Consider the following 70,759-nt stretch of genomic DNA (forward strand, 5'->3'; position numbering starts at 1 on the left):
ACGCCTCCAGCTGGCCTTTGTCTCCAGGAGAGGTCTCGGGATCCGCTCTGGGAAGTGCCTCTCCTTCCTGTGCTCAGCCCAGGAGGAAGCGCCACAGCGGAGCTCAATCAGCAAGGAACTTGGGGCGAGCTGAAATGAGGGTGGGTTGTTAGAATCAGATGTGACCCGAATAAGCCATGTCCGCCAGCGGGGAGGTGACCAGAACAGTGGGGTTCACAGCATGGAGTTGGCTGTGGTGGGGTGGAGTCGACTTGGCTGGGCTGAGCTGGTGGCCTGGTCCCAGCTGGAAGGAGGGTGCGGGCCAGGCCAGAAGTGTCCACAAGGGGCCGCAGGGGAGTCTCAAGGGCAGATGGAAGAGAGTCAGTGATAATTGATCACGACCAGAAGGCTGAAGAAAGGTGTTTTAACGTGAGTGAGGGTCTGAGAAATGGAGCCATGAGTTTGGAGGCAGGAAGGAAATTAAACGTGGCTTCCAGTTAGAGGGTCTGGGCAGGGGCCAGATTATACAAGATGGAGCCAGATCCTGGGGGAAGATCAGAAAATAATTTCCTAAATGCAGGCTGACCATGAGAGCGTTCTTAACCCTGACCACTTACAATAGACACCCAGAAAATAATTAAATGAATGAATGAATGAATGGATGGATGGATGGATGGACGGATGGTTGGAGGATGAATAGATGAGTGGATGAGTGATGGATAGTGGATGGATGGATAAATAGATGCATGAGTCAGTGGATGGATGGATGGGTGGATGGATGGGTAGATGGGTAGATGGATGGGTAGACAGGTGAATGGGTGGATGAATGGATGGGTAGACGGGTGGGTGGATGGATGGATGGATAGATGGATAAATGGATGAGTGAATGGATGAATGGGTGGGTGAATGGATATATAGGTATATGGATGGATGGATGGATGGATGGATGGATGGATGGATAGAGGAATAAATGGGCAGGTGGATGGATGATGGATGAATGACAGGAGAGATGGATGAATGGATGTGTGGATAAATGATGGGAAAAGAATGGATGGATAAGTGGATGGGCGATGGCTGGATGAGTGGGGGATGGATGGATGGATGGATGGATGGATGGCTAAGAGACTGCTTCACTTAGAACCTAGCAGTGTAACAAGAATTCCATCCCCACTGAATTCAGTCTCTGCCCTGAATTCCCAGTGCCTGGATACTCTGGAACTTCTGCTCAGGTTCCATCTGAGCCCTGAAACTCTGCTCAAGAGTGACCGGACTACAGAATAGAAACTCTGCCTTGATTCTGGTTCCTTTGTGGAATCTCAGTGCAGGCAACCTTTCTTAGCTGGGCTCGGACACCATCTGGACACAAGCCACACTGCCTGTCCTGGGGAACCGGCCCTGACCCATCACTTGCTGGCAGGGTTCCTACTTTACCTGGAACCAACATCCCCCCTTCCTGCTCCAGACTGACAGCCTCCATTTAAGACTCTGGACTCCAGGCCATGGGACTTCCAGCCACAAGCCCTACGACAGCGGCAGGAGGGCTGCGGTCCAGGGAGCCTCCGTCGGACGGAAGGGAGCTGCGGTTTCCTTGGGGATGTCCAATCAGAGCCTCGAAGCCCTTGTCCAGCCCGTTCCAGACCACTTGGTCATTGCCACAGTGCCCCTGCGGGCCTGCTGAGCCCAGCTCTCCCCTCCAGCCCACCTCGCACCGGGATCTTACGGCTGCAGCCCCGGCCTCCGACTGCTGCTTTTGTCTGCTCTTCAGGATCTCGCCCTTGGCTGGGAGCTGCCCCTCAGTCCTGGCTCTTGCTGGCCTCCTGCCCCTGGGAAGCAGCTCCAAAAGCCCCTCCCCTATTACCCCAGGTGCCACGGTGCCACTCCCCCACCCCTGCACCCACCTCATCTGAAACCCTCTGCACCCATCCAGTCCATCTTGACACCGCCTCCTAGGAAGCCCCTCTCCTGCCTTCTCAGGGATGGGAGGCCTCCGCCTACTCTGAGTCCCCCTAGCCAAGGCCCCTCCAGCAAGAGCAGGAAGGAAAGGCCCGCCCCAAGGACCAGTGAGGGCCTCAGTAGGCCCACACGGGCGTGGCCCGGGCTCCAGCCTGGGCTTCTGTGTGTGGTGTGGGCAGCACAACCGCCTCGTGGCGCTGATGAGCCGGTCAAGAAGCTGAGTGGTGCCCGGTGCCTGGCAGATGCCCAGTGAACATAGCTTCCTCTCTTCCTCTGCCTTTAGTGCAGGGAGAGCCCAGCAGGCAGCACAATTCTCAAAGAGGCCAACCCAGCAGCTCAGACAGGATCACAGAGCCCCAGCCGGCAGGTTCATGCCCCAGCCGCCGGCACTTCCTCCCCGCAGCCAGGCCCCAGACAGGCTGCCCCTCTCCAAAGCTGGAGAGCTCTTCAGGGTGTGGCTGGGACTTTCACCCGGGTCCTGGCCATGGCTGTGGTCAGTCCCTTCTGTCCCTGGCCATGGGGGCCCATAAGCCAAAGTCCCCAGCAGGAAACCATTCCTGTCGCCCCCACTTTCACAAGGGTCAAGGCTTAGGGGAAGGAGCCCCCCAGGGTTGCCCAGAATGAACTGAGGAGGCGCGACCTCACCCCCTCCACACCGAATTCCAGGGCAGAATCCTGAGACCCCAGAGGCACGGCCAGGGCCGGTCCCTAGCTCCCTGACACTGACACCTGCTGGCATCCGCCCCCCATACGCTGTGACATACATGAGAGAAACCTGATGGCCTCTTTGAGACGCTCCCCGGATCTGCCCTCAGTGAGCCCCAGGAGAGCCCGGAGCAGGCACCCAGCAGAGAAGGAGGCAGAGGGCCCCGAGCCTGCCATGTGGCCTCTCTGAGCCTCACCTCCATGACTGTCACTTCGGGGTGCCATGCTTAGGAGTAGGAACCCTGGGGCACACGGCGTGAATCCCCACCCTCCTCCTCTACCTGGGCAACCTCTCCAGGCCCGTTGCTTCATGTGTACATGGGGACAGAACTGAACATCCTCTGGGCTGACAGCCGCACGGAGAGAAGCCCGGGAGGCGTGCAGACCCCAGCCCTGGGGCACAGCGGGACCCGTGTCTCGGGACAAACCAGGCGAAGGCGAAGGGCCGGTGCACCCGATCAAGGGCGGAGCAGCTGCAAGTCCCAGCAGGGCACGGGGGCGTCAACTCGGCTCTCGCTCAAAGGGGCAAACAAGAAAGAGCAGCTGGCGGCAGAAGGTGCAGGAACCGGCAACGCCTTGCGCCTCACTCCGCCCGCCCAAACCCCTCCATCCCAACAGGCCCGTTCCGCAGAGGCTGGGGTGGCCCCGGCGAGGCCCAGGGGAGCCAGCGCTGGCCTGTCCACCTCCATCTCTGTGAAGCCCGGGCCCCCAGGCCGCCACCCCCGCCCAGGAAAGCCGCTGCGTCACGCGCACCGTGACAACCTCTCCTCCTACCGCTTCTCGCTGCGGTCGGAGCTCGTGGCGGCTGTGAGTCGTCAGAACCTGCCTCCTACTGAAGTGCGTTTGCCACTTTTTGCCCAGGAAGCCATGGGAACCAGGTTTCTGAGCGATTTGCAGAGCTCAGCAGGAAAGCAGGCAACACAGGTAAGGACTGGAGGCCTCCCCCGTTCTGTCCATTCAGCAGGGACAGGAACAGAGTCATGTGTCCCCCCCAGCCTCAGTTTCCTCGTCTGTGAAATGGGAAGAAGGTTGCCCCGATCCACCCGAGAAGTCGGTGAGTTTCAAGAGCTAGAGTTGCGGCCTGGAGCATCGGGCGCCATGCATGGGACTGTGCCATCCGTATCCATGGGAAATGGCCCTGGGAGGACCACGCTCCCTCTCGCAGCTCTCCCCACAGCGGGCTGCTCACCGTCCAGCCTCTCAGGAGGGCTTCTTGCTTTCCGGGGCCCCCTGGACAGCATGGTGTCGACAGCTATGCTCCGGGCTGTCTGGATCCGCAGCAAATGCCCTCGATGGGCTTCCTTACTCTTGCACAAATCAGGTGACTGGCGAATGTGCTGACCTCCTTCACTTCCCTTCCTTTATTTGCTTTGCTGTGGTTTAAATTCATGCTGCCCTGGAGTCAGCCGCACAGCCTGGCCCGGGTGACACAGCAGGCAGGTTCCTCCAGCCGCAGGGGAAGGGACAGCACAAGGATCCCAGGCCCCCCCAAGCTTGTACCATCTGCAGCTCCCCCAGCCCACAGGAAGCCCCCGCGCTGTCGGCCAGGCTAGCAAAGTCCTCCAGGTCCAGATGGAGCCACTTCTCCATCCACAGCCAGCGGCTGACACAGCCCCAGGGCTGCCACCATCTGACAGGACTGGGGTGATGGTGAGGCCATATGTTGAGGCCACGTGTGTGAGGCCCCGTGTGTGAAGGGACTGACGTGTGTGAAGACACCAGCAGGCCACTACCTCACTACTGCTCATGACCCAGATGATAAAGCAGAAGGACACTGGAAACCCTGGGGATGTGGAGAAGCCACTCAACCCTGTGACCTCAGGAATATGAAGATGAGTAACTCACATGGCACGCATGCTCGAGGGTACACACCTGGCCCCAGCAGGCGTGCAGAGCCTGGGAGTTCCGCGCAGCCTCGCAGTCAGGCCCCCGGAGGGCGAGGGACGGAGAGCTGCTCAGGCTCGGACGGAGGAGGCAAGACCTGGAACCTCATGCTGGCCTCGTAGACACAGGGACCCTCCAGGGCAGGGGCCAGCAGCCTCGTCCACCCAGCTGCCCGCACCCAACACCCAGTGAGCCGCTGTTGAGGCCAGCCGGGCCCACAGCGCCCCCTCGGCACCCTGGACCTTCCATCAAAGGTCTCTGCTTCTGCAAGGGGCCGTGTCTGAGTTTGGCGGGTCCACGGCACCTCCCCAGGCTCCATCTGTGCCCAAAGTGCTGTGGGATGGGAAGGGCTAGCACCAGAGCGGCACCTGGCAGGCAGTGAGGCCCTCCCCTGCCCTCCTTGCCTGGCCTCCCCAGGCCTGCACACCGTTGGTAGCTGGCACCCAAGGCACACCGGGAGGCAGGTAAGGCTTGAAGAGGCGCAGAGACTTGCTGATGAGGCTGCAGAAGCTTCGGACACTGAAAGCAAGAGCTGTGTGTGTCGGGCCAGGATGGGTCTCCCCTTCCCTCCCCAGGCTCCCTGCTCAGCTCCCGGACACGCTGTAGACATGGCCTCCCCAGGACTGCCCAGTCCCCAGGGAGCTCACACCACCCGAATCCTCTCCTGTACCTGCCTGCACGCAGCAGGAAGACGCTGTCCTGTTTTGTATTCTGCAGCTTACGGGAAAGCGAAGAGTCATGAAATGTCTGAGGAATTAATAAACTACGGACAAGTAAGGGATCAATGTTCTTTCTGTCTGGAATGTTTTTCTGCAGATAGCAACACGCCCCTATTAACAGCAGCAGCGGAAGTCAGACACCAAGGGGCACCCGGCACTCACTGCTCATGTCCCGCTGCCCGAGACCGCAGTTTTCAGAATGTTTCCTAGGCTTAGCTTTTTGAGTAAAGTACATGCATTGTTGCAACCGAATCTAATTAGAACCCTTGACGAGCCCTTCCTGAGGAGCGTTTCTCAGGGGAACTTGTCTGTCCAGTTGCAGGGTAACCTGGAAGCCAGAGGCGCCCCACGAAAGCCCTTAGCCCAGGGCCCCCACCCCCATCTCACGCCACACCACAGGCCCAGGCAAGTCAGGGGCTTCTTCCCAGGCGGCGGACCGGCAGAGGGGCCCACAGCAACCTGGTCCCTCCCTTCAAGGAGATTGTTGCCGGCTTAGAAAGTGGACAGGTATCTACATTCTGGGTTTTTCTTTCAGTTTGCTCAGCAATTTAATTCCAGCCCACACACGGTTGACCAGTTTCCCAGTGCATGCCTGCCTCGGGGGGCCGGCTGCTCCCAAAGTGTGGGATCCCCGCGGCGGCCAGGCAAAGCCAGCACCATCTACTCCCCTCGCAGCTCCGCAGAGACGTCCTGAGCCGTCCCTTAGACCGCTCCATCTTGCAGAGAAGACAGGACAACTGTCATTAGGCAGAGCGGGGTTTTGTGTTTTTTCTCCCGATACTTACTGAATTCTTTTTGTTTCTCTTTGACATTAAAAGATCATGCCGGAGCGTATCTGGAGGCGTGGGCTCCATTCACAGCCGGCGCACCTCCCCGTGCACCTGTGTGGGGCTCGCTTCCCGGACGCTGGGGTCCTTCCTTCCGCTCCCGGCTCCAGTGTCCTCCTGAAGGCCCCCTGCCCCTCAGGTTGTGCCCACGGCTCCGGCGTTTGGTCTCTGGCCTCTCATCTGGAGCTGGAGGGTCTGTGCGCCTCCAGTCCCCAAGGACGACCTTCTGCACGGCCCACCGTGCTGCCCCCCGCCGCCCCGCATGGGTGTCAGGTCCACCATGGCCTAGACCTTGAACTCCAACAACCCCTGCGCCCCCCTCAGCTTCCTTCACACGCAGCCTGTTCCCTTCCAGGCACCTGCTTCTGCTTCAGAGCAAACATTTCCTTTTAGTGTTTATTATTTTTTTGTTTGTGATTCAGGGGGTACCCATTCTGACACAGGTATGTCTCGTGATGCTGGGGTCTGGGGTTCAGCACAGTGCCTGAGATGTGGCATTTCCACCCCCGCCTCTCGCCTTCCCTCCCCGCCTTTGAAGTCCCCAGTGTCTGTGGATCCGTCTCTACGTCCGTGTGTACCCAACGTCTAGCTCCCGCATATCGGCGAGACCAGGTGGTGTCTGGCTTCCCGTCTCTGGGTTAATTCACTTAAGTGAGTGGCCTCCAGCTGCATCCACGTTGCTACCATGATTTTGTTCTTCTTTACAGCTGTGGAGGGTCCCACGCTGGGCATGAACCACACTTCCCTTCTCCGATCCACTGCTGTGGCCCCTGCGTGGATGCCATGTCTTTGCTGCAGTGGACCCGGGAGTGCGGGCGTTTTGTGTGCCCTGGGGAAGGCACTGTGGTTTGGGATGTTTGTTTCTGTGGTGAGTCCTCCCCTGAGCTCTGCTGTCCTCCTGCCTGCAGGATGTGTCCGCTTTCCTCTGCACTGCCTCTCACCCACAAGGGGAGGGACCCCCTGGCCTGCCCCCCTCACCCGCCCTCCCTCCAGCTAGTGCTGAGTAAACCCCGTAAAGGGATGGCTAGAAGGCAGAGGTGCCCCCGGCACCCACCCCGCTCAGGCCAGCGCGGCAAGTAGAGCGGTTTCGGGTCTCCTGCCCCATGCCGGGCCCCTCTCATTTCCCTGTGGAGCTGGACACGTCAGAAAACAATTCCCACCGTGCACTGAAGCAGGGCTCCTCCCTCCACCCCCACAGGAGCGTGGGCTCCTCCACTCCCCAGCTTGACTGTGGCTCCCTGCCTGCTTGTCTCAATAAACTACAACCCCAGGACAGGAGTCTCTTGGTTTGGTGCCGACTGCACCCTTCCACATGGGGACAGTCGGAAGGGAGGCGTCCTGACGGGCTCTGTGTGCCCGTGGGTGGGGTGTGCTTCCTGGGGCAGCGGTGGTGGTTTTACGCCCAGTTCCACCGTCAGGAAGCCAGTGGTAAGTCTCCCAGGGCCTGGGCAGGGGAGCTGTCAGCCCTACGTGTCATGGGGCGGTGAGCCTGGACCCTTCGGCTTCCTGTCTCGGGGGCTCCATCTACTGAGCAGCAACCAGCAGCCCCGGGGTGAGCTGCAGAATCCAAGGACTGGCCTCTCCTGGGAGAGTGTGCCCATCCCGCACCCAGCTCAGAGCCAGAGGCCTGACAGTTGGGATGTGGTGGAAGGGAAGCCCGGTGCCCTGCCTGGGGACCTGAGCCCAATTTTGCACCCCAGCCCCAATTACACGGCACAGGGGGGCCAGGGCCGAGGGGGGGTTGGAATCCCAAGGCTAGCAGAAGATGAGGCGCACTTCCAGAGGGTGTGGGTCATTCTCCAAATCCAGCTTCACCATGAAACATCTCTACAGGGAAATCCTCACTTGCTGCTAATCAGGATGAACGGGACTCCCGGCTGTGGGGCCATGAGTGTTTCCTTCCTGTTCTTTTCACCTATTTGTTATTGGTTTTAAATAACTGATCGCAATTTGTCAGTAAAATATGGATACTTGGGGCTGAGATTCCCTGATGGTCCTACCCTGCAAGGTTTCCGTGCGTCTGCTCCCAGTTCTACAGGCCCTAGAGGGAGGCCAGCAGGCTGGGCTGGTCTCAGACACACTCAGTGGCATCGGCTCTGGCCTCAGCCCGCAGCCTTCCCCCAGCACACTCAGCAGACACAGCCCCCAACCACAGCCGGGAGGACTCTGTTCCCAGGAGCACTCGGTGCCAGGCTGTTGCAGAACGTGCCCACATTGGTGCAGCTAGGGCCACGGTCCCGGTGGGAAGACGGGGGCTGGAATCACAGGATCGTGCACACCTCCACAGGCCCCCGACCCACTCTGCCTGGGGGGACTGCAGGCACCACAGGTTCCGCAGACCCATCCTGAGTCAGCCAGCCTCCAAGGACCGATATGCCCCCAGACCAAAGTCAAGGCCGTGGGCAGCTCCCTGAGCACACGAATATGGAAAACACACAAAGTCAAGTGTGGGCCTGCCCGTCGGACCAGCCTGAGCCCAGACGCTGGCAGCCATCAGCCATGGGAGGGGCCTTTGTTGGGAAGGATGGAGTCCCTGAAGGAGGAGGGACCCTGGTCTTCAAGTCCAGGAGGGGCCACGGAGAGGCTTTAGAGAATCAGTGGAGAACCAGAGAGGTCGAGCCACCAGCCCACGCCCACCCAGCAGTGCCTCTGGAGCAGAGATGCCCTGACAACAGCTTGGGCCCAGGTGCTGCCCCAGAGTCAAGTGGATGAGTTACTGCCACAGTTACAGACGGAAACACCCCACTCCAGTCGGCTGCTGGCACCCCGCTGTTTTGCCTCCTGCCCTATGCCCCCTGTTCTCTCCTCCAGCCCCAAGTGTAAGTACAGAGAAGGTGGTAACTGTGGGGCCAATCTTAACTAAAGGGAAGAATTATTCTCCCTTCCCCTTCCTCCCACCGTGGGAGCTGTGCAGTGCTGTCTACACGGCTGCTCTCCTGGTCACACGTGAAGGGCAGCTAGTGGACTCCACATGAGGTGTGAACAATGGGTAAATGGATAGGGGATGGATGGATAGATGGATTGATGGATGAAAAATAAATGATGGATGGATGAATCAGTGGATGATAGACGAATGTTGAATGAGTGAGAAGGTGGATGACTAAATGGATGGACAGGTGATGCAGCAATGAAAGGCAGATGGAGATGGAGGATGGACTGACCGGGGTAGATAAGTGGACAGATAGGTCTACTGAGCAGCAACCTGCTTAAACCAGGAACCCCAGGGTGAGCAGCGGAATCCGAGGACTGGCCTCTCCTGGGAGAGTGTGCCCATCCAGCACCCAGCTCAGAGCCAGAGGCCTGGCGATGAGGATGCCATGGAAGGGAAGCCTGGTGCCCTGTCTGGGGGCCTGAGTCCAATTGTGCACCCCAACTCCAATTATACGGCACAGGGGGGCCAGGACTGGGTGGGAGTTGGGACCCCAAGGCTAGTCCCAGGGAGCAGAAGACAGGGCGCACTTTCAGAGGGTATGGGTGAGGGTGCACAGGCAGCGGGGGGCAGCAAACCAGGGAAAACAGGGAAGAGCCCTGCTGCAGTGCATGGTGGGATACATGGAGGATCAATGGACAAAACAGAGATGAAGATGGGATGAAGGATGGATGGACAGAGGATGGATGGGTGATGGAGAGACAGATGGGTGGATGATGAATGGATGGATGGATGGGTAGATGGATGATGGATGGATGGATGGATGGATGGATGATGGATGGATGGATGGATGGATGGATGAGAGATAGATGGAAGATGAAGGATGGATAGACAGAGGGTGGATGGGTAGATGGTGGATGGATGGATGGATGGGTGGATGGATGAATGGATGGATAAATGGATGGATGGATGGGTAGATGATGGATGGATAGAGGGATGGATGGATGAGAGATGGAGATGGAAGATGAAGGATGAATGGACACAGGATGGATGGGCAGATGGACTGACAGCTGGATGGAGGATGACAGATCACAGAGTGATGGAGATAGAGGATGGATGGATGGAAGATGGACAGGTGGATAGACTGACGGATGGGTAGTTGGAGGATGTGTGGATGAGTGGGTGATGTCATATGCAGGGGTTCGTGAGAACAGCGTGGTGGAGAGGCATTTCCTCACAGGGCCCTAGGGCGACTCATCAGACCCTTACCCTAAAGCCACCTCCGTCGGATGCCAGAGTTGCTCAGGTCATGGGAGGGGAGTGTACCCCTCAAGGTGAGCACAGGGCAGCTGTGTCACCACAGAGAATCTCCAGTTTCCAGCTGGGGTGACCTGAAGGAACTTCCACCAGCTCCAGCACTTGTCAGAACTTGCACCCAGTAGGTGTCATTGGGGGTGAAGTGCATTACAGACAGAGGCAGCCTCCCTGGGGGCCCGGAGAAGCCAATGGGAGAACCCCTGGGGAGCAGCCAGCCTCTGACCTGTGAACTCGACTTTGCTCTGCAACTGTTTTTGCAGAGGCCGCCTCACATGAACAGATGGAGCAGGGAAGAGCACTGGGGAGGGCACAGGAGGCAGCAAATGAGGAAAAACAGTCCCTGCCACTGCCTGTCCCCTCCCAGCCACGAATGAGACACGCAGGGGCAGCCAGGACCTACGGACACAGATGCAGGCCCCAACCCCGCTCTGCCTGCTGGGCGAGCCACCGCCATGCTCCGGCCTGCTCCTGGCTGTGAGAACATGGGGGCTAACAGTGCCCACTGGCGGAGAGTCATGAAGGCAGCCACCCAGCCAGGCTCCACACCCAACCTTGGTCCATCAGTGCCCACACCGTCAGCAGCTGTCATTACCATGAGGAAGAGCCAGGTCCCCTCAGACACAGGTGCCCATGCCCTTAGCCCCTGCTGACCCAGCCCCATCCCTCCCTAATCTAACCAGGGCGACCCCCAGCAGGATGCGGCCAAGCTGCGGTAGAGACACCTGTGCCAGCCCCGCCTGGGCCTTGGAGGCGGGTACTCTGGGGCGCGGCTGTCTCGCTGGCTCATCTGGGGCAAACCCCTTAGGCTCCCGAGCGCCACCGGATGGGGAGGGTTGAGTGGAGCATCTGCAGGACGCTGGCCCGGCACATGGCTGCTGCGTGTTCAGAGAGTGAGGACCGCAGAAGGCAGCCTCCCCTTCCCGCGCAGCCAGACTCGCCCTGCGCCCCACGCACCAGGCACAGGTCTGGCCATAGTAAGCGCTCAATGCAAGTGTGTGGAACTGAGCCAAGGGAGACCCTGGCTTGCTTCTGCGAGCGCCCGGAGCCCGCGGAGCCTCCGATCAACAGCGGCCCTTGCTCCCTCCTGCTGGATTAAGCGGCAGCATCGTTTGTGTCGGTAACTGCCGTAGGCGTGAAGAGGGTGCCTTCGATTCCGGCAGAATCGTGATGGCACGCCGCGGCGGCGACGGAGACCTCCGATGGGGCCCGGCTCGAGGCCGGGTGGGAGCGGACTGGGCCCTGCTGTGTCACACAGGGATGGCCACAGGCTCCCCTGCATCCAGTCACTCCGCGGCTGGAGGCAGCTGACCCTCTCGGGCCTTGACCTAGAGCTGAGGAAGGAGATGCTAACAGGACCCGCCCCAGCCCCGCCTGCAGGAAGCCCCCGGCTGGAGGGGTGGATACACATTTTCTGAAATTGCGGATGCGCATCGTGGGAGCTGGGGAGGCACCGTCTGCCCAGCACTGGGACCAGGGAAGCTCTGCTGGCCCCTGCCCTCTCCGGTGCCCTGGCAGGCAGCAGGGACCTGCATGACCTCTCTCTGGTGGCTTCCCCCATGCCCCATCTGCAGGAGTGGCCCCAGATCCCCCACCCCATTGCCCCAGGGTCTACCTGGACATCCTGAATGCCAAGACCTGTGGGTTCTGGGCCAGGTGCAGTAGCTCCCACCTGTGATCCCAACCCTTTGGGATGTCGAGATGGGAGACTCACTTGAGCTCAGGAGTTCAAGACCAGCCTGGGCAACATGGTGAGACTCTTTCTCTACACACAATGAAAAATAAAAAGCATCTGGGTGTGGTGACATGTACCTGTAGTCCCAGCTACTCGGGAAATAAGATCGCTTGAGCCCAAGAGTTTGAAGCTGCACTGATCCATGCGTGCAGCACCGCAGAAACCCTGTCTCCAAAAAAAAAGACCTGAGCATCCTTACAGACTAAGCAGACTGCAGGGGACCTCTGCCCCCCGCACCTGCGTTCGCCTTCTTCCTGAGGGAGGTCTTCATCTCGGAGCTCTCCCTGTCTCCCCGAGATGTGCATTTGTAAGACCATGTGCCGGGAGCTGAGGCAGAGTGAGGAGCAGACTGGGGGCCCACCCTCACCCACCGGGGCCACAGTGCCCAGGTGGTCATTAAGGAATGAATGGGGCCGAATGAACAGACCCCGCCCAGGAGAGGAGACAGGGTGGGGTGGCGGCTTTACCAAGGCGGGCCGTAGCGAAGCAGGCGGCGGGAACAGAGGCATCAGGTAGGTGGTGGAAGCAGGCAGGAGGTGGGAGAGAGGCTGGCAGTAACAAGTGCCCACCACTCATCCCAGGTGCCCCTGTTCTGCCTTGTGCCCTATGCTGGGCCAGGCCTGTGCTGTGGTCGGGTGGGGGGTCCCCTATTTTCAAGGACACCTAACAGGACCCAGATCTGCCTCCCCCATCAGACTGTGAGTCCTGAGGGTGAAGGTGCCTTCTTGGCCTCCATGCCCAGGGGCACCTGTCACCCTGTTGGGCCCCAGGGAGAACAGAGACAGACAGGCTCCCAGGCCTGGCTTCCCCGGGGCTCCTCTCCTCAGCGGAGAACCTGTCCAGAACCGACTGTGCTGTTTCCAGATGGCCTGGGCTCAGGCCAGAGGCGACCTCTCTACCTGGGCCACCACCGGGGAGAAAGGTGGCTGGGAGAAGCCAGGCCCTGCCCGGGAGCAGCTGGCCCCGCTCCCAGAGCTCCCTTCTAGTGTTTGATTCCCACCCCCAGCCCCTCAGAGATTTACGCAAATCCCAGCAGCCGGATGGTTCCTTAATGTCAAACACAGGGAATAACGTCAGGCTTGGTCTCAGCCTCAGGCAGTAGCCACACTTGATGGACAGTCTCTAACTTCCTCTGAAGCTAGAGGAGTCAGCTTGCCCAGCCCATGGCTCAATAAATCCATCCTCCCTCTGCACCTGCCTGGCTTGTCCCCGTCCGCCTGACCTGATCACAGCTGCAGGGGCCACAACACACACAAAGCTTCTGCGGGGCCAGGGACCAGGTGGACGCACGAGGATCAGTGGCAGTCCCCTCGCTGTCACCTCGTCACCTCCTCGCCGTCCCCACCGTCCTCATCTTCAGCCCTCCCTCCCCTCTTACCACGGCCACAGAGTCATCATCCTTCCCACCACACCCCCCTGGCCCACCACAACCACTGCCACCCTGCGGGTGGGGCCCCAGGGCTCACACCTGCACCCCAGCTCAGCCCTAGAAAGAAGGGCCTAAGGGAACCCAGCAGACAGCTCAACAGGGAAACAACCGACAGGATTCAGAAAAGGGCAGAGGAACCAACTAGACCTTTCTCCAGAGTCATGTCCACCTGGCCGGCATGCAGGACAGAAGACATCGGCTGTCACTAAGCACAGGGAAGCCCAGATCGAACCGCAGGGAGACACCCGCTGGGATGGCTACCATCAGAATCGGACAATCCCAAGTGTCGGCGAGGATGTGGAGAAATTAGATCCCGTGTGCTGCCGGGAGGAATGACACTGTGCAGCCACAGCATTTCCTCAGAAACATCAAACACGGAATCGCCACACACTCCAGTAGTCCCGCTTCTGGACATGCACCCAAAAGAAGGGGAAGCAGAGACCCAAACGCCGTTCACGGCACACGATCCTCCACAGCCAAAGCGGAAGGGACCAGCCAAATGCGGGGGATACGGACAGTGAGCAGCCCTCGGCCTTCAGGAAGGGACATTCTCACCCCCGCGCCGACAGGCATGAACCAGAGGGCACTGGGCTGGTGACGTGAGCCTCACACAGGACAGATGCCATGTGGCTCCCGTCATCAAGGCTTCCTAGAGTTGTCAAAATCAATAGAGACAGAGGAGCAGGAGGGGGAGCAGGGAGGTGGTGTTTAGTGGGGCCGAGTTTCAGTCTTACAAGATGAGAAGACTCTGGAGGTGGACGGTGGAGGCGGAGGCGCAGCCATGACAGCGTGCTGCGCGCTACCTACCTCACTGTCTGCGTAAAAGCGTCAGGTGGTAACTTAAGATAAGTACTTCACACAGTTTAAAGAGAGAACCCACCCACCGTGACTTTAGCACACGGACATGCTCCTGTAAATTACAAGTAAAACCTAAATGAGCTGCCAGGGTCAGTGGCAAAGGGAAGGCCCGGGGGTCTGTGGGAAAGAGGAGGGGTTGCCTGCTCCTCAGCCAGCCCAAGGCCCCCCAGAACAGTCCCACCACCCTGGGCTGCGGCGGATTTGCTGAGCCTGCCTTAGAAAGTCCCTTGCTGGGGGGCTGGGGCCCGTGGGAGCCCACAGCGCCCGCCCACACGGGAGCTGGCAGTTAGCCACAGGCCTCCCTGGCTCTAAGTGGCCTCTGGCAGCGCCCAGGGCTGAATCAGGTCCGTCAGCGGTGGCGTGGACAGGCCCAGGGAGAGGTCACACCCAGACTGACGCAGTGCTCCCGGTGGGTGAGTGGCACTTCACCCACTTAGTCCGAGGCCCCTCTCCTCGGTGGGCCCTTCCTGGAGGTCTCTACCCTCCCTGGACAGGGCCTGCACCGCCACCCCGTTCTGCTGGTCAGACACGCTCTCCAGACACCCTCAACGTGGAGGGAGAGGGGAGCGAATTCACCCCAGGGGCTGAGCAGCTGCGGGGTTCCTGCGGCCACACCTCAGGGGCTCCCTGCCCTTTCTGGAACCCTCCTCCAAGCCCCTCAAATAAGCAATCCAGAGCCATCTACTTCCTGCCCTTCTGCACGGAGGAGGGTTTTCTGCTGTTTGCACTCACAGCCCTGACCCGTGAGGCTTTTGGAGGACACAGTGGATAGGGTGTGGCCTGGCCCATCTCACCAGGTGTCCACAGGCCTGTAACTAGCGCCCCAGGCCAGGCCTGAGAGCTCCGGGAGATCCAGGAGAAATGAATGTGTGCCAGCGTGGCCAGGAGGGCTTCCTGGAGGAGGAGAGACCTCAGCTGTGCCCTGCTGGTCATGCAGCAGGCTCGCTGGCGACAAGCCACACCCTGTCTAGCTCCGTGCCCCTGGCATATGATCGGCACCTGGTCAGCCTTCTTCAGTAGATGGGGCTCTCATGGGAGGAAAGGGCTCTGAGGGCCACCACGTCCCCCATGTCTCCCCACAGAAGTCTCCATGAAGCCCCTCTGCAGGCCCCCTGAGAGATGGCTGCTGTGTCCCTGCGTCTGCGAGGACGAGGCTGTCTGGCACTGTCCACTGTCCCGAGTCACTGCGTCTGCTGGTCAGTAAACCGGAGAGGACAGGAGCCCTCACTGTCTGCCCCAGGAGCCCCTGTGCCCAGGGCGATACCTGCACATCTGAGGGGCTCCACGCATACCCCGGATGTCTCCGGGGACATCAAAAGCTGCTGCAGGTCCTGACTGGAGGACTGTCCCCTCCCTCCAGGACCATCAGGGCCTGGCCACAGCTCAGCCTGCAAGGGACTCACTTGAGCCGTGCACCCAGGAAAGACAGTGCCACGTGTGGGCCCAGATGTCCCCCTCCATCCTGCAGGCACCCTGTCCAGGGAGCGGGGAACTTTGATAAGGGGCTGCAGATGAGAGGGGCTGGGGGCCTGGGCGGGCACCATCACCCACTGAGAGCACCGCATCAGTCCGGGTGTGACCTCTCCCTGGACACGTCCACGCCCCGCTGTCTGCCGAGCCCTCGGGTCCAACCCTACAGCTGGGGTCCCAACACAGTTCTCCAGTCCCCACAGAGGACGCCTCCTCCGGGAAGCCCTCACCTGTGCTGCGTCCCTGCGTCTGGGAGGACGAGGCTGTCTGCCACTGTCCACCCTCCAGAGCTGCTGTTGACCCACTTGCCGTGTCAGCTGGGAGGTCAACCCGAGACCTCCCCTAGAAAACGGAGGTAGCGGCATCTGTGCCTGCAGGTCGGGGAACGGGTTCGGCAGACGTGAATCCCATTCAGCATGTGAGGTAGAGGTGCCCTGGGGCAGAGGAGCCTGACCCTGGGGTGCCAGCCAGGGAGTGGAGACTTGGCCTGTTGGTAACAGGGAGTCGTGGAGGGCACCGGAGCTGGGAAGAGGCCCAGCAGCCCCTTCTCCAAACCCTCCTGTGGCTGCCACCCCTGCAGTCTTTCTCACCTGACAGCACCAACCCCAGCCACATGTGGTCCCTTTCTGGGCTGGGGATTCACTTACCCCTCTCTGGAGCACAGAGTAAGGGTGACAGGCACAGCCCCCACAGCCAGAGGCTCGGGGGCAGCGGGTTGCCGGGCCTCCCTAAGCCTGGGTGTTCTCATGGTGTCGTGGGAAGCGGCAGCCACCCTCTCCCGCTGTCCCGGCCACTCTCCCTCACAGCCTTCCTCACCATTCACAGCCTGAGAAGCTTCCAGAACAGGCATATGGCCTGCTGGGGTGGCAGACGCCCGCCATCAGGGGGACGTCCAAGCGTCACCCTCCGTGATGGAATCCCTCTGCTTTCCCAGGGCCGTCAAAGGCTGGCCCGCCCCCAGCACTCCCACAGAAGGCAAGCGCTCAGTGAGGAAGGAGGGGCTGAGAGAGAAGCCCCCACCCAGGGCCACCTGATCATGAGAAATAAGAGGCGGGCGGAGAGGCCGGACTGTGCTCGCTGGGGGTGCCAGGTGGCATCTGGGCAGGGATTCTCAGGTAAGAGGCCAAGCAGGGCGCGTTTCACTGTGGTTCAAAACATGGCTCAGGACAATCAGGTGCATCAGAACAATGCATGCAAATTCATTACATCACCCAGGAGGGCGAGGCGGACGCTCTGCAGGGGAAAGGCCTGAACAGATACTCCCCGGGAAGCCCGCTGACCCGCGGCCACAGCACAGCCTACCCAGCTGCGGGCACCCACAGGCTGGCTGCACAACCCTCTTCTCAGGTCGCCCCTGCGTTCCCAGGGTGAGTCCCTGCCGTGGGCCCCGAGTGGCCGGCAGCACCCCACCTTCCTCCCGCAAAGGGAGGCCTGGGCCTCAGACACCGCTCCAGCCCCCGTGGAGAAGGCCTCCTTCCCCGGGAAGCCCTCGCCATGCTGTGTCCCTGCGTCTGCGAGGACGAGGCTGTCTGGCACGGTCCACTCTCCTGAGCCGCTGTTGGCCCATTTGCCGAATCTGCTGGTCAGTAAACCCGCGTGGGCAGGGGGCCTCACTGCCTGCCTCAGGGGTCCTTGTGCCCAGGGCGATGCCTGCGAATCCGAGGGGCTCCACACACATTCACGGACCGAACAAGGGAGCGGAGGAGACACTGAGTGAAGCCGTCATCGAATCCCAAAGCCGGCAAGTGAAAGAGCCAATAATGAGCCCCTGTTGTAGGTGGGGAAACTGAGGCCTGGAGCACGGAGTCTGGGTTCAGGGAGGCAGCACACTCACTGGAAACCATGCCTGCATCCAGTCCTGCCCTGCCCCTAACTCGTCAGCCCTGGTCACTCCTCTTCCCGGGACCACTCTCCCCACAGGATGGGCCGCAGCTTAGGGGCAGGGAGGAGCCGTGCCCAGGACTCAGCAAACTCGGCCCTCCTCCCTGGTCCCTCAGAAGGTGACTCCTTAGAGCTGGGGTCTTTGCAGAGGCACTTAGGTTAAAATGAGGTCATCAGGGGCCAGGGGGCTAACCCTATCCGACCAGGGTCCACATAAGGACGGGACAGGAGTTCACACGGAGGGACCGCCGTGTGAGGGCTCAGGCGGAAGACGCCGTCCACGCGCCAAGGAGAGAGGCCCGAGGGGAAACTGCCCCACCGCTGGCGCGATCCGGACTGGCGGGGAGCCACTCTGCCCGGCCCGATAGCTGCGACTCACACAGGCCTCACCTCGGGGGTGAGGCGGCCACAGCTGGTATCCGAGGAGAGGCAAAAGGCGCGTCCCGGGCCAGAGCAGGCTCCCGAGGAGGACGGTGCCAGGGTCCAAACGCAGCTCCCCAGCCATCTCCTCTGTTAGTGAGTTTAAAATGTGTTAATGTCCATTTCAACTGGAGTGTCCACGTGTGCTAGCAGCCGGCGCCCTGGACGGTGTGTGGTCTCACGGGGTCCTTGGTAGCCCTTTGGAGGGTTGCTCGGGGGGAAGGAGGTGGCACGAGGCGACCCGCTGGGACCCACTCATGATGGTGACGGGCAGGGTTGCACCCAGCAGGGCTGTGAAGGAGACCCACACGCCAGCCTGGAGGCCGGACCTCCACGGACACAGACAGCTGTCCTCGCAGCAAGAGCTAGGCCCAGCTTCGCCCAGCGGAGTCTGCCATCTTGCATCTCAGGACTTGCAGGGCTGTGAGCCCCGGCCAGCCGAGAAAGGCCCTCATGATCCATCCCCTCAGTTAGGAAGACCCTCTTATGTGCTGCCCGGTGTCAGCTGGCTGGCTGTTGTTAGGGGGGGCCCCAAAGCCGGGCAAGGAGAGCAGAAACCATGGGAAGGATAGAGGAGAAAGGAATCCAGGGGCCGGATCACCTTGATCCCAGACGGCAGAGGCCACCTCTCTCTGCAGCTGACGGCCCCGCCAGCAGCTGTAATTAACATGGAGCCGTTGACATCTAAATAATATAACAGTTATCATAAATAATATGCAGCCATGATGAAGATCGAGTTATTTATAAAAGAATTAATAATCGAGACGCTGGTGAGTATTCAGCGTTGGGACACTGTCCAAATCCCTGATCTGAATTTCGATGGGGAATCATGAGTGTCCTTAAGAAGACAAAGACCTTGAAGTTTCCTCTGCTGTTTACAAACTAATTCCTGGTAATGAGGAAATTAACGTGGAAAGTCAGACTTGGAGCTCCGGTGAAGAAGGCAGGAGACGCGCCTGGCCCCAGCTTCCCGGCTGGGGCCACAAAGAACTTTCCAGGTTTTCTGGAGCAGTGATTAATTAAATGAGCTGTTAAACCGAAAGGTCATGCTCCATCTTGAGAATACAAATGCACAAATAACTCGGAGACAGGGGATGGATGGGTCCTTCGCTGCAGGGGCCTGGGCACTCCCCACATGGAGAGGTGGAGCTGGCCAGGCTGTGAGTGAGCCCGCCTGTGTCACTCTGCAGGTAGCCAGGTGGCTGCGACTCACAAGGACTCGCCAGGACCCTCTGCTGGGGGGCGCGTGTGCCCTGAGGGAGGAGCCGAGTACCTGAAAGGCTGCACTCCGTGGGCGCCGCCCCTGCCCCTGCGGTCAACAGTGCCGCCTGGTTGGCCCCTCTGCTGCCTGCTTCTCAGGGCTGGCCCCAGGCCAGGGGTATCCAGACCAAGAGCCTCCTTGCTGGAAGTGCCTGCTCTCCTGACGCCCCTGCCAGGAAGCTGTCCCTTGGCCCCTGCCCACAGGGTCCCCTGGGCTTGCACACCTGGCTGCCTTCGTCTCCTGGGGCCACTGTAACCAAGTGGTCCCCACTGGGAAGCTCAGGCAACAAAGCTGACTGTCTCCCAGGCCCAGGGTTGGAGTCCAAGAATGAGGCATCAGCAGGGTTTGCCGCTTCCTTTGGGGCATGAGGGACACCATCCCAGGCCCCTGCTCTGGCTTCTGGGCTTTGCGGGCCATCTTTGTCTCCCCATGGTTTGTGGATGCCTCACACCCCCTTGGCCTCCATCTTCCCACAGCGTCTCTCTATGTACATGCCTGTCCCCAAAATGCCCTTTTCTATAAGAACACAGTCACCCCGGGTGACTGCTGCCCTAAGGAGCTCATTCGAACTCATTACACCTACAAAGGCCCTATTCCAACTCACATCACATCCGAGTTAGGGGAGCTCGGGCTTCAACATGTGAACTTGGGAACACCATTTAGCCATGACATCCCCCATGGCCATCGTCCCCTGAGCGCACAGGCCCAGCTGCCCCACCACTGGAAAAGAACAGAAACAGGCCCGGGGGTGTCAGAGAGACCACCTGGCTGGGAGCAGCCGGGGTGGCTGCGGGTGGAGGCGCCTTTGGCAGGGGTCAGGGTGGAGCACGTGTCTTCATGTGTCATTTGCACTGTGCTTGGAGAAACTGAGTCTCAGAATGGAGGGAGTCTTGACACGACCTGGCCGGAGTGCCCCCAGGCAGTGTTCTGCCCTCTCGGACAGCAGGGTGTCACCCAGCACCGGCAGGGACGCCTGGACACAAGGAGCTCGCTCTGCAGGGGAGGCTGTGGGCGCATCCCCGCACCTGCTCAGCCCTGGGGCTATGGAGGCCCCCAGCTACTCCCATGTCGCAGACCCAGGCCCAGAGAGGCCAGGGGAGGTCTCCAGATCGCCCAGCCCACTGGATGGAGTGGAATGCCCGTGGCCCTGGCTCCCAGCAGGTGCTCGTCCTCCAGCCAGGCCCACTGCCTGGTACTCACTGGATGCCCTTTCTCACCGAGGACCGCCCTCCCTGAGCCTGCCATCTGTGAAATGCCACAGCAGGACCTGCGTCTCTGCGACTCACGGGACTTTCCATCCTTGAAGATTTCAGAGATGTGGTCAGTGCCAGCCCACACAGTTCCTGGCACGTGGTTGAGAGCCAGGGACCACCAGGTCCTACACCCTTAGAACGGTCTCTCCAAAATCCCAAACCTTCCCCCGAGAGCCGCCAAGAATCCCCCACCCTTGTCCCTGTGGGGGAACATTCAGCACTCAGGGAGCCTTTAGGGCCCCGACTATCCCGGAGTCTGCAGGCGGCAGGCCCAGCCCTTCCTGCACTGCGGCTCAGGAATCTGCCGAGTGTCAGGCGAGACGCCCCCGTTCCCAATCACTTCTCTCATTGTTGGGCTCCGTTTCTGTTCCCTTCGGTTGCGGCTGCCTGCTCAGCTCTGAGCGTTCTATTTCGGCTCACAACATTTATAAAAATGCATCCGAAAACCCTGGCGTTGCAATCTGGAACTAACCTGCTTCAAGTCCTTAGACAAAAGCTCCTGAATACTAATTGAAAAGTGATTAATTACATCCACGGAGCCCCATCTCCTCGCTGGGGGACCCCTGCTCTCTCACTCTCCCTAACGGGGCTGAAGACAGCTTGGGGGGCTGGGGTGTTGTTTTTGTTTTTTTTAAGGCTGAGTTGGCTTAAATCTCATGTAATTTTCACAAGGCAGAGCCTCGAACCGCAACTGAGATCTTAACTCGGGTCAGACAGACCCCGGCCCTCCTCGGATCCTGCAGTTCCTTCTTTGGAAGGTGGGGCTGCTGGCCCCAGGGGATTCTGGAATGTGACCATCCAGAATTCCAATCCCAGCTGCTCACAGTTGCTCTGCTGGAGCCGTGGTCAGGTTGCAGCTCGGGCTCTCTGCCCCTTCCTTTTCCCTCACTCCCTCAGCACCCATAATATTCTACTCACAGTCCCTGCGGTCTTCCAGGACTGCTCGTCTCACCTCCTCCAGGCAGCCTGCAGGGCCCTCCTCTATGCTCCACGAACAGCCTAGAACCCTGGACTCCTCCCTGATTGCTCACCCCACAGGGTGTTGTGGCAGCTGGTCACCCACTCTAGACCATGAGCCCTTTGAGACGGAGGCTAGCGTGCAGCCACCCCCAACCACAAAACTCATTGCCAGCCCCGAACACACTGGAGGAAGACAGCAAGCTCCACGCCTGAGGCCCGGGACAGACTCAGAGCCCAACAAGGAACCAGAGCAGAAGAACCTTGCACACAGCAGACCCTCACTCAGGGACCTTCCACCCTGCCCAGCCTCCCGAGTGTCCTTGGGCCAGCTCCCGAAGCCTCTCTGGGCCTCCGTTTTCTCCCCTGTAAGATGGAGTGACGAGGAGCCAAGTCCAGGACTGGGGGATTAATGAGACCTTTCATGCCAATCACAGGGCAGCATGCAGGAAGCGCTAAATAGATGTCCACATCCCCTTCCTAGCCTGGCCCCTTCCCATTCCCAAACCCCAGGGTTTCCGGAGCTGGGTCTCCATGACCCTCTGAGGCAGGCCTGGACCTGGGGGGTGCAGGTTGCTGCAGGTAAGAAGCCTGACCCACCAACCCGAGCAAGATCTGAAGCAAGGTGGGTGGGGCTCCAGAGCAGGGTGGGAAGGGCTCCGGGGTAAGGTGGGAGGGGCTCCGGAGCAAGGTGGGTGGGGCTCCAGAGCAGGGTGGGAGGGGCTCCGGATGAAGGTAGGCGGGGCTCCGGAGCAAGGTGGGAGGGGCTCCGAAGCAAAGTGGGAGGGGCTCCGGAGCAAGGTGAGTGGGGCTCTGGAGCAAGGTGGGTGGGGCTCTGGAGCAAGGTAGGCGGGGCACCAGAGCAAGGTGGGAGGGGCTCCAGAGCAAGGCGGGTGGGGCTCTGGAGCAAGGTGGGAGGGGCTCCGAAGCAAAGTGGGAGGGGCTCCGGAGCAAGGTGGGTGGGGCTCTGGAGCAAGGTGGGCGGGGCTCCAGGGCAAGGTGGGAGGGGCTCCAGAGCAAGGTGGGTGGAGCTTCGACGCAAGGTGGGAGGGGCTCCAGAGCTCAGGTCTCCTGAGCAAAGGCCATGGCCATTGGCTGTGCACAGGCAGCCCCCTCTAGCAGGGCTGCCTAGAGACACCCGGAGGGGGGCCTTGGGGGGTCACGGAGGGGCAAGGGATGAGCAGGATCTGAGGGGACCCTGTGGCCAGCCCCTCCATCAGAGCCCCACTTCTGCTCCACAGCTCGGAGGGGCAGCTCAGCCGCAGACCACAGGCTGGGGTCACGGTGACAGCGGGAAGAAGCAGAGCAGCCTGGGGCAGCCCGGCCCTGCACCCCAGCACAGCCCTGTCCACTGGTGGGACAGCCCTCACTCACTGCACCCTAGTGTCCCGGAATCCTGCCAGAACACAGCCTCAGAGGCAGCTTCCCTCATTTAAATTCCTCCCTGACATTTGTACCACAGTGAACAAGAACGAAACTCCTGGGAGGAGGCACGGCCTGGCACTGAGGAGTCTCCCTGTTGGAGGAGGACGGAGGAGGAGGAAGGCAGGACCCTGGGCCGGCCTCCAGAGAAGGCAGTGCAGGCAGCCGCCGCGCCCATCGCTCTGGGCCCTGGTCTCCCTCACCCTTCCAACACCCCATTTTACAGGGAGCGAAACTGAGGCTGAAAGGGGTGATGTGGTTGGGCCAAGGGCACATGGTGGGGGGAGCCTCTCAATTTGTTCTGCATAAAAACACTCTCTCGAAGGGTCCAAGATCCCGCAGGAGCACTCATGGGTGATTCAACACGAGAATTTCACTTGGCCAGGAAATAGTCGTTCCCAGCATGCAGGGCCATCGGGAAACCCTGGGCCACCACTCACCTCAGTCCCCTGAGCTGGTCAGGCCAGTGCATCCCCTGACCAGTGCATCCCCTGACCAGTGCATCCCCTGACCAGTGCATCCCCTCACCTGAGTCCCCCACTGCCAGTGCATCCCCTCACGTGAGTCCCCCCACCCCACCAGTGCATCCCCTCACCTGAGTCCCCCACCGCCAGTGCATCCCCTCACCTGAGTCCCCCCACCCCCGTCCCCTCTCCTGTGTAATCCACAGGTTACAAAGCCTATGCCTCTGTCTTGGCCATGCTCTCTGGCGCTCTCTTGAATCCTGGGTGGCGCCAGCTGCTGCGTTGGGGGAAATCCCCGTGAACAAACGCAGGTGACGAGGAGCTAAGTCGACAGCCATGCAAGTGAGTTTGGCAGCAAATCCCCCGAGCCGAGCCTTCAGACGAGCCTGAGGCCCCAGTCCCACAGGTGTGCGAAGCCCACAAGAGACAGTGATCAGGACTACTCACCTCAGCTCTCAAGAATCCCAGGATCCCGCCTCGTGAGCTGGGCCCCCGAGCTTTGTCCTGGGCACAGAAGGCCTGGCGTGGGGCCCGAGGAGAGGCATTCAAAGCAAGCCGCTGAGTTCCTGGGTCCCTGGGAACGCTGGCACTGGTGCCCTAAGGGCCTCGCTGGGAGACACGGACCCAGCCTGGTCCGTGATCAGTGTGGCCATCTCCCTGCTGTCTCTCCTGAGGCCCCTGTGCTCAGCCTGGATCGACTGGTGCTTTGAGTAGTAGCAGAAGGTTCTGGACCCTCTGCGAAGCCAGCAGGCACCTGGTAACACCTCCTCAGAGCCTGGTCAGGGACTTGCATGACTGAGGTCCAGGGCAGGGGCTCTCAGATGAGAGGCTGAGAAAGGGCCGTCTCGGTGCCCAGCGTGGACGGCTTGGACGGGGCTTCGCCAAGAAAGGAGGCAGCGCCTCCACCCCAGCGCCCCTTGGCCCTGCTCCCATGGAAGCGCCTGTGTGGGCCTCCCCAGAGCCGGTGCCCAGACACCAGGACTTCCCGGACCTCAGCCTCACACAGTGCTCCTGACTCCATAACCAGGTCTCTCCCAGCCCGCTGCCTGGGCCACAGGGGCTCCCGGGGCCAGCTTGCAGGACTTCAGTGCAGAGGGGCACAGGGGGTCTGGGATGTGCATGAGGGAGACTTGGGGCTGCTCTGGGCCAGAAGGAGCCGGGAATGGGCCTGGGGCTCAGGCAGCCGACGGGAGGGGACAGCTCAACGGGGAGCAGGGCCCGGGCGTTGACAGAGGATCCCAGGCCTCCAGTCAAGGGTGGTCCAGAGCAGGCCAAGTGGCGGCCACCCCGAGGGGACTGCGGACCGTGGAGCCTGAGGTGGCGGCATGGGAGTTCGAGCTCCGTGCTCCCTGGTGGGCGGTGGGCAGGGCAAGGGTCAGCAAGGCCGAGGCAGCAGAAGCCGTGGCTCTCCCTGAAGCTTCCTTTGCAAGCTTGCTCTGGACCCGTGCAATGCATCTCCTTGTTTTTCTCCCCTTCCTTCAATGCAATTATAGATTAATTAATTCTCACCGAGCAATATCTGACCTACATCAGCGCCTCTGTAAGACGGCAGAGCCAGAAGAAAGAATCATTTGGCTATATAAAGACAAGCAATCTATTTTAAAAGAAGGGCTGTGTGCGGGTGCCAGCTGCTCCAGCATCCCTGTTACGTAAGGCCCATCTAGAGGCAGCACACCCTCTCACTGCGATGCCCGGCTCGGTAGCGCCAAACGGGGTTAATCGTCCGATCGCGTCGGGCTCACCGGAGGGGCTCTGCCTAGGATGCCTTCCCGGGGCCCCTGGGCACCTGCCATGCGGTTCACTGCTGCAGGATGCCTCCCCTCTCCCTCCCCCACATCAAAGCACCTGCCACGCCCCATCGTCATTCCGGATTCTCCAGGTCAGGGGCCGAATCTCATTCAGCTGTGTGTCCCTCGACACCAGAGCGAGCCTGGGATACATACGGGGGCTTCATCGACACGAAGGAATTAAGCCGTGACGCAGTGGGCGGAGCAGTGCACAGAAGGACAAGGTTCCTGCACTCGCTGAGCCTCGGGCACTGGGGGACGGGCCCCGAGCTGCAGGTGCGCCGTTCTCAAGGCTGCTCTGCACCGTGGGTGCTGCTGCCGCCACAATGGGAACCTCAGGGGTGGCCCCCAGGGTTCCTGGCGCTCATACCCGGTGCAGTGCCCTGCCCTGATGTGGCCTGGACTGCGTGACTCAGGACCAGATTCCAGGGATGGAAGGAGCAGAGAAGATGGGAGCTGTGGCTCTGTCTTGACCATGCTCTCTGGCGCTCTCTTGAACCCTGGGTGGCACCAGCTGCTGCACGGGGGGGGGGGGGTGGCGGGAAGCCCTGTGGACAAGCCCAGGTGATAAGGGGCTAAGTGGACAGCACTTCGAGTGAGTTTGGGAGCAAATCCCCCGAGCTGAGCCTTGAGATGCGCTCGAGGTCCCAGTCCCACGGCTCCGCACAGCCCAGAGCCGCCTCCGAGCTGACTCCCGCCCCACACGCGCTTGCTGTGTAAACCATGAGCTCTGGGATAGCTTGCGACTCTGTTGTAGGGAGCTGATGCTCGGCCTCATTCTAGAGGTGGGTAAACTTAGGCTTGAGGAGCTGAGTGACTTGGCTCTGGTCCCCCAGCACAGGTGCAGGCTCAGCCACACCCGAGTGCACACAGCGCACAGATCTAAGGGGACAGGCCACGCCTCGACCGAGCTGGCCGCAGCCCACACAGACCACAGCAGGTGAGAGGCCTGTCCTGTCCGTCCCAGCGCTCTCGGGGGGCCCGTGGCTGCCTCTCCAGCCTGGTCCCAGAGCTCCTCTCCCTGGCTCTGCCATCCAGCTTCTGTCCAGGACCTCCCAGGCTCAGGGGCGGCGTCTGCCACCAGAAGCCCTCATTCGTTTCACCGAGGAGGTGGCCCAGAATACAGGGCACCCAGGGTGAGGGGCCTGTCACTTCCCTGGGGACCTGGAATGACTTCCTGCCAAAAGCCACATCTGACCTTGACATCAAGGGCTGTGGCCAGGCGGCCGGGGGTCCACCGTCGGCCCTGATCGCAGCCTCCTGTCTTCCACGCACCCCTACTCTCAGGACCCCAGCCTTGCCCTCAGCCCACCCCTTCCAGCGTGGAACACAAGGCGAGCTATTTCTCCGCCTCCCCTGGCCTCAGTCTCCCCCTCTGGAAAGTGGGAAGAGACAGTGCAGCTGAGCCTGGCACTTGCTTCACAAACTCGTGAGGCCCCAAACCACAGCCTGAAAGGGCAGGGCCTGCGCGTGGGGGCTGCAAGGGCGTGGACAGCCTGCGAGGGAGAAGGCAGGGAACACACAGCGCCGGGCACAGCGGCTGCCACCTGGAGCCCAGTAGCCACGTTGTAGCTGTGGACTTTGGCAGAGAGAAACTGAGAGCAGCGTGCCTCCCTGTCCCTGCCGCTGCCCAGGGCTCAGGGGCTTGCCCTGGGTCCCCATCGGGGCAGGCGGGGTGGGTACCTTCCTGTGTCTCCCCCACCTGCCCTGCAGTCTGAGCCTGAACTCACCTCTGTGGCCCCAGAGTTCACTGTGGGCCCCTGTCACCTGTTTTAGAGGCCGCCCTGGGGAGGCCTGGTGTGAGTCACAGCAGGGGAGCGTGGGGCAGGGGCGGGGCGGACAGAGGTACCCTCAGCTGGCAGCCCGGGCCTTCCTCCTCTGAACCTGGCAGGAGTGGACGGAGGCTTTCCGCTGGGTGGGTGAGACCCTGCCGGATCCCTGGGTGACCGTAATGGCTGCTCAGCCTCATCCAAGAGGGGGTTCCCTTTCTGGGCTTCTCCCCTCCATCCAGGGAGCTCCAGCGGCCACAGCCCCACGTTCGGTTGCCCATTTCCCTCTATTTATGGAAAAAATGTATAAATAAGAAATAGGGGTCTTCTCACGTGCAGTCAGGATACAGGCACTCAGAGCAGAATCAAGGCCTGTTAGGGACAACGTGACATTGTCACGTCTGCAATGACAGAGGGGCAGTGGTGAGGGGAAGGGGGTTGGGGGGAAGGAGAAGGGGCCAGGAGGGAGGGCAGAAGGGGCTTCCATTCCTGCCGCTGGAATCCTTGCGTGGACTTGCCACCGGCCCCTTCTCTGGGCTTCCTCCTGAGCCCGCCTCGGGCAGCTCCCAGCTGAGAGCCCCCCAGTGACCCCTGCCTGCTGTGCCAACAGGGGGCCGACGACTGAGTGGGGCAGCCTGCCTCCCTCCCAGAGCCTGTCCAGGCACCAGGGCCGGTCCCTTCAGAGCCTCGGAGCAGAGCCCTGCCCCCCGGGAGCCCTCCTCAGGCAGCCCTAAGAATAAGCTCTCATCTCCCCGCCTCGAAGTTGGTCACCCCAAGGACGGTCTGTCACACGTTCCCTAGTCTCCTCCTGCCCACCTGTGGCTTGGGTATCACTGTGCCTCTCCTCAGGTATCACTATACTGTAGTACTAGGTAATACTACACATCAGTATTACACACGCCATGCAGGGCAGAGAAGGATGGTTCAGCCAGGTTCATTAACTTGCCCCGGGACACACAGCAAGAAAGAGATTCCCAGAATCCAGACCCGGACACAGCAAGAAAGAGACAGCCGAGATCCAAACCCGGACTCTGCTGCCCCAGCCTCCACTCTCCTGTCATGCTCCCTCCAAGACAATCCTGTCTCAGGCACCCAGAACCTCCAGACTGTACATCTTAGCGGCTTGGCAGCAATGGCTTTAGAAGCTACAAGCTCCCCTGTCTAAAGTGGCAAAGAAGCCAGAAAAAAATGTGTAACTCGGTGGGGCCTTCACCTGACTCACCCCTCAGTTCGGGCTGAGGACCAGCAGAGCCAGCACCGCCCAGGCAGGCATTAGATTGCAGCGTCCGAGGCCCGCTGCCCTGCTGAGTGAGAAGCTGCCCATTTACAAGACCCTTGGCCGCCTCTGAACGCCGAGGTTAGGAGGCAGCTGCGTGGGGCCATGCCAAATCCCCCGCCATCCCCAGCCCTGCCCCCAATTCCAGGCTTGGTGAGGTGTCGGGCCCTGGCAGGAAAGAGCTTTGAGCATTCAGGGGGGCTGCCAGCATCGGCTGGTGTCACGCCCCATGGCTGGCTGCCTGCCTCTACTCACCTGTAATGCTGGCCTCCGGGAGGCCAAAGCCTCAGGCCAGATGTGCTCTGCACAGACCTGGATTCTCTGGAAACCTGGCCCCAAGACCAAGCCAAGCTGTTTATAGATTCTGGGCTCTGGGCCAGATATCATTTCTGGCTTTGATGCCATTTAATGTTCCTTCAATGTATTATTCATTCCTGTGAACTGCAGCGCTCGCTCCTCAGAGCTCCTGAGCACACGTGCCTCCTCCCCATCCGCACTCAGCCCAGGCTGGTCTCCACCTCTCCTGCTCCCCACCTGCCTGACCCCCGCCCACCCTCCACACTTCTCCCCAGCAGCTCTTCCCTGAGCTCAACCAGAATGAGCCAGGACTGGACTTGCCAAGGCTTGGACCCCATCCTGACGTTGTGTGGCCATGGAGAAGCCACTGTGTTTCTCCGGACCCAACCCTAACACTCCAAAACCCTAAAAGCTCAAAGCTAGAGAGCACCTTGGGCACCTCCTGGGTCACCAAGAGCAGCACCTCATCCAGGAGACCACCCGTGGGATGCAGGGATACCTGCAGGGATGAGGGGCCCACTGTCTGCACAAAACGAGAGGCCAGGCCCCGGTAGCCAGGCTCTCAGCTGCAGCATCTATGGCTCTCTCCCTCCTCGCCTCTCTCTCTCTGCCCACCGCAATATTCCAGGATTGGTGCAGTGCTGAAATACCAAATAAAATCAGGCTGATAGGTAAGGGATAGGAATTGTTGATTCGATTTCTTATCCTTTTTTTTTCTTTCTGACACTTCAATTATTTCAGTTATGACTTTTTCACATAACAGTTCATAGATTGCAGGGGAACAAGTAACCTTTAAATCTCCCATTTAGCACATTACAATAATTTCCTTGGAAATCACAGGTGCTCACGCTATATGACCTTCCGCAGGCGCTTCATCAGCAAATTAACGTCGAGGTTAATTCAAACTTGGGGGAAAGTGCAAACTTGACAAAGATGAATCCAGCCATTTGCAGTAACGATCAGGTCAGCTCAGACAAGCTGGGGGAAGTGGCATCTCTGGGGCAACAGCCGGGTGGCATCGCAGTCTGCTGTATTTTGTCAGAAGCTTCCACTGAAAGCAGGTGTTCCACGATCAGTCTCCCTGGCTTCAAATTCGGACTACAACTCTAACAGCCACATGGCCTTGGCCAAGTGACTGCCCCTCTTTGGGTCTCAGTCTCTTTATCTGTAAAAAGAGTAGATATTAGCATCTATCTCATTGTGGGGATTACATGAGTTGATACATAGCAAAGTATTTGGCACAGAACTGCCATTTATTTAAGGTCAATAAATAACTTCTACTATTGCCATCATTACTACTGCATTCACCATTATCCCCACTATCACCACCACCACCATCACCATCATCACCAGCATGATCTTCACCATCATCACCATCACCATCATCACATCACCATTATCACCATCATCACCACCACCACCACCACCATCATCATCACCACCACCATCACCATCACCATCATCACCACCATCACCATCACCATCACTATCACCACCATCACCACCACCATCAACATCACTATCACCATCACCATCCTTAATCACCATCACCATCACTATCATCACCATCGTCATCACCACCATCACTATCATCACCACCATCACCATCATCACCACCATCACCATCATTATCACCACCATCACCATCACTATCATCACCATCATCACCACCAACACCATTATCATCACCCCATCACCATCACTATCATCACCACCATCACCATCACCATCATCACCATTACCATCATCACCACCATTATCACCATCACCATCACCATCATCACCATCACCATCACTATCATCATCACCGCCATCACCATCACAACCATCACCATCACCACCATCATCACCATCATCACCATCACCATCCCACCATCACCATCATCATCATAATCATTACCATTACCATCATCATCACCACCACCATCACCATCATTACCACCATCACCATCACCATCATCATCACTATCACCATCACCACATCACCATCATCTTTCACCATTGTCATCATTACCATCACCATCACCATTATCAACATCACCATCACCATCACCACCATCAACATCACCATCACTACCGCCATCATCACCACCCTCACCATTATCACCATCAACACCACCATTCCTACCAGCACCATCATCATTATCACTACCATGGTTACCACCATAATGTCATCACCACCATCATAACATCACCACTATCAATACCATCTCATCACCATCATTCCATCACCATCCCTGTCACCATCATCACCATCATCAGCTTCTGGGGCTCCCGGCACCCTGAAATTTTGACCATCTGCTTCCCAGACAGTTGCAAACCCGGATGTAATGAGCAAGGGGCCCCTCAGGCTTTAAGGTGCCCCTGGGTCCTGGGCACCTCATGGCCAACAGTGTGGGCTGAGATGCAGCAGGTCTGGGCAGGCCTAGTTTCCCAGGGGGGCCCTGGACTGCACAGGGTGGCACAACCTGCTCCTCTGGGGGTTGAGGCACCTCAGCCCTGGCACACTGTGGCACTCGGCAGAGCAAACAGCACAGGATTAGGGTTCAGTTGAGGGGCCGCCTGGAAAGAGAGCTGTGGTCCCATAAGGACTGCTTGTGGGGGAGGGTCGCCTGGGACACGCAGTCCTTGCAGTCCCCAGGAGGGCATCGTCCTTATGGGCAGGGATGGGCACCGCAGGCTGCCTGCCTGGGAGGTTCTGAGAGCTCGTCCCCATTATTAGGAGGTTTCAATGTCCTGCCGTGATTCGAGGGATTAGAACTGGACAGGAGGTTGGGCTGGCAGACATGCCCACACCTGGGCTCCCACCATGCCGGGCTGTGCAGGCCAGGTGAGCATGCCTGGGTCCCAGAGTGTTGGGGCCTCCTCCCAGCCCTGCCTGCCTGACGTCCCAGCTGTGCCTTCCACCGAGAGGCCACTGCATCTCCCCACGTGGCTGCGGGTCCGAGCTCTGCTGGGAGGTGGGGCAGCTTGTTTACCAGGGCCTCCTCGGGGGCCTGCCGGAGGAAAAGCTCTTAGCAGGTCAATAATACCATTTACGGGGAACAATACCAAGCTTGGGATGGAGACCCAGGAGCCAGAAGTATCCAGGCTTCATGCTCAGAAAGACAGCTAGACCCCCAGGGCAGCGGCATCTGGCTTCTCTAAGGAAGCATCTCTAGACAGAAGGTGAGACCCAGAGCTCAGCCAGAGGCCCAGGACAGGACCCGGCTGGGTGGGAACAAGGCAGGCTGGAGCATCCTGCAGCACACACTGCTATACAGCACACGCCTGCACAGGACACTCCCACATGGACTTGTGTGCACACAGCACACACCTGCACCGCACATGCCTGTACATGGCACACGCCTGCACATGGCACATATGCCTGCATGGCACATATGCCTGCATGGCACATGCCTACATGGCATATATCTGTGTGTGGCACATGTACATGGCACATGCCTGCACAGAACACTCCTGTAGGGACTTGTCTGCACACAGCACACGCCCACATGGCAGGAACCTGCACATGGTTTCCCAGTCACCTGCTCACTCATTCATCAAAGTCATTCTGCAGTGGATAAATTCACTGAAACAATCATTTCTTCAATCATTCATTCAATAACTATTTGATGCCTATTTACTGCTGGGAAACATGGCAGGACTGGCCGCTCTTAGCCAGTGGGCGGTAAAGGACCCGGGAATGCCCAGACCCCAGGCCTCCCCCATGAGGGCCCGTGAGGGAGACACGCCAAGAGGGTGAAAGGCCACGCGTCCTCAGTCCCTGGGTCTCCAGTTCAGGCCATGCGGTTGCTCTTTGGATCCCAGCTGGAGATCGAAGCCCTTCCTAAGTCCCAACCGAAAATATGGAGTCTTGTCAAATTCCACCTGCTTCAAGAGAGGTCAGGCACCCGACGGACTCAAGGGAGAGCAGCCCCTCCATATTTGACGCTGCCCACCAGCAAATGAGGCGCCCCGTGGTCCCGGAACCAGAACAAGTCAAGCTGGAATTCCCCTATGGATTGGAGGCTGGGGGAGGGGTGAGGTGGGGACACCTAAGAGCTTGCCCCTCCACCCAGAGACCTGCAGTGACCTTGAGTTCTAAGCCCTGCTGAGAAGCTGGGGCACCCACCTGAGGATCCAGCCTCTTTATCTGGAAGGGATGCTTTAAGTTCACATGAAGTTCCGCTGTGCGAGAGCAGAGGAAGGGGAAGCTTTGTCAGGAGCCAAGAGCAGGAAGTGGCTGTCTCCAGTGGGGGCGTTTCGCCGCTGCCTGGGCTGCAGGTGCTTCGGCTGACTCTGAAGGATGATCAGGGTTTGGGCAGATTCGTGTGAGTCGGAACCTGCTCCAGGAAGAGGGCCGGCTCCCCATGGACACGGGCCAGGAGGCACCAGGCAGACCGGCTGCGGGGATGCCCAGGCTCCGTGGGGAGGCAGCCACGCCAGCAGGAGCTGGATTGTCAAGGCCTGCATGTGCGGTGACAGAACGGCTAACTGTCCTGTTGATTTCCATTCTCTCTTCTTTCTATAGAACAGTTTCCTCTGAGCAATGTCCGTCGAGCCAGAGGTCTCATATCCCAGCCTCCTTCACAGACACAGGTGACCCTGAGAAATGCCCAAGCAGGGAAAACACAGCCTCGTCCCAGACAGGTCCCCTGGACAGAAACTCAAACCAACCCAGGCGAGGCCCAAAGGGAAACGGATGGGCTCATCAGGCAACCAGGGCAGGGCCACGAAGCCTCGGGCACCGGCTGAACCCTGCGGGTCCTGTCGCCTCTCTCCGTCCTGTCTCCTTGGCCAGTGCCACTGAGTGCTGACTTCCTGCTCCTGATGCGGCCTATCCACAAGGCGGGTGCGCACACACATTCACACCCGTGCAGGTGCCCCCACATGTACACACATGCACACACACACGCCTGCGGGGCCACATGCTCTCACACATATGCACATGCACACACTCATGCACACGTGAACTCAGTACACATGCACACACACACATGTATGCACACCTACACACTTGCACACACATGCACACCCACACAAACGTGCATACACAGGCACACACACACATGCACACTCATGCATGCATACCTACACACACGCATGCTCATGCATGCACACCACACGCACACCTGCACTCCCACACACGTGTGCATACACATGCACACACATGCATGCATACCTACACTCACACATGAACACACATGCATGCCTACACATGCACACTCATGCATGCATACCTACACACACACATGCTCATGCATGCACACCACTCACACACCTGCACACCCACACGTGTGCATACACATGCACACACGTGAACACACATGAACACACATGCATACCTACACACATTCACACACATGCACATGCTCATGCATGCACATCTTCACACACAATCTCATGCACACACACTCATGCACACACACCAGTGTATATGCTCATTCACATGTGCACAAAGGCGTGACAAACATGCACACACACATCAGTGAACACAGGCAGACAGATGCATGCCCCACATGTGTATACACCTGTGCACACAGGCAGTGCGTGCATACACAGACACATGTGCACACACATGCATTATCAAAGGGAACAGCAAGGGCTTCCACACACGGGCTGTGAGGCCATGCAGACCCCATACACGCTCCTCCTGAGCTGGGGCCAGTCGCCGCATCTCCACCTCACACCTAGAGAAAGTGACTGCAGTGCCCACCTCCTGGGGTTCAATAACAGTCAAGAGAGCAGTGCCTGGAAACCACGCCCAAAACCTGGCGCCTACATGGTTCACAAGGTCACCTGCTCTGCTCTCCCCAGCTCTGGCTCTGTCTGTCTCTGCCACTCTGTCTCTGTCTCTCCCTGGCTCTGTCTCTCCCTAGCTCCATCTCTCTCTCTGTGTCTGTCTCTCTCTCTCTGTCTCTGTCCCTCTCTATCTCTGTCTCTCCCAGTCTCTGTCTCTCTCTGTGTCTGTCTCTGTCTCTCTCTGTCTCTGTCTTTCCCTGTCTCTGTCTCTCCCTGGCTCTGTCTCTCCCTGGCTCTGTCTCTCCCTGTCTCTCTATGTTTCTGTCTCTATCTCTGTCTCACCCAGTCTCTGTCTCTCCCAGTCTCTGTCTCTCCCTAGCTCTGTCTCTCTCTCTCTGTCTGGGACGAACACTCTGTCTCATTCACGTCAGGCCTTCGCTGGCCCAGCCTCCTGCTTTCTTCCCTTCTGTGTCTTTCAGGAGTCACGCCTGTCAGGCGATTAAGCGGAAGACCAGCTGGGCTGGGATCTGAAGACAGGGTCTTTCCTGAGCAGCTGCTGAGTGCCCAGGCCCGTCCAGACTCTGTCACGCTGGAGGCAGGGAAGGTGGGGCTCTGGAGGGCCTGTGTGAGTCCTGGAGAGGGCAGGGCACAGCGCTGGAAAGTCGGGGGGTCCCGTGACGCCTGCAGCCCAGCCGCGCTCAGCACATGTGTTAAAAGGTGAGCACTGGGCCTGGGAGAATGTAGGGATGAGTAAGTCACAGCCTCACTTCAGGGTGTTGAAGCTGGGTGGGAGAGAAAGGCCAAGGAGTGACAGCAGCCATGTGCAAGGTCACAGGGGCACATGCAGGGAGTCAGTCCTCTCAGCAGGTTCCTGGACGAGGTGGCGCTGCAGCAGGGTTTGAAGGGTGAATAGGAGTCCTTCAAAGGACTGTTTTGTAGGATAAAGCCTCTGTGTACATAGAAAGGGTGCGGATTCAGCTCTCACAGAGGCTGAGTGAGAACTGAACAAGCTCAGACAGCTCTTCCATGGCAGAGCCAGGATTCAAACCCACGTCCTTCCAGTTCAAACATCCATACTCTGAACATGCCACTAGCTAGAACATCCCTCTGTGACTTCCACAAACTTGTCTTTGTGTAAGGGACCCCAGACCCCCATTCTAGAGCCACTTTCCTCGGGTGGAGGGGCTACAGTCTGCGGGGAACCTACAGGCTGAAGGTTGGGACCGTGGCCACCGCTGTCTCTTCCCACGAGCCGCCTTCCCAGGGTGGTCCCAGCTCCCAACCTGGGTCCAGAAGCCCCCTGCCCTCCAGCTCCAGGTCAGGAGAGAGCCCTTCCCCATTCCCGGCTCATGCTGGGCCCACTCCCTGAGCAGGGTCTACAGGGAACACACTCAGGGGCAAACCACCGGGGGTCCCCACGACGGCAGCCTCAGCACCGCACCATTGGTTTCACAGTGAGGACGCAGTCCAGGGATGGAGCTGACTGCCAAAGCCATGAAAAGAAGACGGAGAGCAGAAGGGAGGGAAGGAGGGAGGGAAGGAGGGAGGGAAGGAGGGAGAGAGAGGGAGGAAGTAGGGAGGAGGGGGGACAGGGAGGGAGGGGCAGGGAGGAGGGAGGGGCAGGGAGGAGGGAGGGGCAGGGAGGGAGGAGAAGGGAGGAGGGAGGGGCAGGGAGGAGGGAGGGGTAGGGAGGGAGGAGCTGGGAGGAGGGAGGGGCAGGGAGGGGGGAACAGGGAGGGGGGAACAGGGAGGGAGGAGCAGGGAGGAGGGAGGAGCAGGGAGGAGGGAGGAGCAGGGAGGGAGGAGCTGGGAGGAGGGAGGAGCAGGGAGGAGGGAGGAGCAGGGAGGGAGGAGCCGGAGGAGGGAGGAGGGGGAGGAGGGAGGAACAGGCAGGGAGGAGTGAGGAGGGAGGAGCAGGGAGGGAGGAGTGAGGCACTGGGACTCACTGGTGTAAAACTGAGCCAGTCTGTGGGAGCCGCTAGGCTAAGCACAAGCAGAGCTGGGCACCCCGTCTTTCCCTCCCACCCTGAGCCAGCCCTCACTGCCATGCACTCTGCCCAGGTCAGGGGCATGCTGGGGAGGCGCCTTGGTCAGCAGGACAGCCCAGAGCAGCAGATGCCAGAGGCCTCCTGACCCACCGTCCACCCCACCCAGGCCTTGGGGGCCCAATCTGACTCCATGCCAACTTCAGACCCGCCTGGCCTCCAGCTCCAGACACTGCCTGCTGTCAAAATGCCCGTCGATAGCAAGACGACCCCCTCCACTCAGGTCAGAGGGAAGACAGGATGCCCCAGACTCACGCATCACACGGGCCACACCGGCTCAGCTCTTCCCTTGTAGAAACCAAGAAACACTCGTCTGGATTGCGGCCCACCTCCGGCCAGCCTGGATCCTCTGCACGGGTCAGCCGCCCCACTACCCTGCACGCACCACCACCATCCTGGCCACTTGATGGCCTCGGGCTCTGAGAGGCCATCTGCCCCCTGAGGTCACACAGCCAGCCAGGGCTGCCAGGATGTGAACAGAAGTCACATGATCTCCCCGCGGCGCTGCCAGATAAGGAGGGCATTGGCCCTGGTCACGCACCAGCCTCCTGGTGTCGGCGCAGGTCCCCTCCTCAGCAATGTCTTGAGCCCAGGACCCACCGAGGGCCTTCGGGGGCAGGGCAGCAGGGCAGCATTGGGCTTGTGAGGGTCTCCAGGCCGCAAGCACTTTGGGGCCACAGTCAGGACCCGCTAAGTGGTAACAGAATGCAGGGCCTTTGGGCCCTCTGTGGTCTCTTCTCTGCTGACTGTGCCAGGCTCCAGCCATGCCAGGACAGTCCAGCCCCAAACCAGGACACCTCCCACACGGAGGCGCAGCCCCTCCCTCTGCTCCGCTCGCCCCGACCTGCAGATGGAACGCCCCCGCTCCTCCCCACTCCCTCGGCCCCTCCTCCCAGCTCTGAGCTCCTGCCCTTTTGGCTCTGAGAGAGGACTTACGTGAAGTGTGCGCCATAGTAACACTTTGTCAGCTCACTGATGGCGAATTAAACAAAGGCGGGGACCTTCAGGATGGGTTTTCAAGAACGTGTAGGAGTTCACCGCGGGATTCAGAGGGTAGGTGAAGGGTGCTTTGAGAAGAAACCAAGGGGCATGACACAGTCAAGGAAAGAAGGGAATCCGTCCGCTCGCGCAGAGGGCCTGCCACTGGGGTGCGGACGGTGACAGTCTCCGCAACCTCCGAGTGCCCCACCAAGGACTCAGCAGTGTACACGTCGGAGGGGCCTCGGGAGGTCAGAGGAGGTCAGCAGCGGAGGGCCGGGCTCGCCGTTCCAAGGGTGACCGGGCCACTGCCGTGTGTCCGGGCGTGGGCCGGGTCCAGCCAGGGCCGTGGCGGGAGGACGAGCGGCAGGAGTACACAGAATTGCTTTCTTGCGGCGCCTCCGATAGCTCCAAAGTCACTGTGTTCGCCTAGGAACATAAAAATGTATAATGCGTGGCTTGATTTGTACAGAAAATTACCATGTTTGGTCTATTTAGAGAAAGCAGGCCTGCGGGGCAGGAGCCGCGTGGGAGGGCGCTGCTTTTCTCCGAGGGCTTCTTCTGCGTCTGCTTCAGGTCTCCGCTGCACAGCCGTCTTCTTCATGTGGGGCATGCCTGCCCGTCGGGGGTCAGAGCCCCCCTCTTCCCCGGGGTGCCCCTCCTTGCTGGTGCCCTGGCCAGTGTGGGATGGAGAGGGGGCCCCTCAGAAGCAGGGCTGAGGTAGATGGATGGCAGCTTTCTGTGCCCTCGACGCCGGGGCCCACCCTCTCCGCAGCTGTCCCCAGAGGCAGGGGCCTTGGCGCCTGGTCAGGTGTCCCTGTGGCCTACCCACCTGGAAGCCACCCCCCAGGGCTCCCTCACCCCCACCCCAGCCCTGCGCTGAGGTCCAGCTCCGCATTATTCCCCTAACGTTTTCGTCTGATCCCAACTCAGAAGCATGGGGTCACCACGTTCCCGTGGCCCCGTGCCCTGCCTGCAGTGAAGACATCTGCTGGGCTCACACACGCCAGGCCCTGCCAGCGCCCTCACGAAACAGCTCGGTTCCTCCACCGGAGCTCAGGAGGCAGATGCGACTCTTCTGCGCCCACAAAAGATGAGGGACCAGGGGCAAGGCTGCTCCCATGAGGGCGCCCCGCTAATGAGGGCAGGGCTGGGGCTCCATCCCAGGCCGCCTGCTCCGCAGAGCTACGCTGACCCTGTCCCACCTGCCAGGGCTTTGGGGGCTCAGGCCGGGCCCCGATCTGCCTCTGCTCCTCTGGTTCATCCTCGCCCTGCCCAGCCGACACGGCCTCCAAGGGGTGGAAACGCCACGCTCCCGGGCACCACAGGATGCAGCCCTAGCCGAGCCTGGTGGTGACACGCTAGAGGCTGGATCTGTGGGTCAAAACTGGAAGTGCTGGCGATTTCATGTGATTCATCCTGAAGCCTTTAAGGCACCCAAGAGCCTCCGCCTCACCCTGCACCGTCCCATCAGCTCTGACCCCCTCCAGGAGTCACACCTCCGTGCTCTGGAACCAGCAGTGACCCTCCAGGAGTGCCACTCCTCAGCGCAAAGACACCCGACATCCAGAGCTCCCCCATGCCCCTCTCAAGGTCAAGCTGCGCCTGAGTCCCGCCCCCCACTACCTGCCCTCTGCACCCCCATTGCCCCTGAGAGCCCCAGCACGCAGGGGTGCTCCGGGAGCCTCTGGAGGGCGATGGAAGGGCTCCTAACCCAGGCTGCTGACCCACTCGGGGTCCAAGGCCAACCCCAAGATGAGGGCCTCGGAGAGCAGGCAGCCAGCCAGGACCGCAGGTGGAAAGGCCAGGGCGGCAGAGCCGGAGAGACTGAGGAAGACACGGCTGCCGCTCGTGGGTCAGGACCAGCCCTGAGTAGCAGCCCCAGAGAGAGTCAGCCCATACCAGGCAGGGCGAGGGCCTGGGAGGACGGGGGGCCAGACGCCTGCCTGGGCGGGACCTCTTCCCAGAGCTGCTGGCACAACCGCCCCTCAGTGTGGCCTCTGAGCCCCCTGTAAAGCAAGTGACACCCACGTCGTGAGGACTGGTCGGCACTGAACAGCGTAGCCCGGGAGCTCCTGGTGCACAGCCACGCAGCCATCACCGCCCCCATCCCGGGAAGGCCTGGTTATTTTCCATTCCGTGGACAGGGACCGAGGCTGGAGGAGAAGACCCGGCAGGTTCCAGGCCCCGCCTGCCGAGCGCCACGCTGTACTGCCCACGCAGCGTGGACCAGGGTCCCTCCGTGGCCAGCAGCTGCAGGAGGCCTGTGGGAGTCCCGGGAAGAGGTCCCAGGGCGTGCCTGGCTGGGACTTCTCTATCTGTCCGAGTGCATCTTGCCTGAAGGGTCCACGGAGCTTGGAAACCCCAGGGAGACCGGGAAGTTTATCGGGAGCTCCGGATGCTGAAGGCCAGATGCCAGGCCCAGAGCTCCTCCAGACGAATGCCCTCTGGAGGGGCCGTCCCAGCCACACCCCAGCCAGCCGGCAGGGACGAGCCAGGCCAGCTGAGCCTCCGCCCTGGGGCAGGAGGGGACAACCAACTGAAAGTCCATGCTTTGTCAGGGAGGAGAACAGGGCAGGCAGGGGGCAGAGGGAGGGCACAGAGAGCCCTGATGGCGATCTGGGGGGCACTGAGCAGACAGTAGGGCAGGGCCTGGTCTGTGAAGGAGCCGCAGAGGAGCAGCTGGGAGGGGGAGCAGCGCAGAAGGAAGGGGAACGATTCGGGCAGGAGGCAAGGTCAGCGATGGGAGGGGCAGATCCCGAGGCCTCACAGAGTGGAAGGGGCCGCAGCCGCGTCATTCACTGAACCGAATCGCACAGAGTTCCCATGTGGAAGCCTAAGCTGAGGGACCTCACTACGTGCCTGTGTTTGGGACGGCTCCTTGAAAGAGGTGCCTGGGGTACAATGAGCTCCTCCGTGTGGACGCTGGTCCAGTACGCCCCGTGTCCTTATAAGCAGAAGACACGAGGACGCAGACACCAGAGGGAGGCCCACGGGAGGACACGGGGAGGAGGCGGCATCTACAGGCAGAGAGAGGGGCCTCTGGAGGAGCCAGCCCAGCGATCCAGTGGGCCAGTCACCCCGTGCACAGAGCCTTGCTGTGAGCAGCTGCTCCTGCATCCAGGAATGGGGAATTCACTTGTTATTGACCATTATCGTTATGACTCGTGGCTGTGATGAAGTGGAGACTTGCCGATGCCACAGGCGCGCTGACATCTGTGACCCCAGCCCCTGCTACGGGGACCACTGTGCGGGGACAAGCGCAGGGAAGTCCTGGCCTCCTGTGGACTCAGGGCTCCCTGTGGAAGGTGCCCACCCTCCTGGGACCCCAGCACTCACCAGTTGGACAAACCAGAGCCCGGCACTGTCAGCTCCCTAGAGAGGCAAGGGTCACGAAGCGAAAACACTGTGTCATCGTATCCTGCTGCGGGTCTTGCCAACCTGTAAGAGATCAGTTATTTCTGGTTTATGAATGACTTACTCTGGAATGTTGCTGAAGCTGGGGCACCCCATGGGTCTGTCTCTGCCTCTCCTGCCAGAGGACCCCAGCATTGGGAGCTGCAGGGCCACGCTGGATGGAGCCGTCAGGCAGTACACAAACAATGGTCCCACAGAAAAAGTCCCTTCTGTGCATCTCAGAGCCCTGGGGACAAAGGGTGGGGACAGTGGGGTCCCATAGGAGACACAGGGCACTGCAGATTATCACGGTGGCACAGCCAGGTGAGGGCTCAGGCAACACCTTGGCCCAGACTCTGGCTCAACTGAGCTGTGTGGCCCTGGGCAAGTGTCCTCACCTCTCTGAGTCATTAACTGGGCTATTCTGCCTCACTGGTTTCGGGTGAGAATCAATATGAAAATCAGGCCCCACGTACAAACATTTGCCATTAATGCTGACTCCCCGTGGGCTGAACTATTTGATCCCTGTAGAAAGTAAGAAGTTCCTCTTCAAAGTTTCCCTTCTTCTTACATAATAATAAATGTTAGAAATAATCGTTTCTTTTAAAGGCGAACTTTCTTCAAAGCCTTCCTTCTTGCTTTTTGCTAGTAACTCTTTGTTAAGCCCTATCCTGTGTAGCTGTTAGGTAAAAAGGAATAAGTACCTTCTATGTCCTTGTGCTTTAACCAAGATATTTATGTTACTACTTTTCTAAGACCTTTCACAAGCAGCTTCCTCTCCCTTCCTGATTTGGATTTGGTTGTTATCCAATCAGGTTTAGTTTAGATTCTGAAGTCCAGCTCGAACCTCCGGAGACGACACAGCAGAAGGACCCAACGCATAAGGAATAAGGATGCTGCCTTTCCTTTGTTCATTATACTCTCGTGGCAAGATGGCTGATGAGTAGTATCCTTTCTGCAGAAAGTAAAATTGCCTTGCTGAGAAAACTTTTTGTCTGAATGCTAATTTTTCCTTGCAGTACCTAAGAACAAGTATTCTGTCTCTAACAATCTAGAACTTTCCATGCTCGTGCCCTTCTCATCCTTGGGAAGCCAGGGAGGTGGGACTGTCTGTGTTTTACAGATGAACAAACCAAGCTCTGACAGCCAGCATTGCTAACCCATGATTGCACACAGTGCCGACCCCAGACCCAGGCCAGAGCCTTGTCCCGAGCCTGAGACCAGCACAGAACTGCCTGAGGCTGCCTGCCGTGGCTCACAGTGAGCCAGGGCGGGGACCTGCACAGAACCACCCGCGGCTCACAGTGAGTCAGGCAGGATGCAGATAACAGCAAGAAGCCAGTGGCGGTTTGCCGATTCAGGAAAGTAAACTTCACCCAGTGCTCCCCACCTCCCACAGTCACCCTGAGCCTGGCCTGGGGAAGGCCCCTCACATGCTGAGCCTCAGGAGCCGTGGTGGTAACTGCACAAGTTGGGGCTCTGGAGCCCTAGCGACAGATGAGCAAGTCGGGGCTCAGAGAAAGCCTTGTGCCCCACCCTGAGGTCCCACCACTGACAGGTAGGCAGAACTTGATGGGGTTTCCCAAGAACATGGCCGGGCTCCATGCCAGGCACCAGGTACACACAACCAGGTACCATGGACTCAGCCCAGGAAGGTGTGAGTCTCTGAGCCTGATTTTTCCTGGGTGTCAGGTGAGATGGAGGCCAGGAGGGCTCCCCTGGGCTCACGACCCAAAGGGTCCTCCCAGCCCAACACTGGGGCCTGCGAGAAAGCCCCACAGCACTCAGAGCCAACACCGAGGGGCCGCCCGCTGCTGTGCTCCCTCACCCCCTCCTGCACGCCTGGTCTGCGTCGCTGCGGGGCAAGGACAGCCAGACACGTGGGTCCCACGGCCGCAGGCAAACAGCAGCTGGGACGGGACCCTGGCCAGCAACTCCAGTGGCAATAGCCACCCACACGGCCCCGTGTCATCCACCTGCTGTGTGTTTTCCCACCCAGGAGCTTGAGCCAGTGGGGGAGGGCAGTGCAGGGGCTGCGGGGCTTAACAGGGCCTCCTGGCACAAGCCACCCAGCTCCCAGCAGGTAAAGTCAAATAAATGTGGCACCTCCCCTACCTCCATGCTCCTACCCGAGAGCCCAGACCCCACACCAGCTCTGCCAAGGCCTCAGCCTTCTCTCTTTCTCCCAGGAAAGGCTCTGAAGAGGTGAAGAGGGAATTCTCATGGCTCCCCGGCTCTTCTCAGGGACACCCCTGCAGCAAACAGGCCTGGAACGCCAGCCCCGACCCTCTGGGAAGCAAGCAGGGGAATGGGGGGGCAAGGCCGGGGCTGAGCAATTGCTCCTGGTCACCCCACTGCTGCTGCCGAAAAGCCTGGGTCTGAACCCACGTCTTCCACAGCACGAAGGAGGCTCCATGACCAATTCTGGAGGAGGCCGGACTTCTTCCAGAAATCCCAGCCCGGATCCTGCCTCTTGCCTCCTCCCTGGAGCCTTGTTTCACAACACGATTGAACCACCCCATTATTGAATAAAACTGTCAGAACCACTGATTTGTGCGACGTGCGCGGCTCCCTTTTTTTTGCTCTTCTTTCTTTCCAGATTCAATAAACCCTGAAGTTGTTCCAAGAAGACAGAGGAGTGACGGGAAGCATCAATTTCACGAGGAGACAGTGCGGCTCATCCCGCAGGCCGCACAGGACAAGCCACACTGAACCCGGGGAGGAGCCGCCCCTAGAACGGCCCGGGCAGCTGCTCACGGGGAGGCAACACCATCCCTGCACGTGGGGGCCGGGAGAAGTGGCAGAGAATGAGTACAACCAGGGAAAGCTTCCTGGAGGAGGAGACGTGAGGATTCTATCTTGATGCAGTGAGTGGCTCTCCTCTCCTCCGTGACCAGGCAGCAGGCGTGGGCTCGAGTTCCAGCTGTGCGGCTGGGGTGAACGGAGGGAGGGTTGTCTCTGAAACGTGGCTGAGACTGCTCCCTCCATAGACTTCGAGACTCCGAAGGTGTCCCTCCCTTACACGGAAACTCCCAGACACCCCAGGACTCTCTCTGCAAGTCCCTTGGAAAGGCCCGATGGGGAGAGTGGGGTGCACTCTGCCAGACACTCTGACAGAGAACATTCTAGAACCACTTCCCACCTGCGCCCTCAAAGCCTGCCCTCTAAGCCCGTCCTGGATGCCTCCTCCACTAACAACAGCTGAGAGCAGCAAAGCCTGACCCAGTTCGGGAGCGTTTCTGGCTGCCTGGCTAAAGACTATATTTTCCAAGTTATGGCCAGTGGGGCGGAGGGATGGGACACGTGAAGCCTCCGGGCTAAGTTGCTAACAGGAAGGAGCGGGCCACCCGGGTCTGTTCTCCCCTCTCTGCTGGCTGGAGGATAGATGTGATGGCAGGAGCGAGAGCAGCCACCTTGGCCACAGATGGAAGCTGTGTGCTGAGGACAGCAGAGGAACAGGGAAGCAGGAGCCTGGCGTCACGTGCGGTGCCGCCACGACCCTCCTGGCTGCTCACGCTGCCACAGGGTCCTCCACCCTCTGCTCACTGCTCTTACTTCTGGCAGTGGCCTGAGCCCACAGCCCAACTCACCCCACAGTGTTTCTCATCCCGCTGGGCCTGTGGCTCCGGGCAAAGCATTTGAAGAGCTCCAGCACTCACGGGGTAAAACCCCAGGGAAACAGTCCCCTGAGGGCTGCCAAGCTCTCCTGATAACACCACCTTGTGTATTGTGGGGTGTGCACTGCTGTCGTGATGTGGGGTCCAGACCCTCACACTGCGACTGGCAGGGTCCCCAGCCCCTTCGTCGGAGGTCAAGAGGGCATCCCCAACCCCACCCACCTCCCACAGCGCTCCAGCCTGAGACCACTGGAGACATCTCGTGAGGCCTGTTCTCCCGACTCCACGTCACCCGTGACTGTCCCATCCTGATCCGTGTCACCTCCCTCCTGCCCGTCCAGAGCCCTCTGGACTGCACAGCCAGCCTCAGCATGACCCATCCTGCCGAGTGGGGCCTCCAGCCCACGGCACGAGATAGAGGCAGGAGCTGGAGACCCGCCGAGGCCGCTCCTCCTGGCCACTTCCAGACCACCCCGCCGCCGTCTTCCCTCCCATCCACAGCCCCGACTTCCCGGAAGGCACCTCGCAGCCCTCGTTTGCCGAATGGTGACGTGTTTGCCCGCCCGCCCCACCGCTGAGCGCTCCTGGAGTCTGACCCACCTCTGTTTCTCTCCGTCTGCACAGGCGTTTGTGGCGTGACTGAACGACCCTGAGGAGGGGACGCGGCTCAGCAGAAACGTCCCTTGAGACGCTCATGACCTGCAGCAGAGCAAAGCGTGTTCACACGAGCCGGGCACAGCCCGGGAGGGCATCGGCTGCTCTCGCCGGGGGGGACGGCAGTGAGCACAGCCCGGGAGGGCATCGGCTGCTCTCGCCGGGCAGGATGGCAGTGAGCAAACGCGAGAAGCAGGGTGGGTGCCGGCCCCCCTCACAGCTATGAGGGCAGCCTCAGGGCCATCACGGGCATGCGAGGGCGTGCGCGCGTGTTTACACAGTAACAGTAACTGTGGACCCTGCCCTGGGGATATGCTCCCCACACAGCAACAGGGATGTGAGGATGTGAGAGGTCAGATGTGGGAGGATCCTGGGTGGATCCTAATGTCACCTCCAAGGTCCCTCTAAGAGGGAGACAGGTGGCCAGGTGTACGCCTATAATCCCAGCCTTTGGGAGGCCAAGGTGAGAGGGTCACCTGAAGCCAAAACCAGCCTGGACAAAATAGCAAGACCTCGTCGCTACAAAAAAAATTAAAATGTAGCCGGGCTTAGTGGCACACACCTGTAGTCTCAGCTACTCGGGAGGCGGAGGCAGAGGATCGCCGGCGCCCAGAAGGCGGAGGCTGCAGTGAGCCGTGGCGGCACCACCGCACTCCAGCCCTGCATTCCAGCGTGGGCGACAAAGCGAGCGCCAATCTCAAAAAAGAAAAAGGAGGGAGGTGGGAGACCGGTGCGAGGAGGGGCTGGGCCGAGAGGCAGGCTTCGGGGAAGCCGGTCTCGGGAGCCTGAGAGGCCAGGACCAGCCTCCCCTGAGGCCTCTGATGGAGCCCCTAACTGTCCTTCTGGATTTCCAACTCTGGAGCTGTGAGACACGAGTTTCCGTTGGTGGAAGTCACGGGTTGGTGGTTAGTTGTTTACCAGGAAACGGACAGGTCGGATCGCATCCAGCCTCAAGCCCCAGCTCCATTTCCCATACAGCCTAAGCTCTCACCATGAGGTGATCCAGCTGCCCGGTGGGGGAGGGGCTGCCACCCCCGCTGATTTGTGGGCCCAGGGGTGAAGACGCCTCACCTGCCACCCAGAACTGGGCCCCCAGCTCCCGGCGAGGCCTCGTGGCTGAATTGCCACTAGTGACTAGGTATTTTATGCTGAACATTAAAGATATTTTACACTGGAGATTTAATACGGAACATTAAGAACCATTGAAATCACTCATATCAATTGAAGATACAATAATTGAACCCCATAAAGATTACTGAGAAGCTGGTGTAGCTAAGGGAGAGGCATAAATAGAGATAAATTGGCCCCCCTCTGCCCCCCACCCTCTCCCTGGAAGCTCATTAGAAATGCTCGTGAGGACTGGCAGTGACAGAGACCCACAGCAGGGAGAGGCGACCCGGGGGCTTCCCGCCGCAGAGGGGCCTGGGTGGATCCAGAAGCTTCTGTGTGTCCCTTGATGGCCTTAGTCAGATCCTGGCTGAAGTCCTGGAGCAAAGGGACCCAGAGTAGGAGAGGTCCATTCTCCAATGGCCCAGCCACCTCCTTCCTCTACACGCTGCACCCCAGCCCTGATCTGGGCCACACACTGAGCCCCGATCACAGCCACCAGCTGGGTCCTAATGCAGGTCACACTCCAAGCCTCATCCTCGACAAAGTCTAAGCCACGATTCTGGCCCCAAACGGAGCCCTGCTGTGGCCACAGGCTGAGCTCTGACCGAGGCCACATACTGAACTGGGACAGTGGCCAGAGGCTGAGTCCTGAGCCTGAAATCTCATCTCAGGCGTGTCCAGGCCCCAGGACTGTGGGTGCTCCCTGACGTCACTGCATCCACCCACGCTGCCGTCTCAGCTTCTCACACGCTGGGCCCCGGCTGGGCTCTGCATGTGGATAGAAGGGCCCCCTTGTCCTCAGGGCGTTCCACTCCCCTGGCGAGGCTGCACCTGAGCAGCCAAGTACTACGGACGACGGGGTCCCCAGCCCGGCCCTCTCTGCCCTCCCACGCCCAGGCCCCCCGCTTTGACCAGAAAGCCCTCCAGCCTCTGCCTCCGCCCTCTGCCCTACAGATCAGAGCACTGCTCCCACCGCTGAGCAGGGTCCCTGTCCTGGTCTGTGGTCTGTGTGCAGAGGCTGAGGTTGCACAGGCTGAGGGCTGGGGCCTGGCATGCGCGGCCAGAGTGTGGCAGGGAAGGGCCCCTCCACGGGACCTCACTCCTGCTTATCCAGCTTCAGAAGAGCTGAGTGGGGAAGTGAAGGGCACAGAGTCAGTCTGCCTGGCTTTGCAATCCTGGCCTCCCGTCGGCTGCATGGCTGAGGTTCCCGGCCATCTCTGAGCCTGCCTCGCTGCATCCTGACTCCAGGATGTGAGCGTCATCGGAGAGGACCCAGGTAGTCAATGACAGGCCCCCGGGTATGAATCCCCCATGAAAGGGACCACAGCCATGATCAGGTCCCAGCAATGCCTCACTGCGCAGGACTCCAGACCTGTGATCCTCTGCTGCCCCCAGGGCTATCTCAAGGGCCCACAGCCTCCCTGCCCTGCTCTGCGCCCCCTTCCTGAGCCATCCCGAAGGCGGACCCATCTCCATGCTGCTCCCGCCTCCTCCCCTAGATCAGCTGCCTATTTCCTGGCTCCCCGGGCGGGAGCAGGTGTGAAGCCAGCCGCTGTGCCTGTGCAGGGGAAGGGCTGATGCCCCGGCCACACTCCCAGGCTCATAAATCTGCCCTATTCCCTTCAAGCCAATACTCAGCCAGGCCACCTGCACAATCCAATATATTTCACTTACAAGCTGGTCTATTACCTGATTCATACCCGATCTGTCACCCTGAGAGATCAATGCACCCTCAGGATGCCACATACATAACACCTGGTACGTAATGGAATTCGGGTTCCTGGCATCGCAATGCACAGCCTCTGTGGCCGCTGGGAGCCTCAGCCCCTCCCCTGGGGAAGGGGCAGGGAGAGAACGGGCCTCCTGGCTGCAGCATGGGGGCGCAGCTCTAGAAGGACGTCTGCAGTTCCAGGCAGGGTGGGGGATTCGGATCCCGGGTGTCCCTGCTGCTCTGTCTCAGCTCCATTTGGAGAGACCTCAGAGCCTTTTCACCCAGCCCCCCACGCCTGAGCAGTGGGCTCCCTACGCCTGCAGCCCACTGATAGGGCACTCACCGAGTGGTCCAGCCCAATGCAGCCAGTACAGACCCAAAGAGCCAAACGTGCTGCATTTACCAGGTACCAGCCTAAGACATCAAAATGCCAGCTACTGAGAACCTTTGGGGGAAGGAATTATTGGCTCGCTGTACAAATAAGGAGTCTGAAGTCAGAGAAACGACCTTCCTAAGTTTGAAACATCAAGCTCAATTTGAAATCAGAGTCAGGACTCAGACCCAGGACTTCCTGTGCTGCTGAGCTGAAGCCGAAGGGGCTGCCCCCCACCCCCATGGTCAGCAGGGGTGGGGCCAAGGGCGGGCACTCTGCAAACAAGTGTTCGGGGTCTATCCAGGTCTGCATGAGCGGGGGACACTATCTCCCTCCAGCTGGTCTATTTGTGGGGCAGAAACTCAAGGGATTGGGCAGGACCCTGCCTGTGCCCAGCTGCCATGTGGCCTTGGGCAGGTCTCCTGTCCCCTCCGCCCCCGGAGTCACCTGAGCTCCTGGTCCCTGTGGCTGGACATCCTCGCTGACCTCACCTCTGGTGGCTCCAGAGAGGCCAGGAGGCGCAGGCTGGTGCCCTTGGAACCCAGACCTTTCTGGAAGCCTGGGGGGCTGACTCGGGCACCAGACACAGCCGGGGACCCCCTCTGCCTCGCACCCCGTCACTGATTCTGCTTTTCATGATCGTGGCACCCATGATGGAAACAGCATCTCAGCTCCTGCGAGGATCTATATCCCAAAATAGCAAAATAATTCCCATCGTGCGAGAATTTTTCAGGCAGAGGCATGCGGGCTGGAGTTATTGGGGCCATGTTTCCACACGCACCTGATGTATGGACAGGTCTACTCCCAGGGCCGCCAAATCAATCCACGTGGAAGCCTGGGGAGTTGTGTGTCTCCTGTGTGTCAGGGCATGGAGGGAGCGCTGGGGGCTGGGGGTAGGGGCAGAGGCCCAGGTGCTGGGCCCAGAATGGAGGTGCCAGGCACTGAGGGGGCCACGAAATGCACCCACCACTCCCCTCACTTGTGTGAAGGTCAGAACACACAGGATGGACAAAGGCATCTGGTCATCTCTAAAGGGCCACAGAGACGCCTCTCACCCTTGCCCCACATCACAAATGAGAAACTGAGGCCCGGTCAGGGATGTGAAGGCATCGGGGTGCACAGGAGCCCAGATCCCACTGCTTCAGGCTCCGTGAGTGGCTCCCTCGTGCCCACGCAGGCACACATGTGCACACACACACACACAGGCACACACACAGACACCACAGTGCACATATAGGCACATACGCAAGGAGCACATGCATGCTTACACACACAGGGACACACGCAGAAGACCCAAACACACACGCACGTACACAGACACACACAGGACACAGGGACACACACATGCATATACACAGGTGCACACAGATGCCGGAATGCACACACACGCACACACACAGAAGCAAGACACACAGACACGTGCACAGACACAGACACACAGGCACCTACACACCCGGAAGCACTTCTCGGGGGGTCACGGCCTCTCTGGCTCTGGTGGCCTCTCTGGCTAGGGTCTCCACCTGGCGGTGCTGGGGGCCCCGCCTGAGCCCTGACGAAACTTCACCTCCCTCTCCCCCTAACGGGACGTGCCAGGGCAGGGTGTGGCTTGTTCACGGGAGCAAGCCCCCGGGTGGACGCAGGGCTCCAGGAAGTCCCTCCCAAGGGAGCACAGGCAGGCGCCCTCGGCGGGGCACAGCTGGAAGGGCGCCTCCACGGCCACCCGGCTCTGGGGTGAAGCCAGCTCAGGATCGAGGACCCTGGCGCCTGAGACCTTCGGCGTTCCCATCTGGAAAGCGGGTTGGCCATGACGCCCAGCTGCTCAGCCACGACAGTCCAACACCTGATGCGATACTGGCCCCGGGGCACACAGACCTGAGTGGACGGTGGGACGTGAGGCAAAGGAGGGACAGATGGCCAGCAGAGGCGGGGTCCCAGCCAGAGTCGTGAAGGACGCACTGTCCAGCCCTTCTTTTTCCCAAGCCCTGAACAGACTCACAGAAGGTCTCAGCCAAAGGGGCTTTAGAAACCAGGGGGCCTACCTCACAGATGGGGAAACTGAGGCCCAGAGAGAAGAGGTTCACTAAGGAATACACAGGAGATCACACTCAGAGCTCAGTAGACCCCCAGCCTGCCTCCCTGCTGGATGGGAACTCAGGAGCAGCTACCAGACCAGGGTGGGGATGGGGTGGGGGCGGGGGCGGGGGGCGGGGGTGGGGGCGGGGGCAGGGGCGGGGTCTGCCCTCTTCCTCTGGGACTTGCCCCACCTGGAAACGACGGATGAAACCCTTGACAGTGGAGTTTCCCCTGGGAGGACTCTGGCTCATGGTGCGGGGGCTGGGCTGAAAGGGAGGGCCCAGGGAAGGGGTGAGGGGGCCGGGGACCCCATAGCTCCGGCTGAGGTCCTCTGTGAACCACAGCGGTTCCTTGTCCTTCCTCCAGCTGAGGAAGATGATCCCGAGGACAGTTAGTCTTGGAATTACCTCGGAGGAGACCGTTAAGAGAAAAATAAATTAAAAAGAAATCCATTCGAGCTGTCATTGTAATACAGTGCATCATAGTCAATTGAATCACAAATACAAGCTGGAAACAATTTGGGTATTTAAATTGGAAACTCGCCGGGGAAGGAGCAATGATTTGGTTAAAGGGAGAACTGAAAACTTCAGGCCAAAAATTGGTTCTGGGCGTCGTCTGGCTGCTGCAGGACTGAGTGGGTGACCCTGGACGAGAGGGAAGTCGCCTGCTCCTCCCTCCCTGCAGGCCAAGGTCACCCCGTTTGGAAGCTACCTAGACCCCAGCATCGTTACCTGACCTGTGACACCTTTGTTCCTGTGTCCTTCCTCTGTTCGTCTGCGGTGAGTGTGGCTTCTCCATCTAAGGGGCGCACTCCCACCACACTGGGAGCTCCTGGTACACAGGAGTCCTGCTTTACTTCCTGTGTTGAGCCCAGGTAGGTGGGGTGGGGGTGCTTGGAAGGCAGCTGTCAAGAGAACAAATGAATGAATGGTGGGTTTGTGGGGGGCAGATGGGGAATGAAAGAATGCATGATGGGGGCTGGATGGATGAATGGGTGGGTGGATGGGCAGATAGATGGGTGGATGGATGGATGAATGGGAGCTGGATAGGGAATGGTGGGTGGATGGTAGATGAGTAGGGGGTGAACCCAATCCAACAGGATTGCATCCACCCATAAATGGATGGGTGGATGGGTGGATGGGGGACAGATGGGCAAATGGCTGGGGAAAGGATGGATGGTGGAGAGGGGATGGATAGCTGGATGCATAGATGGGGGATGGGTGGGGATGGATGAGTAGGTGGTAGATGGGTTGGAGGGATAGGTGGATGGGTGGGTGAGTGGATAGACGGATGGGTGGAAGGATGGGCAGTGGACAGATGGATGGGAATGGAGGGATAGATGGAGAAATGATTGGATGGGGAAGAATGGATGGATAGGTGGAAGGATGGGATTAGGAGGATAGATGGATGGCTGCATGGGTGGGTGGGTGGAGAGATGAATGGGTGGATGGATGAGGAATAGATGAATAAGTGGGGATGGAAGGATAGATGGAGGAATGGATGGATGGGTAGATGGAGGGATGGGGTTAGAGGGATAGATGGGTGGGTGGGTGGATGGGGGCATGGGGAGATGCATGGGTAGATGAATGGGGGAATGGATGGATGGGGAATGGGAGGATGGGTGGAGGATGCAGACATGCTGAAACATATTTGAAAGACTGAGCTATTGACAGGTGGTCATTTCTCTACCTCTGCAAGAACTTTGGGCCTGAGACACCAGAGCCTTTTTTATCTTCCAACAAAGAAACCATTTCGTAGCCAAAAAAAGCAGAGTCATGCCTGATGCCTTCAAGAGTCCCTGGCTGCCTCACACCCTGAAGCGGCTGGCCTCCTGCACAGTGAAGAGGGTGCCTGAAGACCCCAGGCAGAAACAATGCCCCATGCAGAGGGGGTGCTGTCCTACAGGGTGAGGCATGTGCTGAGAACGAGGGACTTACATCTGGAGCTCTTTCTGCCCAGTCAGAACCTATGGGGTGGTGTCTCTCACAGTTGCATTCTCCACCAGTTCACATTCCGCTCCTAGGGACAGCCCAAGAAAATGCCCAACACAGGAATGCTTCCACCGGGGGTCACAGGGATGGCTCTGCTGCCCTGAGGGCTGAGTTGGCCACCTGTCCAGTGCCACCAAGTTAACAAGCAAAGCCACATGTGGGCGGTGGCTGGGAATCAACCCTGATGATCGAGCACAAGAGGCTGGATGGGCCACATGAAGAGAGTGCCCACGACGCAGAAGAGCTCCTGGAGACAGCTGTGCTACCACGATTCCCAGTGGAAGACACCACAGCCCCATTCAGGTGGGACCTCCAAACCCGAGCGCCTCAGAGTGACGGTCTGACTCCCACCACCAGTAAAAGAACTTCCAACAAGCTGAGCTTGAGGAAAAAGGGACTTGTGGTGAATCATATTTTCCAAAAACGGGCACCCTACCCCTCTCCCATCAAGAGCTGGTGCTATGGTTTGAATGTGTCCCCCAACGTTCGTGCACTGAAAACTGAAACACCAATGCAATTGTGTTGGATGGTGGGAACTTTCAATGCAATTGCAAGCGTGATTGGGTGAGGAAGGCTCTGCTCTCACAAATGCATGGATGTTACGCCTGAGGGAGTGGGTTCCTGATGAGAGAATGGGTACAGCCCCTCCCTCTGCCCCACACGTGCTCTTGTCCTTCTGACATGGGGTCATGGAGCAAGAAGGCTCTTGAAAGATGCCGGCCCCTGGACCTTGGACTTCCCAGCCTCCCGAACTGTAAGAAATCAGTCTCTGTTCCTTACGAAGTACTCAGTCTTGGTGTTTGGTTATAGTAACATAAACAGAGTAAGTCAGGCGGCATCTCCTTCCCCTCCCCTGGAAATCTACGGTGCTTGTAACAGCTCCAACAGAGAGAATGTGACGGAGGCCATGCCATGTGACTTCTGAGAAGTCATACAAAGGAGGCAGATTCCGCCTGGCTCTCTCTCTTGAAATCCGCCCCCAGGAGTCAGCTGCCATCTTGTGAGGAAGCCCAGTCCACATGGAGAGGCCACATGTGGATGCTAGAACCCTCGGCTGCAGCTCAGGACGCCACAGACGGCCAGCATCAACCAGGAAGCCTGCGGCTGAGAGAGGCTCCCAGTGATTCCAGCCCTGAGCCTTTGAGCAAAACCCTGGGGGCAGGAGGCTGGCGGGGCAAATAAGACCCGGGAGGTGTTGGGTCTGAGGGGACCAATGTTCCCGCCCTGGGCCGGGCCCTGCGTTTCCATTTTGCACTGGACCCCTGAATCCTGTGGCTGCTGCAGAGCTGAAGGGACTTCTCCAGTGAGCTCCCTCAGCAGCTGCATGGCTCAGAGTTCAAGGGACCCCACAGTGTCCTGCGGCCCTGAGGCCAGAAGCTGAGAAGCTCCTGGGCAGTGGGTTCCCCAAGGCAGGGTCCCGACAGATCCTGCACGCGGAGGGCACCAGGCCCGACCCTCCCACAGCAGCCTGAGCCTCCACGTCCCACAAGCTTTTCTCACGCCCCCCTTACAGGCGGGAGCTGAGGCAGAGCTGGGTGACCTGCACTGTCTCCATCATGCCAGAGACAGCCAGCAAGGAGGGCAGGAAAGAGAGAGAGAGAGGGCCACAGGCTCCTGAGCGCCTGCCCGGGCACCTCTGCTCCACCTACGTCATGTTCTTTCCGTCACCGTGGGCTAACGTTCCCCGGAAGTTCAACAATTCTGACCTTTGGGTTCCCACAAATTGTCCAGCCTGGGAACCAGAAGACCGAGCCTCCTTCCAGCTCTGCTGTGGAGGTACTGTATGGCCTCGGGGAAGCCCAGGACCTCTCTGGGCCTTGGCCCCCCAGAAGGAGGGGCTGAGGGAGGGTACCCGAGGCGCTCTCCCTCCCCGACCTGCTGGCTCCCAAGGTGCCACTGTGGCCACTGCTCTCCTGTCCACCCCTCGTCCTGTCCTTCCTGGCTGCAGATAGACACCCGCCAGGTGGGCCTCTCTGGCTGGGGTGGCTCAGCCAGGACAACCGGCAGGGCTCTCAGTCTCCTGCTGCTCCAGACAGGGGGACCTGAAGGTCACTCTGATACTGCGGTCCTGAGTGGGGAGGCCAAGTCCGGCCGGGTGGCAGCAGCTGCTGCCCACGCAGCACTGTCCTGGCATGCCCTCCTGCCGGCCCCTCTGCCTGAACTCCTCAGCCCAGAACACCTGCTCCCACCCTGGGCCCACCGGGGAAGTGCTGGCGGGCAGGGGCTGGGGCAGCCGGTCACAGGGGTGCATTCCACAGTCCGCTGACCTTACCCGTGGCCTCCAAGGTCACGCAGCTCACAGAGAGCGAAGGCAGAGCCCCCGCCTGGCCCTCCCGGCCCCAGCAGCCGGACCCAGGCCCCTCCCTGCAGGCAAACCCCTTCTCTCCAGGCTGCATTTCCTCATCTGCAAACTGTGCACATGACCCCGGCCCAGGGGCTGCCTGCCCCCACCACTGGGGTCCCAGCTGCACAGTGGAGAATTGGGTGGTGAGCACCGGCCCTCCACCGTCAGTCTAGAGCTGCCCTGCCCCCACGGCCTCCTCCCTCCGTCTCCTGAAGAGCCTCGCAGCCGCTGCGGCCCTGTCTGGACAGAGTCTGGGCTCCTCAGCCTCTGGAGCCTTCACACCTGCAGCCAGGAGGTGCCGAATCCAATTTGCTCCCTGACACCTCCTCGGACACGCCAGGCTGCCTGCTGCGGCGGCAAATCTGAGAAGGTGGCGGCAGCTCTGGCCCGGGGAGCGCCTGCCGGCCCCCCACCTGTCACTCAGCCCGGCATCGCTGCCTCCGTGTGTGTTTCTCAGGCACCTGGGCAGAAAATTGCTGAGAAACAGCTTCACAGAATCCCTAAAACCCCGAAGGGCAGGGTGTGCTGCCAGCTTTGGGGGGTTCAGGCCTTGGCGGAGGCCATGGGGCTGGGGAGGGGCTGGGGCCATCTCCTCCCTCGGCCTGAGCAGGAAGCAGTGTCTGCAGAACTGGTTGGAATGCGCACGGAGGGGGCACGCTGCCGCTGGAGGGGCACAGACTCCGCCTGCCCTGCAGGGTCTGGTGTGTGGCCCCACCTCCAGTCCTTGGCTGAGGAGGGTGCTGGGACCCCTCAGTGCCCGCCACTGTGCTGATGCAGCCTGGGGCAGCTGGGGAGGCACTTGCCCTCCGTCTACTGTGTGCCTGGTGCCCTCTGTGCCACGGTGGGCAGAGCAGCCACTCTGCATGGACCCTCCTGTTCACAGGGGTCTTACCCCCTGCTCCTGGGGGACAGGTGCAGAGAAGAGGAGCCTGGGACAGCCGCAGAGCAGGCTCTACCCTGCCAGGAACCCCCTTCATGCCCACCCCCGACGTTGGGCTGGGCATCGGGAGCAGAGAAGCCACAGGCAGGGAGCAGCCAGCGCCTAGGCCAACTCCCTTTGCTTTCAGAGCGGGAAACTGAGGCCCAGGAGGGGCAAGGGCTTGTCATAGGCCTCAGGGAAGAAGGGGAAGGACCCCCACCCATCAAGGGCTCAGTGTGGGTTCCAGGCCGCTCAGGCAGCCTCCTCCTCGGAGAAGCCCCTCTTTGTGGGGACGAGGGCGGCGCCCTGGCTACACGCAGAACCAAGCCAGCTTCCCACCCCCCCACCACAGCAAGGCTCACAGCGCGCCCCTCCCCAGCTGTGAGCACAGGTCCACGTTCACACACGCGCTCACACAGCCTCCCTCACCCCCCCGCCGCCCCGCCCGCCTCCCGCAGTCCTGCTGGCCTCCATTCCCAGCCAGACCCCGCCCAGGCATCATCTCAGGGGTCCCTGACAGGTGAAGACAGGGCCGTGGCTGGCTAAGCTCGGAGTCTCAGCTGCGGCCAACACAGGGCAAGGGGGGTTGTCGCAGGGGAGGACAGCAGGCAGCCGTGAGGCTCTCGGCCCATCGAAGCCCAGGTGACGACACCAGCTTGCGACGTGGCAGCTCCGGGCCAGGAGGGCGCTCAGGCTGGAGAGCCCACACGGCAGCCAGCTGCAGGTTCAGGGACCCAGGCTGCAGGTGAGAAAGTGAGGCTCAGACGGGCCCGACCAGGTGACGGGGAGAGCCCAGGGTGCCAGAGGGTGGGGTGGGAAGCACCGGGGCCTGGTCTGGGGGCTGACATGCCCATGGAGGCAGGGCCCTGAGAGGTGAGTGGTCACCTGCAGCCGCACAAGCCAGCCCAGGCTCTCCTGGCCCTGGTCAGGTTCCACCCTCAGCGCCATCCCCTGCCCTGCACTCCATAGCCTGCCCAAGCCAGCCTTCCTGGCAGCATCGTGCGCCCAGGCTGGGACTCCTGCGGCTAGAGCCTTCCCGTGTCCACCGCGGCTCCCCTGGCCCAACTCAGCAGGCCCTGCCTGGCGCACCCACCAGCCCTCCCTCTCCTGGGCCCACCCTGCACCTGCCTTCAAAGCCAGATGCCCCCAAGCGACCCTAGCTCTTCCCTGGCCACTCCCTCCCCCTCCCCCTCCGTTCCCCACCTGCTCCAATCCTTCCTCTTCCCCTTCCCTCTCTTCCCTTCCTCCTCCCTCCCTCTCCCTGTGTTCGATTCCTTCTCATCCCCCTCCCTTCCACCTCCCCCTCCCCTCCGTCTCTGCAATCCTTCCTCTTCCCCCCCTTCCCCTCCTCCTCCTCTCCCCTCCCTCTCCCCCCTCACTCCCCCTCCCCGTTCCTCTCTCCTCCTCTCTCTCTCCTTCCTCCCTCTCTCTCTAATCCTTCCCTGCCAGGGAACTCTCGTTCAGACTCTGGGGCCGGGGAGAATGCCCCCTTTCCAGCCCCTCTCTTGGGGAGCAGACCACTTGATCCTGAGGCCCCATCACGTGCCCCTCTAGCCGTGGGCAGAGGGCAAGGGGGTGGCTGCTACTTCTCTGTACTTTCCCACGCTGACATTTTTGCAGCAAGCGTGTATCATTTTTGCACAACCAATAAATCTACTTTGAAAAGAAAAAACTGAAAACCCCTAAAAAAGCCCAATAAGGACAAAATGCCAGCTGCCTGGCCGTGGGCAGAGGCAGCTGGAGACAGGGCTGTGGGCAGCAAAGTCCCTGGGGCCAGGAGCTGGGCATTCTAGAGGAGCAGAGGGAGGAGGCAGTGGGGGGGGTCCCTCAGGACTCAGTGGCACACTCACCGTTGGCTCCCCGAAATCTAATTGCCACGTAGGGAGCAGGGAGGCGAGGGGAGGGCGAGGCGACGGGCCTTTGGGCCAGTGAGGGCGCCTTGGGTGCTGAGCCAAGGGCCCAGCAGGTAGCCCACGTGGTGATCCGGAGGCTCCTGCAAGGCCTTGCTGGGCCAGGGCACCCGGTGATGTCCGGCTCCCCGTCAGCGCCCACCCTCTTGCGAAGCCCTGGCTTTCCAGGATTCTCCTCAGAACGCCAGCCCCTGGAGACACCTGACCCGCCTCTGAGCCTCTCCGTAGGGAGTATGGAGAGGGGTCCTCAAGGCCGGCGAGGCACAGCCAGGGTCTGCAGGCATCAGGGCTCAGGACCGGCTGACTCCGACACAGTCACAGTCCAGGACACAGGTGATGGCGCTGGGTGTGACCCGCCTGACCCCGGGAACCCGGGAGGGAGGATGGGTGGCCACCACAGGGCTGCCCCAGACCCCAGCCCAGCCCCATCCACACCTCAGGGTCTCCCTGGACCCCTCATCCAGCCCAGGGCTCAGCCTTGGCACATCCAGCATCCCCTTGGGGCTGCCCAACCCCTTCCACCTCCTCTCCCTACCACCCCGGATTTGGGATGGTCCCTGGCTGGGCCACACTGCACCCCAGCCCTCTATCCCTGAAATATTTCTCCAGTCACTCCCAAAGCTTGGCCCCTCACTTCCTGCTCAGAACTCAGCTCTGCCAGGCCCAAGGTCTACCTGCTCAGGCCCCGGGACTGTTCCCTCGGCTGGAATGCTTTTCCCTGCACCCCCGTCTCAGTGAGACCGGTTTAAAATCACAACCAGCCTCATTCCCGCCCCTGCTACGGTCTGAGTGTGTGTTTCTCCAAAATTCAAGGCTAAAGTGACTCCCAGGGTGATGGTGTGAGGGGTGGGGCCTTTGGGAGGCACTGAGCTCCTGGGGGTGCAGCCTCCGGGTGGGACCCAGGCCGCAAGAGCTCCACCCGCCCTCTGCCATGTGAGGATGCAGGAGAGGTGCCCTCAGCAGCCCGGAAGGGCCCCACCAGAACCCGACCCTGGCGGCGCCCTGATCTGGGACTTCCAGCCTCCAGGACGAAGGGCAGTCTCTTCTGTGGTTGAAGTCACCTGTGATGATTCCAGCAGCTGAGCTGATGAGGACCCCCCACCACCCACAAGGGCTCCCTCTCCCAGAGCTTCCCGCCTCGCGGGGTTTGCCTCCGGCCTCATCACACTCTATCCGAGCTCCTAGCCAGCCAGTTGTACCTGCAGGCAGAGACCTGCGCTGTCTACAGAGGCGTCCCAGGGCCCAGGCCAGGGCCCGCGCACACACCGTGAACACGTATTGGCTGTGTGGACACACATGTGATGTGCTCGGCTGCTTCCACCTCCAAAGTGCTGCACGGTTCTGGCAGAGTGACTGGACCAGGAGCCACCCGTGTTCGGTGGGACCCCCCACTAACTGCCTGCAGGGGATGAGGGTGGGGGCACCCCACGGACGGCGGTGCTCAGCGTGCCCTGGACACACGCTGTGTCCTGGTGTCGGTGGACAGGTCTAATGAGAGGTGGCAGCAATGGTGATCAGGGCAGCCCTGTCGTGCCTGACACCCGGTCTTCTGGCCAGAACTGCCCCCCATCCCCACGTGTGTCCCCCAAGACTGGGAACTGGGTCGGGTCCATAGCCCTTGTCCACCGCCACACCCCCGCCTCCCCACGCACACTCTGTCCGAGCCAGGGGAGCAGGGCCCAGCTGCAAGCCTGAGAACCCCCAGGAGAAGCTGTCCAGGATGACCTACCAGGGAGTCCTGGAGGGCAGAGGGGAAGGGCAGGCCAAGGGGGCAGGAGCCTGGGAGGGAAGTCCCCGCCCCACCTGCTGCCAGCTCAGCCCCACCCAGCTGGGAGCTCCGCCTCCTTCCCAGGCCTCCTGCCTCCTCCCAGCCCAGCCCGCTCAGTGTCCTCCACCCCCACCTGGCGCTGACCAACCCACAGCACTAAGCTGCAGAGAAGAGGAGCCCGGGACAGCCCACCTTCTCCCAGGTTCAGTCACAGGGGTCCCCAACAAATGCTGGGGGGTCATCTGGGCTAGGGCTCAGGGGACCCCATCCTGAGACCCAGCTGGGCCTGGCCACGTCCCCCTGAGCCCTGGAGCCTTGCTGGTCAATGGGCAACCCTCCACTTGCACCCCAGGCTGGCTTCGTGGTGCCATGGGATTCTGGGTGAGGCCCTCAGGCCCTGTGCAGAGCCAGCCCAGCCTCTGCCCGCCTCCGCAGATGGCATGTGGCACCTGCCAGCTGAGTGTCCCTGTGACGTGGCAGATCCGAGGGGGAGAGGTTCCCATGGCATCCTCCAGGCCAGGCCACAGGCCTTCCCCACTCCCAGCCGCCCCTCAGCCCCAGCTCCTCCAGACCCCTGGCAGTCACCTGGCGGGGTCTCCTCAACCCCAGGGCTCGGGGTAGAAGCAGCCCCGTCCGCCATGGTGCCCCCACCCCTCCTCCGCCGGCTGAGCCTCAGCCATATGGCACTTGAATGAATGCTGCTGGGGAGACCTTTGCATGGCAACAGATGGGCGGGCGCTGGCGCACTGCAGAGAGACAGGGGCTGGGCTAGGGGCTGAGGCGGCGGCAACCTGGGCTCTCCCTGGTCAGCTGAGCAGCGCAGGCATAATCCCTGGGACTTCAGGGCAGCCGAAGACGGGTCTCCAGGAAGATGCTACCGCAGAGTTCTGGAAATTGACTCTCAGGGAGATGCGGCTGGAGGGTGTCGGCCTCCCAGCCTGGCACAGCGGCACAGCCCTCCCCCAACCCGCCCCACCCCGCCCCACCCCCCCCACACCAGTCAGCAGCCTGGGCACTGGGCACGGGGCTCTGCCTCTCCCCGCCCTCTCCCTCCTGCCTGAGAGGACCAGAGGGGGATGGGGGACGAGAGGCAGACGCAGGCCTGCCCGCGGTCCTTGGCAAGGAGCAGCCCCTCTGAGCTGTCCTCGCATCTAGAAAATGGGCAGATACTTGACACTGACCCCACCTGCCTGTTTATCCTCCTCTCAGAGGGCGTCCCTGGGCCCCATACTGGGCTGGACACCAGACACCAGGGGAACCAGGTTTCGGCTCCATCGGAGGGGAGATGAAACAGCGAGAGGAGACGGCGGGTGAAGAACTGCCCAAGCAGTGACTGACCCCAGAAAGGGCTCCGGCCCCTCTGCGGCTGTCCGCGGTGCAGAAAGCTTGTGACCAGGGTCGGAGCTCAGGGTGTGAGCAGGATCAGGGCTCCGTGGTGTGTGACCAGGGTCGGAGCTCAGGGTGTGAGCAGGATCACGGCTCAGTGGTGTGTGACCAGGGTCAGAGCTCACGGTGTGAGCAGGATCAGGGCTCCATGGTGTGTGACCAGGGTTAGGGCTCAGTGGTGTGTGACCAGGGTCAGGCTCAGGGTGTGAGCAGGATCAGGGCTCAGTGGTGTGTGAGCAGGATCAGGGCTCAGTGGTGTGTGAGCAGGATCAGGGCTCCATGGTGTGACCAGGGCCAGGGCTCAGTGGTGTGTGACCAGGTCAGGGCTCAGGGTGTGAGCAGGATCAGGGCTCAGTGGTGTGTGAGCAGGATCAGGGCTCAGTGGTGTGTGAGCAGGATCAGGGCTCCATGGTGTGACCAGGGCCAGGGCTCAGTGGTGTGTGACCAGGGTCAGGGCTCAGGGTGTGAGCAGGATCAAGGCTCAGTGGTGTGTGACCAGGGTCAGGGCTCAGGGTGTGAGCAGGATCAAGGCTCCATGGTGTGTGACCAGGGTCAGGGCTCAGCCTGTGAGAGGGTCACATTCAGTGTCCACCCTGCAGAGCCGCCTGTTGAGGCACCCCAGCAAGACCACCCTTGGGCTCCCCTGAGCTTCACTGTGCGGGCTCTAGGCCTTCCTGGAGCACAGACCACTCAGAGCCTGGTCTGGTTGGGAACGGTGCCCACCCCTCAGGTCACTGCCAATGTCCCTCAGACGTGTCACCCTCTCATCCCACTCACCACTCGCCAAATGGCATAAGCCACCCTCAGTGAAGAGCCTCAGCTGCCAGGGAGCCGTGAGCCCGGCCAGAGCAGGCGTCTGCCCGTGTCGATGCGTGCTGCCAGCCCTGATGCTGCCCGACACACTCAGGGTGCGCACACTGGCTGCTGGCCCCGTGTGGGAGGCTGGGCGTGCGTGCCCAGGGCCCTCCCCGCCCTGCCCGGGAGCAGGAGGCCCTGGGGCCTTGAGGCAACTGGAGCACCCAGCGCATTCGCATTCTGCTGGTGACACTTTCCAAATAGCTTATCAGAAATTAATATTTAATTCTCTTCTGTGGATTTAACTTAATTATTCAATTTATTATTGCAATTACTGAGAAGCACCCGGAAGCAAAATTGCTTGCCTTGAGCGGAGGAGACCGTCAAGGAGGCGACAGTCTTGCCAAGCACATCCCAATTTCAGAACGCGCTTCGCAGCCTTCGCCCTGGGGAGTCCTCTTTGTGTCTCACTGAAGTCTCTCTTGCTGCAGTTAGAAAACAAGACCTTTTTTCCCTGTCGGGACTGATGGAAGATGCTTCCTGTTCCTCGAGTGCCACCTCCTGGGCGGGGCTTCCCTGGGGTGGAGCCAGAATCCCCCATCTGCTCAGAGGGGGCCCCTGAAGGCAGCACCCCCATTTCTTCCTTCCGTATCACGCTGGGGTCCACTGCCCAGACAAGTAGGAGGGAAGGAGGAGGAAGGCGGCGAGAGGAGGAGGATGGGGGCAGGAGCGGGGGGAGCAGGGGAGGACGGGAGGCTGGCGGCCATGCCTTCGCTACCTCGAACCCTGCCCTGCAGGTGGGGTCCCCATAGCCCCAACCTGCCCTCGGGGTGAGGCTGTCGCACTTGACAGATTCTGACGCCAAAGCTCCAGGAAATGCAGTGACTCGTCCCTGCCCACCCAGGTGGACCTGGCCAGGTGGGGACTGAAAACCACGGGCCCCAGGGCTGAGGTCTTCTGCCCAACACAGCCCTGCTACCGGGGAGGTCAAGGCTGCCGTGGTTAAGCCCCAGGGCCCCTCCCCTCACCCACTTCCTGCCTGTCCACTTCCTGGGGGAAGAGCAGAGGTCCCGGGGGATGGGGATGCAGGTCTGGGGGCCCGGAGCTGACCCTGAGCCCTGCCCCTCCGGGCCTCAGCCGCCCTCCTGGCTCCTGGCCTCCCAGCCTCCTTCACCCCGAGGGCCCGCTTCCCAGGACAACCCTCGGGCTGTGTCTGGTCTGGCTGACTGTGGATGGGCGCCAGCCAAGAGCTGAGAGTCACATGCCAGCTAGGAACAGCAGGAGGGAGCGGAGAGACGGAGGGCAGAGGTGGGGTCAGGGGTCCACTGGGGCCAGCCACTCTGCCCCAGGTGTCCTGCTGGCCACAGAGCCATCAGGTGGAAGCACTGGAAAGAACCCGCCACTGTGTCCCGCCTTGGGTCTCAGGTCCACAGAGCAGGGCACCTGAAGGGTAACAGTGGAAAGAGGAACGCAGCCCACGGGGGTGGTGGAGACGGGCCGTGAGCTCTGCTGCCGTGGCTGAGTGAGCTAGGCACCGGGCGGGTGCAGGCCCTCACCCCTAATGGTCAGTGCCTGCTGGGTAGCACGCACGCCCCGTTTCACAGATGCAGAAGCCAGCTCAGAGAGGGGAAGCCCCACGCTCAGGCCTCTGCTCCACAGTGCCCTCCGCTGCCCACTTGCCAGACTCTGCCCTCAGAGGTGGTGCTCAGGGCACACTCCATCTGCCCCAGGCCTGGTGCTCTGGGAGGCTGGGTCTGGATCCCAGGGCAGAGATCTCGATGGGGAGATCTCAGGGAGCCTCTTATGCCCCAAGCACAGGGTCAGGCCCAGGTGGCTTCCAGGTGAGGGCAGGGAGGGGCCCCGAATCCAAACCTGGAACCAGGGAACCAGGCCCCCGCAGGCTTCTGATCTGCCCAGCACAGAGGGGCATCTGTTATCTCCCAGGCTTGTGAGTGAAAGGCACCACCATAGTCACGCCCCAAAGACGGCATGTGCTGAACTGTCCTGGCCACCGGAAGGCAAAGAGACCCTAGTGAAGTGCCCCAGCCGGCACGGAGTGCCACCCACCAAGCCTCAGGCCACCCAAGCGAAAAACCTGGCCTGCCACCTGCTCGCTGTGCCACCTCTGGCTGAATGCTGTACTCCTGGCCAGCGGTTTCCCCGGAGTCCCAGGTAGAAGGTTCTGTGAAATGAAGCACCGTGTAAGTACTCACTCCCTGCTGGTGAGAAAGCACTCAGTACACGGCAGCTACCGGTGTGGTGTACACGCCTGGTGTGTGAACGCTGCACTGCTGTGCCTCAGCCCCAAAGGGGTCAGCAAGGGAGATCCTGCCTCACTCACGGTGCCCGGCTTCCGAGGGAATCCTCTTGTCTCTGCACCTCGGTGTTCTCGTCTGAGAAATGGGGACATCACAGCACCTTCTTTGCGGCGCTGTGCTGAGGGGTCAGTGAGATAATGCCCATTAAAGCACCTACTAATTTCTATTTACAGAAGCCCAGACTTGTGGCTCCCGAGCCAGGGGCTCTTGGACGGGGACTTTCGTCCAGGGATGTCACTCATTCATTCACTCACTCACTGACTCACTCACTCATCTACTCACTTGCTCCTGTGGTAGACAGAAATAACACGGAGGGACCACAGCTGTCCCCACCCTCCTGGGATGTCCAGTGCAAGCCCGCCACATGCAGGTGCGTCCACACACGCAGGCACATAACACAGGGGCCACGCCAGGAAGCGCGCAGACAGAGGTCCCACCACACACTTCCCAAATGGAAATCGATGGCTTTGAGGCCAGTATGTCACGGCTTTCAGAAACATGAGAAACCTGACCTGCCATGCTCCTCCGCTGAGCCCCTTCAACGTTTTGTGCTTATGAAGAATACTCGATTGTCGCCTGGATACCGTAATTTCCTATATACTGAGGCCCAGCCTGGTGGCTCCAGGAGCCAGGGGCCCTCGCACAGGGAGGGCCTCATTCACTCATTCGCTCACTCATTGACTCCTTCACTCGTCCACTCATCCACTCATTCATTCACTCATTCATTCACTCACTCATTCACTCATCTGCTCACTAACCTACTCATTCACTCACTCATTCGCTCACTCATCTACTCACTCATTCATTCATTCACTCACTTATTCACTCATCTACTCACCCACTCATTCACCCACTCATTCACTCACTCATCTCACTCATTTACTCATTCATTCACTCACTTATTCACTCATTCACTTATTCACTCATCTACTCACTAACCTACTCATTCACTCACTCATTCATCTACTCATTCATCCACTCACTCATTCACTCATCCACTCACTTATTCACTCATCCACTCACTCATCCACTCACTCATTCACTCACTCATCCACTTATTCACTCACTCATTCACTCATCTACTCACTAACCCACTCATCCACTCACTCATTTACTCATTCACTCACTTATTCACTCATCTTACTAGTCCACTCATTCATTCATCCACTCACTCCCTCATTCACTCAACTCAAACTCAGCCATTCACTTATTCACTCATCCACTCATTCATTCATCCACTTACTCATTCACTCATCCACTCATTTACTCACTCATTCACTCATCCACTCATTTACTCACTCATTCACTCATCCACTTAATTCACTCATCTACTCACTAACCGATTCACTCACTCATCCACTTACTCATTTACTCATTCATTCACTCACTCATCTACTCACTAATCCACTCATTCATTCATTCATCCACTCACTCCCTCATTCACTCATCCACTCAAACTCAGGCATTCACTCACTCATTCACTCATCCATTTACTCATTCATTCATTCACTCAGATTCATTCACTCATCCACTTATTCTCATCCACTCGCTCATTAACTCAGCCATTCACTCACTCACTTATTCACTCATCCACTCATTTACTCATTCATTCACCCACTCCAAACTCAGGCATTCACTCACTCATTCACTCATCCATTTACTCATTTACTCATTCATTCACTCACTGATCACTCATTCACTCATCCACTTATTCTCATTCACTCATCTACTCACTCGTTTACTCATTCATTGTTTCACTCATCTACTCACTCATCCACTCACTCGCTCATTCATCCATACACTCACTCATTCCCTCACTCATCCACTCACTCATTTACTCATTCATTCACTCATCTCACTCATCCATTCACTCATTCATTAATCTACTCACTCATTCATCCATTCACTCATCCACTCCCTCATTCATCCACTCTAACTCAGCCATTCATTCACTCATCCACTCATTTATTCATTCACTCACTCATACACTTTGTTCATTCACTCATCCACTCATTCATTCACTTATTCACTCACTCATCCACTCAATTCACTCATCTACTCACTAATCCACTCATTCACTCATCCACTCATCCACTTATTCATTCATCTACTCATTCATCCACACTCCCTCACTCACTCATCCACTTACTCCCTCATTCACTCATTAACTCATTCATTCACTCGCCCATCCACTCAGTCACTCATCCACTCACTCATCCACTCACTCATTTACTCATTCATTCATTCACTCACTCATCTACTCTTCCACTCATCCACTCATCCACTCATTCACTCACTCATCCACTCATTCACTCACTCATCCACTCATTCACTCACTCACTCACTCATCCCGTCTTTTCCTGCAGAATGCTCACTCCCCCCGCCCGCAGAAGCTAAGAAGCAAGTCAACGGCTAATAAAGACCAACCTGCTTCTGCAGGTGCAGAGGCTTGGGTCCTGGGAGCCAGAGTGGGGAGACCATGGATAAGGAGAGAAGAGAAGGAGCCCAAAACCCAGATCCCAAGGGCTCACCTCCCTTCTACAAGGTTCCACCAGCTCATTTCTGCAACAGCCACATCCGAGAAACCTGGACGATGCCACATCCAGGCCACCCCTGGCACCAGCCCCGCCTTGCAGCCGAGGGAGCCCAGGCAGGGCTTTCTGAAGACCCCACTCAGGGCTGTGCCATCCTCTTAGAGCTGTCAGTGCAGTCCTGGGGGATGCACCACCACCAAAGCACGGTCCTCATCCTGGTGTGCAGGGTCTCTGTCCCCGTCACGCTGAGCCCAGCCCAGACCCTTCATTTACAGCAAGAGGTCTCCTCACCAAGCAATAGGGCCTGCAGAGGCTTCTGGAAACAGCGGCACAGGCATGGGCAGGGCAGCTGGTGGGAAAGGGGAGTCTCCAATACAGAGACCTGGGCTGGGACCAGAGCTGGCTCCATGGAGTGCAGCAGGGGGTTTTGCCCTAATGCTTGTCATGACTGAGGATGCCCCAAGCCTGCATTCCATGTTGGTCTTTGGTAGCTGTTGACTTTCTTGTGAGTTCCTGGGCTGTGAGCTGTCTGTGGGAAAGGACAGAATGAGTGACTGAATGAGTGAACGAGTGAGTGAATGAGTGAATCAGTGAATGAGGGAGTGAATGAGCGAGTGAATGAGTGAGCAAATGAATGAGGGATTGAGTGAATGAGTGTATGGATGAGTGAATGAATGAGTGAATTAATGAGTGAGTGAATGAGTGTATGGATGAATCAGTGAGTGAGCGAACGAGGGAGCGAATGAGGGAGCGAACGAGGGAGCGAACGAACGAGGGAGCGAACGAACGAGGGAGCGAACAAGTCAGTGAACGAGTGAATGAGTATATGGATGAGTGAGTGACTGAACAAGTGAGTGAATGAGTGAGTGAATGAGTGTATGGATGAGTGAATCAGTGAATGAGTGCATGAGTGCATGAGTGAGTGAGTGGATGAGTAAATGAGTGACCTCTGACCCTGGTCCACATGGATCCCTGACCCTCACCACACGCTGACCTCTGAGCCTCACCACGTGCTGGACCCTGCCCCGATCCCAGACAAGCCTTGGCATTGGTTGTGAATTGGGTCCTGGGACTTGCCGACGAGTGAGGCTGGCTGCCGCAGTCCCTCCCCACCGTGGAGCCTCACGGCACTTGCTGGGCCTACTTGGTGACAGCCACTGCTCCCTTGTCAAAGGAGTGCCCCATCTTGACATCTTCTATTCTCCTGTGAGGGCCAGGCAGGAGGTAGACTTCCAAGACCCTGGAGCACTGGGAAGAGCTGAGCCCAAGCCGGGCTGTGGCTGTCGGAGCCAGGCAGGGGTGCTCTGGGAGCTGGACCTCTCAGAGCTCACCTGCTGGCACAGCCTCATCCACCATGTGCCTCAGTACCCACTCCTCCCTGCCTACAGAAGCTGATGAAGCTCCCTGGTGAGCTCTCCTCATTGGTACCTCATCCCATCCTCTGGGCTCTGAATGCACATTCACCACATGGCCCAGCATGCTCTGTGCACTGACTGCTAGCCCCAGAGGAACTGCCAGTCATAAAATTCTAGAGGTCAGTGCCTAGGAAAAGGGAAGCTTCAGGGTGGTTGTGCCCCAGTGGCTCTGAGTTACAAGAACACAGGGCACACCTCTGCCATGTGTACCACTACGTCTCTAGAGCCCAGCCTGTGCCTGACAGAGGAGACGCTCAACGAACACACAGAATAATGAAGGAAGCAAGAATGAATGGATGCAAGAAGGGATGGGAAGTGGATGGCTGGATAGATGATAGATGAATGGATGGGTGGAAGGATGAATGGTGGATGGGTGGATAGATGGACAAACAGATGATGGGTGGATGGCAGATGAATGGATGGATGGGTGGATGGTGGATGGGTGGATGGATGGACAGATGGTGGATGGGTGGATGGGTTGATGGGTGGATGAGTGGATAGATGGGTAAATGGTGGTTGGATGGATGAATGGATAAATGGATGGCGGATGGATAGTGGGTGGGTAGATAGATGCGTGGATGGGTGGATGGATGAATGCATAGTGGATGGGCAGGTGATATGATGGATGGATGGTGGGTGGGTGGATAGATGGGTGGATGGTAGGTGGGTGGATGGACAGTTGATGGATGGGTGGATAGAAGGGTGAATGGTGAATGGATGAATGAATGGATGGTGGATGGATGGACAGTTGGTAGATGGGTGGACAGAAAGGTAGACGGTGGATGGATGGATGGTTGGTGGATGGATGAATGGATGGATGGTGGATGGATGGACGGACAGTTGGTAGATGGGTGGACAGAGGGTGGATGGTGGATGGACGAGTGGTTGGTGGGTGGATGGTAGATGGATGAATGGATCAACGTGGAAGGGTGGATGGATGATGGATGGGTGGCTGGATGAACGGTGGATGGCAGACAGGTGGATAAACGGGTGGATGGCTAGATGGATAGTGGATGGTTAGATGGATGGTGGATGGGTGGCTGGATGGACAGTGGATGGCAGATGGGTGGATAAATGGGTGCATGGCTAGATGGATGGTGGATGTGCAGATGAATGGATGGTGTAGGGGCATGTAGGGCACTCACCAAAGATGGCATCATTTTTGGACAGAGGTGGTGGTGATGATGATGATGATAAGCAGGGCAGTGGCTCCAGCTGATAGAAAGTAGCACTTGATCTTGTGTCTCTGGAGCTGGGAAATAGATTGTTGCCATACCCTGGTCCTCACCTCCCATCCTCGGGGGCATTTGGCTTGTGCATACTTTGGGCTGTGGCATGCGGGGGGCTGAGTCCACCCTGGGGCAGAGTCCAGACAGAACCTGTCTCTTGCAAGGGGCTCTGCGCTGAGCTGCCATACCTGTTTATTTAGGAACTGCTCTGGGCTGGCTCTGGAACCAGCTTCAAGGGAGGGAAGCAGGAGATGAGCTTAAGCTTAAGCTCCAGTGTCAGCCAGGCATGGGTGTGATTCCTGCTTTGTTCCTCTTGAGCTGGGGGATCTCAGCTGTGTCCCTTCTTGGTACCTTAAATTACTTTGTAAGGATAGGATGATCCCATGGTCTCCATGGAGACATCTGAGAGCATTAAAATTAAGATGATGCCTGAAAACTTCATAACCTGGGGCCTGGTAAATGCCAGATACAAAGTCCTCACCAGATAGTCTTACTTGTATATTCTTCTATTACTAATTTAACAAGTTCTCCATCAAAGATCTCATGGAGGAGAAAGACATTGATCTGTGATAGGGGACTGATTAGAGAGGGATGGGGGGGGGGGCTTCATGAAGAAGGATATGCTTCATTCAGGTCCTGAATGTGGGGCGGGAACTCCCTAGGCAGACCAAGGAGTGAGAGTCAAGGAACTTAGGGAAAACGCAGAGAAAAATGGGAGCTTAAATAAAATGGTAAGTGTCAGTATCCAAAGCAGGGAGCAGGGGATAGGAAATGAGAAGGGAGAGACATTGGGATGAGGAAGTCCTGCAAATTATGAAGGGGTTTAGACACCGCCCCTAGACGGCAGGGGAGACAGGAGTTCAGAGCAGGAGAGTGGCGTGTTCAGCAGTGTGTTGGTGGAGAGACCACTCAGGCAGCCAGACAAGAGGACGGGTAGGAAAGAGATCTGAGACAAGGATGCCAGACAGGGCGAAGACTGACAGTGTCCATGAAAGATGGGCAGGGGCCTGGGCAGAGAAGGGAGGGTAAGACAAAACAGAGTCAAAACCAGAAGGTGGAATCCTCAGAACCTAGGAGTGGCCAGATATGTGCAGTGAAGTCGAGAGGATAAGCCAAGGATGAGTCCCTCAGGTTTCCCCTCTGGGTGGTCAGTTGGATGTTGGGATGACAATCCATTAATGCACCCATCATCCATTCATCCACCTATCCATCCATCCGCCCATCATCCATCCATCCATCCACCCACTCATCCATCCATCTAACCACCTATCCATCCACCCATCCACCCATCCATCCATCTAACCACCTATCCATCCACCCATCCACCCATCAATCCATCTAACCACCTATCCATCCACCCATCCACCCATCAATCCATCTATCCATCCTTCTCTCCATCCACCCACCCACCCACTCATCCATCCATCCATCCATCCATCCAACCTATCCACCCACCTATCCATCCACCCACCTATCCATCCATGCATACACCCATTCATCTAACCACTCATCTATCCACCCATCCTTCTACCCAGCTATCCATCAACCCATACCCTGATCCATCAACTCACCTCTCCATCGTTCTATCCAACCACTCATCTATCCATCTATCCATCCATTCATCCATCCATCCATCCACCCAACAATTTACCCACCCACCCATCCAACCATTCATCCATCTATCCTTCTATCCACCCATCCATCCACCCATCCTTCTGTCCATCCACTTTCTCAAGACGGCTGCAGAGTGAGGGTTGGGGGAGGGGCACAGCCAAAGCAGCTGTGAGGAAAGGAAGAGACAGATGGGACGGGAGAGTCAGGGACAGGTGTCTGGAGAGGGGGGACCACACTTGGGTTTTGGGGGGTTGGTGTCCACAGTGGATTTTGGGCTGAGTCTTCAGGCCTTGATCTGGGGTGGTGCCTGGGCCCTGCCAGGTGTT

The 70,759-nt window shown here is 59.4% G+C and overlaps 2 long non-coding RNA genes across 2 annotated transcripts; one reads left to right on the plus strand and one right to left on the minus strand.

The window, feature by feature from the left end:
- Positions 1–29,241: 29,241 nt before the first annotated feature.
- Positions 29,242–36,829, minus strand: LOC120362290 (uncharacterized). Its single transcript, XR_005578245.2, has 3 exons — positions 36,554–36,829; positions 32,644–32,810; positions 29,242–29,694 (listed from the first exon to the last, which is right to left on the minus strand). It is a non-coding gene; the product is annotated as an uncharacterized LOC120362290 (long non-coding RNA).
- Positions 36,830–50,894: 14,065 nt separating this feature from the next.
- On the plus strand, positions 50,895–52,976 carry LOC104649944 (uncharacterized). Its single transcript, XR_743702.2, has 2 exons — positions 50,895–51,084; positions 52,234–52,976. It is a non-coding gene; the product is annotated as an uncharacterized LOC104649944 (long non-coding RNA).
- Positions 52,977–70,759: the final 17,783 nt, after the last annotated feature.

Source organism: Saimiri boliviensis, chromosome 15, assembly GCF_048565385.1.
Source record: "Saimiri boliviensis isolate mSaiBol1 chromosome 15, mSaiBol1.pri, whole genome shotgun sequence".
In the NCBI taxonomy this organism is placed as follows: domain Eukaryota; kingdom Metazoa; phylum Chordata; class Mammalia; order Primates; family Cebidae; genus Saimiri; species Saimiri boliviensis.